A 72,089-nucleotide genomic window follows, 5' to 3' on the forward strand; every position below is an offset into this window, starting at 1 on the left:
TTTCCTAAATAATTCTCATGAAGAGAGCAACAGCAAGAAGGAGTTCTGTTTTGTTGTCCATGCCCCAGTCTCACTGATTTTGCATTATTTCCTATTTATGACTGGGGAACTAATGTCTCCCTTTGAAGGTGGTCTTTTGATTTGGGGAAATGTGATTTTCAATTTTATGAGGGTTGGAGAGGCTGTGAAGCTGGAAAAGGGGCACATCTTTTTATTGGAATTGCCTGTTATACATCTTTAGTTTATACCTTTCCCTTTCTCCTGAGGGGAATGTTTCTTCAGCTGAGAATCAATGCATCCATCATGAACCAGTACTACATCTAGGAATGTTTGAAGATAGCCATTTAATGCACTGAAGTGGAGAAAAAAATTGAGATATATGGGTTTTGCATTCTTAACTTTTGCATTCTTCATGGGCTAAGCGCTGGAATACAGTTGTTATTAAATAAACATTTGTTAAATAAACATGTGGAATGCCTTCAAGAAATGCCTTCTTCTTGGAAAGTCTCCAGAATCTCCTTGTATTCTTCAGTAAGTTCTTGCAGACAGGATCTTGGTTTCATAGTTTGCCAGTAGACATAAAAGCCAACGGAAGCTATTCAAGACAGCCTTGATGAGACTGTGATCCAAGCAGACTTCCTCTGGGGCTTGGGTGACAAAATGCAGCATAATGTTGATGAGGACATGCAGTCTGGCACCTGGCAGACTAGAGGCTTTGGGCGCCTCCAGCTGCAGCCCCTTGGCATGGGCCCTGATGTTCTCAAGATGGGCAGGGATAGGAAAAGCTTCTCTTGGGGACTTTGTGGACAATAGAGAGGAACATCACTGTGGACACTGAGGCCAGCAGGCTGGCGGGGGATGTGTGAGGCGTCCTAGCAGAGATTCTCAGGAATAAGAAGGTCATGCAGGTAGATATCAAAGTGGAAGATACTTGGCATATAAAATATGCCATGCCAGGGGATACTTAATGGCTTAGTTTTCAATCAAGAAATGTTTGCGCTAAGAGTCTTGTGCCTTGAACCATCCCAGCCCTTGTACTGTCAGAGTTCACAGAGTGCTGTTGACCTCACTCTGTATTCTGAAGTCTGAGTGCAACACTCAGCAACTGAGCTGCTCCTCTCATGTTCATTCCAGATTATTTCATTGAAAGACTCTCTTTAGTCTCCCTTCTTAGCTATTTCCTTTTGAAGAATCACCCAGCACTTTTCAGTGATGTCTTCTGTGCTTGCCTGCTTTACCTTTTCTTCCTTTTGCCTTAGTTTTCCTACTCAAGCTACATTTCCATCCCAGTGTCAGGCATATTTCAACCTGTAAAAACAAGGAAGGAGGGGAGGGAGGAGAAGCTGATGGGAGGCTTGGCCACCACTTCACCTTCTGACAAAAGGGCAAGTCACAACCTTTCTAGGCTTCCTTCCATGTGCTAATCTGTACCCCGGGGATCAGAGGGGTGAATTACTGCACTGAGGTTTAGGGAGGAAATGCCAATAAAAAGCCAGTAAAACCCTTTTAAGACCTGAAGGGCTGTGTCCAGGCCCAGCTATCCACTCGCCTGTATGTTGTGCAAACCACGAACACAGGATGGGCAGGGCCTGAGCACCAGGGGAGGTAGGAGGGGCTCCCCTGGGGGTTGGGGAAGGTAGCGGTTTGGAACTAAGTTACTGGGATGTCCTGACAGGCAAGACAAAGGCGAAAGTTCAAGCATTAGTTCCAGAAATAGCTAAATCAAGCACATGTGCAGAGTCAAGAAGGAGAAAGAGTGTGGGCTTTAAATTCAGCAAGAGCAAGGTTTAAGCTGTGGTTCAAACACTAGCTTTGGGCAAGTAACCATCTCTGAGTCTCAGTTTCCTTGTGGGTGAAGTGGGGATAAAACTGAGCCCATCTTAATGGGTTACTGTGAGGCTTAAAAGTGCCAAAACATCCAAAACAATGAACACACCCCCGAGAATCAATTACTTTTTACTCTATTGGCCTTGTTCATTGTTCTCCTTTTTGGGGTTCACTCAGAGAAACTGGGAGAAAGAATCAAAATAAAGGATCAAAAATCAAAGAAATTGAAGGACTTCCCTAGTGGTCCAGTGATTAAGGATTTGCCTTCTAAAGCAGGGGATGTAGGTTCGATTCCTGGTTGGGGAACTAAGGTCCCACAAGCTATAGGGAGACTAAGCCTGTGCACTGCAACTGATAATCCTATATGCCACGACTAGAGAGAAGCCCATTTGCTGCAATGAAAAATCTACGTGCTGCAACTAAGACCCAATGCAGCTAAAAATTAATAAGTAAATAAACACTAAAAAAATTAAATCTTGGCAGGTCAGGAAGATCCCCTGGAGGAGGGCATTCCAGTATTCCAGGCAAGAATACTGGAGGATCCCACTCCAGTATTCTTGCCTGGAGAATTTCATGGACAGAGAAGCCTGGCAGGCTACAGTCCATGGGGTTGCAAAGAATCGGACACAGCCGAGTGACTGGCACTGCACTTCCCTTTAATAGGCAAACTACTGTATTTGAGTGAGTGGAGAAGTGATGGGAAAAACCATCACCCCTGACCTTAAAAACTCTCTCAGTCTAGAGTTCTGGTACTAACAGAAGGCATGGAAGGATGCTGTGATACCTTACTGTCACTATCCACGTGGTGAAGTCTGGTCTCCTTTTAAAGCAAAGGAGACTAGGATTTAGAAACACAGGATGATGGAGTTGGAAGCAGCATGACAGTCTTCTATTTTTAATCTGTTTTATTGAAGTATAGTTGATTTACAGCACTACTAATTTCTGCTATATAGCAAAGTGACTCAATTATGCACATATATATATATATACTTTCTTTTTCATATTCTTTTCCATCATGGTTTATCATAGGATTTTTTTAAGTTTCAATCATTTATTAATTAGAATAAAAATAGAAAAAAGCAATTTAAGAATTTGAAAATCTTTTTGATGTAGCTAGAAAAAAATTGTAAATACAGATAAGAAAAATAATTAAAATGCACACACCAAATGCTGCATACAGAAATTGTAAACAGTTGGTAAATATCATTGCAGATTATTTTTCTTTTTTTATCATTGAAGGTTTTTTTAAATTTTTTAATTTATTCATTTTAATTGGAGGCTAATTACTTTACAATATTGTAGTGGTTTTTGCCATACATTGACATGAACCAGCCATGGGTGTACATGGATATTGAATATAGTTCTCTGTGCTATGCAGTAGGACCCTGTTGCTTATCCATCCTGTATGTATAATAGCCTGCATCTGCTAACCCAAACTCCCAGTCCATTCCTCCCCCACCTTCTTCCCCTTGGCAATTACAAATCTGTTCCCCATGGACACGACAGTCTTACAGATGGAAGATCACTGAGTCCTAGGCAGGAGGAGCGACCTATCCCGAGTCACCTCCCTGGAGCTGTGCTGTGGAGCCAGGACATGAACACAGGTCTCCTGGCCCTCAATTTACCCCGTGGTTCCTCTGTGACTTGGAGGTTGAACGTGTGATACACATTAAAGTGTGGGGTCATAAGCATTTCTGCTACCCTTGATCTCTTGTAGCTGTGACACAATTGAAATTTGGAAAAGTCATAACCAGGCTGGTTGAATAAGGACATGGGAGTCCCTAGAAGTTGTTGTTGCTAAGTCGTGTCCGACTCTTGCGACCCCATGAACTGTATCCCACCAGGCTCCCCTGACTATGGGATTTTCCAGGCAAGAATACTGGAGTGGGTTGCCATTTCCTTCTCCAGGGGATCTTCCCGACCCAGGGGTCTAATCTGCATCTCCTGCATTGCAGGCAAATTCTTTACAGCTGTACCATCAGGGAAGCTCCTCCTAGAATTTGACGTGAATCCAGTTCCCACATGAAGTGTACTGATCTTTCCTCCATGGCTGAGATGAGTAGGGCTGGCCCAACTCGCTGACCATGGCTCATGGGAGAGTGTATCCATGAGGAAGTTGGAGCAGGTCCATGTACCCCTCCAGATCTAATCTTGCACCTGCTCATTCGGCCTTCAGAGCTGACCTGTGTGTGCTCTTTGTCCTCTCTTCCGGTTTGGTTTGATCACTGGTGTGTTTTGGCAAGTGATCAGAGAGAAGGAGGAGGCTAGGATCAGGGTATGTGTTCCTCTGGCTTCCTCTCTGGTGGGTCAGTAGCAGCTGGCGTCACCCTCTGAGGGCTCCTGGCAGGCAGTTCTCACTGGACACCCACCTCCTCTTGGTTCTCACTACACAGCAGTCTCCTCTGGGAGCGGCTTCATCCCTGGGCCTCCAGGGCATGGGAGAGTAGAAGTTTCCCCTCTCAGGCAAGCCCAGGAATACTACACCACCCCTTGGGTGTGAAAGTCCCTCAGCCATGTTTGATTCTTCAAAATCCCGTGGACTGTAGACGCCAGGCCCCCCTGTCCATGGAATTCTCCGGGGAAGAATCCTGGAGTGGGTAGCCATTCCCTCCTTCGGGGGGATCTTCCTAACGAAGGAACTGAATCTGGGTCTCTTGACTTGCAGGCAGATTCTTTACCATCTGAGCCACCAGGGAAACCCTGAGTGTTTCCTAAAACTCTGTCCACAGTTTCATGAGTGCTCCTTTTATTAAAGTCTCCTCCAATTACCCACTATCTTTTAATTTTTTTCTCCAGGACTAACCACTTGGACAATATAAGGCCACTTCAGTTTCACAGAAAATAATCACACTACTTTAAAACTGAGCTCAAGAGAGACAGTTAAAGGGGAAAGAATATGTTTATCTCAGGAAAGAGAAAGCAATTAATCTGAAAAGTAAAATAAAAACTCTCTCTCTTTTTAACAGAAGAGAAAACATCTTCTTCCCTGAGAAATGATTTACTTCTACACCTAGCATCCATTAAATATTTTCACGGAATTTTATGGGCACTCACAGGTGAGTCAGACTGGCATTCAGTTCTCAGAGAACCTTCAGGCTGGTAGGGAAAAGGAAAGAGCCAAGGGAAAATGATGAAGTTGCAAGGCTGAAATAATTGGAGCTGAAGGGTTGCAAGGGCTGGATTCCCATATGGTGGGTGGGGTGTTGGGGGGTGGAGAGACAGGGGACAGGGAGAGGTGGGGGCCCTGCAAGCTGAGTGAGCTCTTTACATTGTCCACAGCACAGAGGACACTAGAGAGGGCATGTTTTAAAAGAATGACCCTTTGAACTGCAACCCTCCGTCACCTCACGGCAGAGTGACTCCTGGTAGTTTCTTGGACCACCCAAGGGCCCAGCATGCATTATTCTGAAGATGCTCCATCTGAACAGGTTCGCTTCCCTGGACACAGTTGATTGAAATCATGCTGAGCCATTTAGAACCTCATTTCTGGAAGACAAAACTTGATCCCAGGGATATTTTGACTTTTTTCGGCTTATGGGGACTTGGGAGTGCGGGCAGTGGTCTGTAGAAACATGGAGGAATGAAGTAGATGCATACAAAGAAGGAAGAGATAAGGAATGGAGACAGTTAGCTAACTCTGCGGCCTGGATCCAGAACCTTCTGTAAGTTTGACCAATTTCTGCTTTTGTGTGCTGAGAGCCATTTCCCTTTTTCACTGAAGCTAGTTTGAGTTTCTTTTGTTATTTTAAGACCAAAGAATCTTAATTAAAACATTCATGAGAGGGAGCAGTAAAATTTAAGGTTGGAAAGTATGTTTGGAGCAGATAGGAATGAATGTATAAATGAATTACACCTGGGAGGAAAGAAATAGTTGAATTTGTACCAAAGGGGATTTAGGTTTTATAAAAATGCCTGTTTATCATAAAGGCTTTTAGCCCTTGAAATGAGTTATCAACAAATGTAAAAGAAAGTCCTCCAAGCAGGATACTAGACTCAGGACAGAGCTCCCTCCATGACGGTGTAAAAATAGCCATGCCCGGAGCAAGGGTGAACATTAAGGAGGGAGGAAGCTTGGTTGAAAACTAAGATCTCTCAAGGTTACATTCTGGATTTATCATATGGTGTGGAAACAGAACAGAGATTCTGAAGTTAGATAGGCATGGGTTTGAATGCTAATTTTAGTTTTAGTTTCTCCAACTTCAAAATGGGGTTTAAAATACAGTTCTTACAGCTATTAAATAGCATGACATACCAAAAGCAATTATCACAAGATTGTGCAGGTAACTAGACTTTGAAAAAATGTTAGTACTTGTCTTTTTTTTTTTTTCTTTTTTTTTTCAGTAACATTCAAAAGCTGGAATAAAGCAATTGCTTCTTTAAGAAAACATCTCACTCTTGTGAATCCCTGTGCTTCTTTTTTTTCTTCTAGTTATTTGTTGACACCCATCTAACATTTGTTTTATCTAAAAGTTAAATACATCCCTGTAATGGAATTTATCAAGGTGGACCTTTGGAAAACATAGTATCATCCATGTCCTGAGGTTGTGAAATCTTACTTTGTTTCATGGTAACATTTCACGGGTAAGTGAGACATTATTTAAGCAGGTGGATTTTTAGCCCTTTGTTAGATGCCTGTGAAAAGTATCTTCCTGGGACTGAGCTTCCTTGTATTTTGTTATTCAGAATAAAGGGTGGTGGGACTTTTTCACTTATATGCAATTCCTGGGAATGGAATCCCTTCTCTTCTTATACCTTTGAAACAAAGAAACAGCTTCACTGTACTGACTGTCAATCTGAAGAGTCCCAGGAAGGATGAGGGTTCTCAGTGGGTTTGTAACTGGGCACACAATTTATGGGGTTGGCAGTCTGAGGGTTCTAGCAGACTGATAAGAAGAGGGTGGCTGTGGTATTGAATACACGGAAAAAGCCAAAGGGAGGAAGTATTTGAGGAATGAGTGTCCAGGAGAAGACAATGTCAGGCCCCATGGGAGTTGGCAATATAACTGAGATAAACTGTAGCATTTCCAAATTTTATCTCATGTCACTAGAATTTAGAACTAGGAAAAGGGGCCCCTGGGAGGTTGAGTGTTTTACCCAAAGTTGGGGCTTTCCAGGTGGCTCAGTGATAAAGAATCCTCCTACCAGTGCAGGAGACCCAGGAGAAAAGTGAAAGTGAAAGTGAAAGTCGCTCAGTCATGTCCGACTCTTTGCGACCCCGTGGAATATATAGTCCATGGAATTCTCCAGGCCAGAATACTGGAGTGGGTAGCCGTTCCCTTCCCCAGCGGGTCTTCCCAACCCAAGAATCGAACCAGGATCTCCTGCATTGCAGGGGGATTCTTTACCAGCTGAGCTACAAGGGAAGCCCAAGAGACACAGGAGATACAGGTTCAATTCCTGGGTTAGGAAGATCCCCTGGAGATGGAAGTGGCAACCCACTCCAAAATTCTTGCCTGGAAAATTTCATGGACATAGTGAACTACAGTCCAAGGGGTCACAAAAGTCGGACAAGACTAAGCAACTGAGTGAGCATGCATGCATGCACACACGCCTAGCTGTTTCATGTAAGGTCCCAAGCTGGAAACTGGGTTTTCTATATTCCTGTTCAGATTACCATCCTCTGTACCCAAGGATATTTGGGGATTTGAAGGTATTGTAAAAAATAAACACGTTGTATCCAGGCAGAGCCATGTTTTCTTTCTCCTTTGATTAGTCTAGGCTGTTTTCTGGGCTTGGCTTTCAGGATTATTCTGGTTTCAGTGTCTTACCTTGTATGTATTCTTAGGCATTACCATTGGTAGAATTTCTTAGCAAAGCATGGCATTAAATCACTTCCCCCAGTTCTGTTCCTGGTCAAAATGCCTGGAAGCTGCAGGGATTGCAAATTCCTGGTGCGGCCAAGAGACCCGGATGTGACCATCTTGAAAGTATTGCATTCACTGAGCACCAGCAGAACCATATGCCTCAGTGACTCTGCTCTCTGTAAAGATGCAGGGACATCTGGATGGCCAGCAGCTTACCCTGAGGCTCTAACAGATTCCAGGCACCCTCGGTTCTCTAAGCTGCCTTCTCCAAGGCCATATAATTAGCTCCTTTAGCTCTGCTGAAGTCTTCAGTTTTCCCACAGGAACAAAGAAGGGAGAAAACACTTGTATATGTTCTAGAAGGAAAGACGTGCTGTAGTATGACATCTGACTTCATAGGACTGAGCCTCTATCACGGGCTAGCATGTCGGGGTTAAACATTTGGATGGACACAAGTTCTACTCTAAGGAGATTACAGTGGCTCTCATAGCCAGAATGAGAAATGATATACAAGAAGGAAAAAATGCTGTGGGAGGTGTGGCGCGACACAGATGTAGAAATCTCATCAGCCTGGGGGAATTCCAAGTGATTTCATAAAGAACGAAAGCTGTGGTACATATACACAATGGAGTATTACTCAGCCATTAAAAAGAATACATTTGAATCAGTTCTAATGAGGTGGATGAAACTGGAGCCTATTATACAGAGTGAAGTAAGCCAGAAAGAAAAACACCAATACAGTATACTAACGCATATATATGGAATTTAGAAAGATGGTAACAATAACCCTGTATACAAGACAGCAAAAGAGACACTGATGTATAGAACAGTCTTTTGGACTCTGTGGGAGAGGGAGAGGGTGGGATGATTTGGGAGAACGGCATTGAAATATGTATAATATCATATATGAAATGAGTCGCCAGTCTAGGTTTGATGCACGATACTGGATGCTTGGGGCTGGTGCACTGGGATGACCCAGAGGGATGGTATGGGGAGGGAGGAGGGAGGAGGGTTCAGGATGGGGAACACGTGTATACCTGTGGCAGATTCATTTCGATATTTGGCAAAACCAATACAATATTGTAAAGTTAAATAAAATTAAATTAAAAAAAAAAAAGAAGAACAGCACACTGAGATGGCCACGGAAGGATGGATAGGATGTTACAGGCTCAACGACCAGAAATGTGGAAGAAGGATGCTGCAGATGAAAGATCGAGAGCAAGGATCAGAAGCAGCAAAACTTGGTTTGTAGTCAAGAAACACTGAAGAGTGTTGTTCAGTCACTAAGTCGAGTCTGACTCTTTGCGACCCCAGGGGCAGCAGCACACAAGGCTTTCTTGTCCTTCACTGTCTCAGTTTGCTCAAACTCAAGTCCATTAAGTCGGTGATGCCACCCAACCATTTCATCCTCTGCCACCCCTTCTTCTTTTGCCTTCAATCTTTCCCAGCATCAGGGTCTTTTCCAATGAGTTGGCCTTTCACACCAAGTGGCCAAAGTATTGGAGCTTCAGCTTCAGCATCATTCCTTCCAATGAATATTCAGGGTTGATTTCTTTTAAGATGGACTTGTTTGATCTTCTTGTAGTACAAGGGGCCCTCAAGAGTCTTCTTCAGCACTGTAATTCAAATGTATCAATTCTTCAGCACTCAGCCTTCCTTATGGTCCAACTCTCACATCCATATATAATTACTGGAAAAACTGTAGCCTTGACTATATGGACCTTTGTTGGCAAAGTGATGTCTCTCCTTTTTAATACGCTGTCTAGATTTGTCATACCTTTCCTTCCAAGGAGTAAGCATCTTTTAATTTCATGGCTGCAGCCACCATCTGTAGTGATTTTGGAGCCCAAGAAAATAAAATAAAATCTGTCACTGTTTCCACGTTTTCCCCAGTGTAGCTGGACCAAAATTTGAGTAACTCTGGGAAGGGAATGAGAGAAGTGAAGAGCTGGTGAGGATCACACTGGGCCAGCTGCACTTTGAAGGCCTTTGTTGAGAGCAGCTCTTGAGGGAGATGATCCAAACATCTGCAGTGAGCTTGAGAATAAGGATGACAATGCATTTGCTCCGGTGCCTGGAAGGGCAGCCGTAAGAGTGACCTGAGCTGACACAGGTAAGGAGGCCACTTGTTCACACGTGGAGTGCTGGAGCCTGGGTCCAGATACCAGCCCCTGGGGAAACACTGAAGGATCTGTGGCCATTTTGGAATGTTCTAGCTGGCCTAATTCTGGAAGAGAATATTTTTGCTTATTCTTTTCTCCTCCTTTTTCGTTTACTTAGAAGGCACAGTAAACATGGTACAAGATGTATTCTCAAGGGAACAAAACTCACCGCCGTTAAAATCAAATAGTACACCACTCCCGAAGCTGCATTCTGTACAGCTTGAACTTTGCAAGGCCTTTTCTCAATGAAAACCCCTAATTGAATTTTGAGTATCCTGTTTTGAATTTATCCGAAGAAGCAGAAGAATGCAAGAACAAAGTTACCTACAGGATAGAATGCACTTTGTTAAATTGTTTTTACCAATGTGCTTTAATTCTATGTATTTATGTTGATACTAAAAAGGTACCAAATTTTTTTGGAGGGGGCAGTAACCTGAGAGCTCTCTAATCCCTAAAATGAAGTAGGTAAACAATGTTGTCTTTGAAAAGGGCTTAATTTAGACTTTAGGAAAGTTGAGAATGTTGATGACCAAAGAAAAGCCAGGCAAAATAATCAAGTCAGTCCAGATGTAAAATATGCAAACCCAAGGGAAGGATTATTTACACTTTTGCAAAGAGATGACCCAGATGAGCTGGGTCAGAGCTGCGCCTGGTGCTCTGTCACTTCAGAGAATGTAAGTCCTCTGTGAGTTTCAACGTGTGTCACATGCCCCTCCTTCTTCTAGATTTTTCCGGCACACAGTAGGTACTCAAGAGATATTTTGTTGAAGGGGTGAGTTCATTCCTGATGCATCAGAATCTTCAGGTGGATTCATAGGGAAAATAAGTGGATATGGGAAAAGGGCTTCCCAGGTGGCTCAGTGGTAAAGAATCTGCCTGCCAGTGCAGGAGACTTGGGAAGTGCGGGTTCGATCCCTGGGTGGGGAAGATCTCCTGGAGAAGAAAATGGCACTCCACGCAAGTATTCTTGCCTGGAAAATTCCATGGACAGAGGAGCCTGGCCAGCTACAGTCCAGGGGGTTGCAAAGAGTTGGACACAACTGAGCACGCACACACTTGGGAATCAGAGAATTTGTACAAGTGAGTTTTAAGGGACAGGCTGAAATGTCAGCACTTGTAAGTGTAAGCAGCTGTTGGGAGTGCAGCCAGCTCGTGTTCCCAGGGGAGGGGGAAGGCCTCTCTCTCACCCTCAGCACTTAGCACTGGGTTCAGGAATCATTGTCTGCCTGCAGCCCTAGGGCTTCTCCTGACTCTGAAACCCCCACTGAACTCCAGGGCCAAGGTGTTTTGAGGAGACCCAGGACTGAAGCATCCAGTTCATTTCAGTCAATATTCCTCCATTACAAAGGGCAATTGTCTGCAGGTTTCTGTACTTTTGCTATATTTTTTCTGTGGACAGCAGCCCACTGACCCCTGGAAACCTCGATGCCTCGTGTCGAGTTTTAGAGTATGCATACCACAAACACTCACGGTATTTTACTTAATCCACATTACAATCCTCTTTTCTTCATTTTGCGGATGATGAATTGGAGAGGTTTGACTTGACCAAGGACACACAGCTAGGCATACTGATACGTCAACCCAAACCCATGCCCATCGAGTCTGTGATGCCATCCAACCATCTCATCCTCTGCCATCCCCTTCTCCTCCTGCCCTCAATCTTTCCCAGCATCAGGGTGTTTTCATATGAGTCAGCTCTTTGTATCCAAAGAGCTGACTCATATGAAAAGTGGCCAAAGTATTAGAGTTTTAGCTTCAACATCAGTCCTTCCAATGAACACCCAGGACTGATCTCCTTTAGGATAGACTGGTTGGATCTCCTTGCAGTCCAAGGCACTCTCAAGAGTCTTCTCCAACAACACAGTTCAAAAGCATCAATTCTTCAGTGCTCAGCCTTCTTTATAGTCCAACTCTCACATTCATACATGACCACTGGAAAAACCATAGCCTTGACTAGATGGACATTTGCTGGCAAAGTAATGTCTCTGCTTTTTAACATGCTGTCTAGGTTGGTCATAACTTTCCTCCCAAGGAGTAAGCATCTTTTAATTTCATGGCTGCAATCACCATCTGCAGTGACTTTGGAGCCCAGAAAAATAAAGTCAGCCACTGTTTCTACTGTTTCCTCATCTATTTCCCATGAAGTGATGGGACTGGATGCCATGATCTTAGTTTTCTGAATGTTGAGTTTTAAGCCAACTTTTTCACTCTCCACTTTCACTTTCATCAAGAGGCTTTTTAGTTCCTCTTCACTTTCTGCCGTAAGGGTGGTGTCATCTGCATATCTGAGGATATTGATATTTCTCCTGGCAATCTTGATTCCAACTTGTGCTTCTTCCAGCCCAGCATTTCTCATGATGTACTCTGCATATAAGTTAAATAAGCAGGGTGACAATATACAGCCTTGATGTACTCCTTTTCCTATTTGGAACCAGTCTGTTGTTCTATGTCCAGTTCTAACTGTTGCTTCCTGACCTGCATACAGGTTTCTCAAGAGGCAGGTCAGGTGGTCTGGTATTCCCACCTCTTTCAGAGTTTTCCACAGTTTTTTGTGATCCACACAGTCAAAGGTTTAGAGTAGTCAATGAAACAGAAGTAGATGTTTTTCTGGAACTCTCTTGCTCTTTTGATGACCCAACAGATGTTGGCAATTTGATCTCTGGTTCTTCTGTCTTTTGTAAATCCAGCTTGAACATCTGGAAGTTCACAGTTCAGGTACTGTTGAAGCCCCGCTTGGAGAATTTTGATCAATTCTTTGCTAGTGTGTGAGATGAGTGCAATTGTGTGGTAGTTTGAATATTCTTTGGCATTGCCTTTCGTTGGGATTGTAATTAAAACAAATATTTTCCAGTTCTGTGGCCACTGCTGAGTTTTCCAAATTTGCTGGCATACTGAGTGCAGCACTTTAATGGGATCATCTTTTAGGATTTGAAATAATTCAGCTGAAATTCTATCACCTCCACTCTCTTTGTTCATAATGATGCTTTCTAAGGCCCACTTGACTTCACACTCCAAGATGTCTGGCTCTAGGTGTGATCACAATGGTGATCACACCATTGTGGTTATCTGGTTCATTAAGACCTTTTTTGTACAGTTCTTCTGTGTATTCTTGTTGCCTCTTCTTAATATCTTCTGCTTCTGTTAGGTCCATACTGCTTCTGTCTTTTATTTTGCCCATTTTTGCATGAAATATTCCCTTGGTATCTTTAATGTTCTTGAAGAGATCTCTAGTCTTTCCCATTCTATAGTTTTCCTCTATTTTTTTGTATTGTTCACTTAGGAAGCCTTTCTTATCTCTCCTTGCTATTCTTTGGAACTCTGCATTCAAATGGGTTTATCTTTCCTTTTCTCTCTTGCCTTTTGTTTCTCTTCTTTACTCAGCTGTTTGTAAGGCCTCCTCAGACAACCATTTTGCCTTTATGCATTTGTTTTTCTTGGGGTTGGTTTTGATCACATCCTACTGCACAATGTTAGGAACCTCCATCCATAGTTCTTCAGACACTGTATCAGATCTAATCCCTTGAGTCTATTTGTCACTTGCTTGTATAATTTCAAGGGATTTAGCTGAATGGCCTAGTAGTTTTCCTTACTTTCTTCAATTTAAGTTTTAATTTTGTAATAAGGAGTTCATAATCTGAACCCCAGTCAGCTCCCGGTATTGTTTTTACTGACTGTAAAGAGCTTCTCCAACTTCAGCTACAATGAATATAATAAATCTGATCTCTGTATTCACTGTCTGTGAATGTCTATGTGTAGAGTCATCTCTTGCATTGTTGGAAGAGGGTGGTTGCTATGACCCTAACTCTGTTAGCCTTTGCCCTGCTTCATTTTGTACTCCAAGGCCAAACTTGCCTGTTACTCCAGGTATCTCTTGACTTCCTACTTTTGCATTCCGGTTCCCTATGATGAAAAGGACATCTTTTTTTGGTGTTAGTTCTAGAAGGTCTTGTAGATCTTCATAGAACCATTAAAGTTCAGCTTCTTCTACATTAGTAGTTGGGGCATAGACTTGGATTAGTGTGATATTGAGTGGTTTGCCTTGGAAACGTACAGAGATCATTCTGTCATTTTTGAGATCGCACCCAAGTGTTGCATTTCAAACTCTTTTGTTGACTATGAGGGCTACTCCATTTCTTCTAAGGGATTCTTGACTACAGCAGTAGGTATAATGGTCATCTGAATTAATTTCACCCATTCTAGTCCACTTTAGTTCACTGATTCCTGAAATGTCAATGGATTTGATAGGGAGAACCAATCATCTAGGGGATTCCCAGGTGGCACTAGTGGTAAAGACTCCCCCTGCCATTGCAGGTAAGAGACAAGAGCTTGATCCCTGGGTCTGGAAGATCCCCTGGAGGAGAAGGTCCCACTCCAGTCTTCTTGCTTGGAGAATCCCATGGACAGAGGAGCCTGGTGGGCTTTGGTCCATAGGTTCACAAAGAGTCCAACATGACTGAAGTGACTTAGCAGGCACACACACATCAAAGATCTAAATGAAAGCCTCCAGTCGGTTTCTTTCCAGCAGTAGGACTACATCTTCCTGAGCCCCATTCCTTTCTTTGTCTTGAAAAAGATGGTCCTAACCTTAGGGGAAACTTGGACTAAAACCACCCACCCTGGCCACGCACCACAGTAACCATTTGCATGAGCTATTTTATGACAGGAGGTTCTGGTAAGGAACACAGAACAAGCCATCGCCAAGCAGAATTTGGGAAAGGTCAAAAGGAGACGCCACATGTCCTACCAAGCTCCCAGAATCCTCCTCCTTGCTGGCATCCATCTTGACTAAGCAAGGCATGCACCACCAGGAAGGACCCTGGGGAACTAATCCCATCACTGTAATACCTGAGACTGTGAGCCACATGGCAGAGCAGTTCTCCTGGGTTCCCCTTATCCTCCTGCTCTCCTCTCAGGCACCCCTACCCTTAAAGTCTCTTGCTTTGTCAGCATGGGTGTCTCCTGGACCATTCGTTTCCGAGTGTTAGACAAGAGGCAACTCCTGGACCTAGGAAAGGGCCCCCACTTCCTGCAATACTAACACACCTCCTTGAGAGGTGTTTTGAGGGTTCTCTGCAATGGGGCATATGAAAGCTCTGTCTGTGAATTTTAATCACTGTTCCAATGTTCCTCCTCTTTGTTAGAACGAATCTCATTATTTCCAAGTCGAGTCTCTCAATTTACACTTTCCCACTTCAGCCTGAGGTCTCTTTTTTCTGCCCTCCCAGATCGGAAGAAAAGTTAGAGATATCAGCATACTTCCGGTCTGCTTCTCCCTACCTTCCTCTTGCCCTTATGTAGTGGGGTGCTATTTCACTGGGTGGCATTTAGCACCGTCCTTTTCAAGCTGGACAAATACACTTTCATCTGCTTTAGCTTGAGTAGGAAGGGTGATGGTGGGGAATGTCTGTTTTTAAAGGTTCATTTTGGGGAGGTGGAAAGAACGCTGGAGAGAGTTGGGGCAGGGCTGGGCAGGTTTGATTTCCTACTGCCCAACCATCCTTAGTTAAAACGTTGGTGTGCATCACAAGAAGTGCGTCGTAGGAGTGAATGCTTGTGGGACCTGGTGGCAGAGAGAACGGCTGGTGTGGACTAATGATGGAAAAGCCAGAAGTAGGGCCACAGAAGTTTGCTGTTCTCACTGCTGTTTCCAGGCAGTCTATTGTCAGACTGTTCTGGAAGCTGTAACCCTGAGGCTGGGCTCCTGGGCTGCCCCAGCAAAACTCACTGGTGTTTTTCATTCCTTTGTTTTACAGTCAAATGCATCAGTTATTTGAAAAAGCAACCCCAGAGAAATGACAAACCAAACAGATCTGGGAGGCTTGGCATACGCATTCTTTCCTCTAGAAGCTCCAAAGCACGAATACACTGTTTACATTGAAATCTGGCCGTATTCCATGAGGAGAGTCAAAGTAAATGGGTTATGCTGGACACTCCCTCTTCCACAATGACGTCCCCACCCCCAACCTCGAGGTAGGGCACTAGCAATTTCACAGGAGAAGCAATTCCAGAAGAAGACTGTGAACAATCTCTTTCAATGTTCTACCTCCTGGCGGGGGCCCACCACACTTTCCCCACATTCTCTCTCCTGAATCAGTCTCTATCTAACTCAAACTCATGTTCATAATCTACATATTTGATTTTACATATTTAGTATGTATATCCTGCCAATTTCCAAAAAGTTTCAAGGGGCTCTGAAACATTTCAAAATAAAGAAAATAATCGCCAATGAAAAAAAAAAGAGACTTCATAAAATGAGTAAGGGGGTAGATGTTCCAAAGCACCTGAGGTGACTTAATTCTTGCAGTTTCTCAGTAAACTAAGCCCCGCCTTTGCGGTTAGACTAGAAAGGAGCACACGTTGCTTACCTAGTTCTCATTGCCCAGTTGAAATTTAAAAAAATTGATGTGCAAAATTATTAGTGGAACTAAACTATTTTCTAAAGCTATAGCTTAAAAATACGCTGTGCCTGTGCATGCTTAGTCGTGTCGGACTCTTTGGTGACTCCATGGACTATAGCCCACCCAGGCTCCTCTGTCCATGGAATTCTCCAGGCAAGAATATTGGAGTGGGTTGCCATTCCCTTCTCTAGGATCTTCCCGACCCCAGGGATAGAACCTGTGTTTCCATTTCCTACGTCTCCTGTATTGGCAGGCTGATTCTTTACCACTGAGCCACCTGGGAAGTTAAAACACGATTCAAATACAATTATTCTTTTCAACAACCTCAAGAGAATTGTATGCAGGACAATTACTGCCAGCAATGTCTCAGCCCTGGAGCCATGCTGACCTTTCATTCAGCATATGTCTTAGCGTATGCTGTTCCCTTTGCCTGGAAGAGTCTTCCTAGAAGTCCACGCACCATTTTGTTAACCCCATTCATCCTTTCCGTTTCCATCAGGGAAGCCTTCCTCTCTCCACCCGGCCAAGCCAGGCCCCCTGGTTCTAGGGTTTCAGAGCACCCTGTACCTTAGATCAGCTGCTGTAGTTCATTTCCTCCCTGGCTAGTGTCATCAAGGAGTGTCTGTCTTCCTCACTAGACACAAGTACCTTGAGGGCAGGAACCGTATGTGCTTTCTGTATTCCTGTCTCCCTAGCATCTGGCATCATGCCTGACTTATGGTAATAATAATAACAACAACGATAATAACTAACATTATGGAAAGCCAGGAACTCTTACAAGTACTTATATCTAATAAATAGCCCTTTGGAGTGGGGGCTGCTATTAATATTATCCACCTTTAACAGAGACGGAACAGAGGTGGAACTCTGGAGTTAAATAAATTGCTCAAGGTCAGAGAGCTAGTATGTTAAGAAGCTAGAAGGTAAACTTAGACAGTCTGGTTCTTTTTCTTTTTTTTTATTAAGGTATAGTTGATTTACAGTGTTGTGCTAATTTCTGCTGTACAGCAAAGTGGTTCAGTTATGCACACACATATATATATTCTTTTTTAATATTCTTTTCCATTATGCTTTATCCCAGGAGATGGGATATAATTCCCTGTGCTATACAGCAGGACCTTGTTGCTCATCCATTCAAAACGCATTAGTTTGTATTTACCAACCCCAAACTCCCAATCCATCCCTCTCCCACCCCTCCCTCTCGCCTTGGTAACCTCAAGTGTGTTCTCTGTGGCTATGGGATGGACAGATGGAGGTCTGACTCTTGTTAGGCAACAACTATCTGCTAAATGAATGAATGGATAAATTCTAAATGTTAATATGACCCAAGAATCTTGCCTTCTGATCTTCTAACTTAAGATACAAATAGGACCTAAATATTCAGAATGAACCCCATGTGTGACTATTAAACAATTTCTCTGAGCTCTCAGAGTTGTGACTTATTGGAGGGTTAGGCCAGGGAAGAATCTCAGGCAATTAAAATGACTGAATTGTCTAAAAACCGATCATGGTGTCTGGGGGAAGGTGGGCTATTTGCTTGGCATAAAAGTCACATATCTAAAGTCTACACAGGTGTATTGGAGCTAAGCTGCCATTTTGCTTTGAAATTTTAAGAGTTGGGCTTATATTCTTTTCCAGAGAGATAGAAGGTGGAGGTGAACAAGTGTTTGCTGAATTGACAGCAAATAAACTTCAGCATCTGGAGCCAGCAGAGAGGATCACAGCTAGTGCCAATATTTGCCTCCCAAAAGGACTCTTATTACGCTCTCCCACATGCAATTGGGAAACGACCCTGCTGTTTTACACAATACAACTAAGAAACATGCCTTTTCATACTGTTCATGGGGTTCTCAAGGCAAGAATATGGAAGTGGTTTGCCATTCTCTTCTCCAGTGAAGCAAAACTGGAATCAAGATTTTCAGGAGAAATATCAATAACCTCAAATATGCAGATGACTCCCTTATGGCAGAAAGCAAAGAGGAACTAAAGAGCCTCTTGATGAAAGTGAAAGGAGAGTGGAAAAGCTGGTTTTAAGCTCAACATTAGAAAGACTAAGATCATGGCAGCCAGTCCCATCACTTCATGGCAAATAGATGGGAAAACAATGGAAAGAGTGACAGACTTCATTTTCTTGGGCTCCAAAATCACTGCAGATGGTGACTGCAGCCATGAAATTAAAAGACGCTTGCTCCTTGGAAGAAAAGCTATGACAGACCTAGACAGCATATTAAAAAGCAGAGACATTACTTTGCCAACTAAAGTCAGTCTAGTCAAAGCTATGGTTTTTCCAGTAGTCATGAATGGATGTGAGACTTGGACTATAAAGAAAGCTGAGCACCGAAGAAATGATGCTTTTGAACTGTGGTGTTGGAGAAGACTCTTGAGAGTCCCTTGGACTGCAAGGAGATCAAACCAGTGCATCCTAAAGGAGATCAGCCCCAAATATTCATTGGATGGACTGATGCTGAAGCTCCAATACTTTGGCCACCTGATGCAAAAAAACTGACTCATTGGAAAAGACCCTGATGCTGGGACAGATTGAAGGCGGGAGGAGAAGGGGATGACAGAGGATGAGATGGTTGGATGGCATCACCGACTCGATGGACATGGGTTTGAGCAAGCTCCAGGTGATAGTGATGGAGCCTGGTATGCACAGGAGCACACCTCCAGCCTGGTGTGCTGCGGTCCATGGAGTTGCAAAGAGTTGGACATGACTGAGTGATTGAACTAATCTGAACTGAAAAAACATGACTTTAGTATGAAAAATTGTTAAGCTGGGTACTACCTAATGTTATTTTCTCTCTATCTGAATCCAGTAAAGCCTATGAATACCTGATCTGAAATAGAGCCATATCCTAACAAGCCAGTCAGCATCTGATACCTGAAAAATGTCTGCATGAGATGCTGAATGGCTTGCCTTTAGGATAAGGTTTTTTGACTATGCAGTTTGGTGGGGGGGCTAGGAAAGATGATTTCTTTCCATGTATTTAATGCAGAGTTGCTCTTTCTGTAGTAGCAATCTGCTAACAGGTCCACTTGTTTCTAGCAAGCACACAATAATTATATAGGTTTTGTAGTCTGAAATCTGTTTATTCAGTTTGAGTCATCTCATTCAAATATTTATGGAGAGGTTAGAGGGTGGAAACTTGGAGCTAGCTCCAGAGATGAATTTGAAGTAATAGGTACCCTTCTGCTGTCAAGGCACTTATAATTAGTAGGCCTAACACTGATACACTTGCTGGACATTTACTGAGTACCAAATATGTGCCACAAAATACAGAGGCAAAGGAGAGGCAGTGTGGTCTAATGGAGAGAGTCTAGATGATAGAGTCTTACATCTTGACTATGGAGTCTTACATGGCTGCTAATCAGCCATATTGGAACACTCAGAGCATCAGTTTTCTCATCTGTAAAGGAGGATCTTGTGCTTGCTTTGTAGGGTTGTTTTACAGAATAGAAATAACCATTGCTTTCTAGCACATAGACAGTACCTGTTCCATTTTTTTGGTCTTAATGCATAATTCTTATCCTTGAAAAGCCACATCTTAATAGAGAATGGGCTTGTATAAACAAATCATTACAACATAACATGATATTGATTTTGAAATTGCATGAAAAATCACATTGAACAAAGGAGCAGAAGCATAGAGAAAAGCAAGGAAGTGACTCTCTGCCTAGGGAATCAGGGAAGACTCTCCAAAGGAGCCTTTGTTGGAGGCGAGTCTGGAAGGATGAGTAAGCTTCTGATTCATGGAGAAGGGAGAAGCTTTTCTTAAGCACTGAGATATGAAGGAAAGTAAGAAGGTCAGTGCATTGGGAGTGTAGGATGTCTGCAGTGGAGGTGGGAGGGCACGCAGTGGGAGAGGAAGCTGGAGAGCTAGGTCACCCCTCTGCAAGCTGGCTGCACACAGAGAATTCTTGAGCAAATTTCATTCTATTCCAGAATGTTCTATGTTTTTTTAAAAACTGAAATATAGTTGATTTACAATATGTTAATTTCAGGTGGACAGCAAAGTGATTCAGTTATACATACATATACAAAAATACATAAGTATAAATGTATATATTCTTTTCAGCTTATTTTCCATTGTAGATTATTATAGGATATTGAATATAGTTTCCTGTGCCATACAGTAAATACTTATTGTTTATCTATTTTACATATATAGTGTATATCTATTAATCTCAGTGGACATGATTTTGAGCAAACTCCGGGAGGTAGTGCAAGACAGGGATGGGGTCGCAAAGAGCTGGGCACAACTTAAAGAATGAACAACGACAGCAACCGTTCCATTCCAGAATGTTCTATTTTCAGATTCCATGATTTCCTCCAGTAAAAATATTTTCTTTTGCTTCTCTGAGCAGTACCACTTTAGCCGTTCTTTGAATACAAAGTTCTGCATGTTCTTAGAATGACAGTAGCTTAATGTTTTTGAGAATGCCCTGTTAGCTGCTTAGACAGTTTGATCTAACTCTCTGTCACGTCTGTGTGTTTTTCTTACCTTTCCAGGCCTGCTTTGTCTCGGTTCCTGTCACTTCTGTGGGGGTGCGGACACCTCTCAAGGGGCTCCTCTGTGCTGAGAGGGAAGACAGGTGTGGACAGATGGACATCTGCTTTACATGGTGGCAGGGAAAACGTGCGGGCTGTGCATTTTCTTTTCTGTTTGGGGCCCAGTCCTGGCCTTCTCCCAGGACTTCCTTGTTGAAGAACTTTTTTGAGTTGCTTCCCTTGGTACTTTTTATTACATTTTTCAATGATCAACTCTAAGGACATTTGAAAAAAAAATTAATTTGATTCAGATCCCGAGGGGAGAAACAATGACTAAGGTCTTGAATCTTTTTTTTTTTTTCTTTTTTCATTTCCATATTACATTACACATCAAACTATGGTAAAGGCTAGTAGTTCTGAGGCAGGGGTGTTTGTCAGAGTGACTGGGGGAGTTTTAAACAAAATACCTTTCTGGGCCTCATTCCCCTCCGCCTCCAGCCAGGCCATCCGTTCAGAGGGTCATGGGGAGAGCGGCCTGGGGACCAGTGTCAGCACAAATACTCCCTTTGCAGGCTACTGAGATGTGCAGCCTTAGGTGAGAGGGGCTCCCCGGTGGTGCTAGTGGTAAAGAATTCGCCTGCTGATGAGAGAGATGCAGGTTCGATCTCTTGGTTGGGAAGATCTCCTGGAGGAGGAAATGGCAACTCACTCAAATATTCTTGCCTGGAAAAGCCCATGGACAGAGGAGCCTGGTGGGCTACAGTCCATGGGGTCGCAAAGAGTCAGACATGACTGAAGCAGCTGAACAAATGGTACCTGGACTTGGTTGTTGGGTAGACACTTTTCTTTTGTTCATTTAAGTAGTGAGTGCCTACTGTGCACCAGGCACTAGGTGGTGATTGTGGATCTTATAGTGAACACATCAGGTGAGGTCTCTGCTCATGGAGTTTACCATCTAGCTGGGTAGACAACCTGATTGCAAACATGAATGCCCCCAAACTGAGTGAATGCGCTCATCTTTATTTGCAAACTTATCAGTTTCAATTGATCATACAGCTTTATGGTCGTCTTTGCTTCTGACTTCCTCCCCAGACCTACGTCCAAATCTGTCTCCTGCAGACTTTCTGCCTCCTTCCCCTGCTCATCAAGGCCACAGCCTCAGGTTCACTTCTTACCCAGAAAACTTCATTGACTTTCCAGTTGGCCCCCACCTCCAGTTCTACAATCCTCCAATCCATCATGCACCAATTTTTCTAAAATGCAGCTTGGTTTTGCCCCTGCCCTCTCTGCAGCTGCTGGTGGGCCACCTATCCAGCAATGCCCTACTTCTTGGAGGGACGCGATGTCTCCCTATCTGGGAAATTTCTCCCATGTGGTTGACTCTGCCCCACCCATTTCTTCTACACCCCTTGCTCCCCATCCCAGGGATTTGTTCCAGAATGGACAAGCCAGGGCCAGACAGAAATGTCATGTCTAGGGGTTGGGAGGGCAATGGGCTCACTCTTGCTCTGCAATCTGTGTTGTCTCTTTTCCTCTTCATGGAGAGAGTCTCTCCAAAGATGAAGGTAACCTGCTGAAGGCAGCAGAGCTGAAGATAAAGCCAAGACAGAGCCTCAGGACAAAGTTTGGGTTTCTAAATTTAGTAGCACATGAAGCAAGCTTTACCTAATGACTCTACCAATTATGAGAGTCAATAGATTTCCTATGTTAGAATGCCAGTGCTGCTGCTTACTGGCCATGTGACCTTGAACAAACTTTCTATCATCAGTTTCCTCATCTATAAAATGGGCATAATAACAATAATACTTACCTCACAGGATTTTAAAGAGGTTTGAATGAGTGAATGCATACAGAGAACTTAGCACACAGCCTGGGACAAAGTTAAGTGCTCAGTAACTGTAAAGTATTACTGTTGTTGTTATTGTTATTACTTAACTGAGTTTGGTCTTGAGTTTCTGTAACTTGCCATTGAAAGAGTTCTCTGGAATAACCAACTCCAAAATCTGTAACCTGTTGACATGGCCGGTTTTCCACCTCTCACTTGTCGCTTCACACTCCCATGTCCTTGTCATGTTAATCTTCCAGAGCTCTGAATATTCCTGCTGCTTCAAGCCTTGCTTCTATGTATACAAGGTTCTTTGTGTCCAGAATGCTCTTCTCCATTCCTCTGGCAAAGTCAGATAAGATGATTTTAAGGAGCAGAAAGAAGCAGCTGAGACATGGAGTATTCCTGCCGTATCAGTAAACAAGGATGTCACAGTCATCACAATTCCAGCCCCTCCAGGGCACTCAGGAAGGAGAAAAATACCTGCAATCACACAGCCATGAGGCTGCAGCCACTCCCTATGGTGAGGAATTCAGGTGAGCACTGAGGAACTCAGGACTCAGCACAGGAAAAGTGTAGGATACTAGGGGATATCAGAGAGTTGATATTAGATAGCTGGCTCATTCCAGATAGCTGAGATGCATACGAAAGGAATGATTTCAGTAAGCTCAGACTCTTGCATCTTCCCATGCAAAGAGAAGCGCTAAATCTATTTACTTGAGATAACCTGGTGAAAATTCACAAAAAATACTTCTGATGTTCAGACTACCTGCCCTTTGTTGCAAACTTCTCTATAACCCGATTCCTGCCCCTGACTCCTCAGAGCAGTTCTGTCAGGGTTACCAGGGTTTCATGAGATGCTGTCTCCCAGGCTTGAAATTCTAAAAATTCCCACCAAATAAAACAGAACTCTCAACCTCTAGGTTGTGACGATTTCTTAAGTCAACACAGCTAATTCAGGACACTCAGGGATTCTGGGTCTGACTATGCCATTCACTATTGGTGATCTCTTGGAATGTTTCAATAATTTGAATCCCTACATTTGAAAATGATGCACTCCTCCTTGATTTTCAAGTGTATTTTTCTGTGAAATGAGTTCTACAGATTCACTGACAATCAAGTACTCCTCACTTAGCTCAAATTTCAGATGAGGCAAAAACAAAGTGGCCAGTTAACTCTTTCCACCTCCTATTGCCAGAATGGAGGAGATATTTAAATTCCAGGATGGACATGTGACTGAGACACATGGCCTTCTGACCATGTCGGCATTGAGACTAAGAAATTAACCATTAAGCTTTCTTTATTGGATCTTAAGAGAGGAAAAGCAAGATTTCTTCTTGGTTATGACTGAGGAAGGCCCTGACTTCCTCACCTGCCTTTCTAAAAACTCAGAGTTCCAAACCCTAACAGCAGCCAAATTGACTTAACTTAATCTTTAAAAGCAAGAGTAGTTCTGCATTGTCTCTAAGCCCAGATAGGTTTCTAGAACACCTGGGAACAGTAATAAAATCAGGATGCTTCTTTTTTTATTCCAATGGGAAGATGCTGTCTCTGAGTCTGTACCCCTAGGACTTTATTTAACTGTTGAAGATGAACAAATGTAAATACTTTTTAAGCATCCCTGATAGTATTTTCCTCATTTAACCTTTATTCTACGTGCATTTACCTCAGGCAGGCCTGGGAAGGCTTGACTGTGGTCAGAATAGCAGTGTTCTTGCTGGAGTCCAGCCTGGTTCAGTTCCCCCAGACACTGCTAGCTCCTGGGTGGTAGATTTTGGCTGAAAGATGTGGATGCAAACATGGTCACTTTTTCATTTGTCTAAACTATTGTTCGAATGAAGACTATTAAGAGATCAAAGTGTGAAAATGTCATATACCAGCAACAGAGACAACCCCAAGAATGTGCATATGGCTGAAATTAGACCACCGAAGAAGGCAGTGTGCAAAGCCTAGACACTGGAAGAAATGAATTGGATAATGAGAGGCCGCAGCTCGTGGAGCCAGCCAGAGAGGGCTCGGGGTCCCTAGGAGGGCTTTCCAGAGGGAAAAATGGATGTGTGTCACGTATGAGTGAGAAGCACACCCCTAATTTTTCCCTTTCTCTCCCTTCTGGTCACTTTCCTCCCAGCTCCTCTACAGGAACAATAGTACTTGACTCACCGCCCAGGCCCAGTTAGCCTACGAGGTCATCTTCTCTTTGAAAACATTGTCCTCTTTATAAATGTGCTTAAATAAAGAAACTGCATGACCATTCTATCCAATAACACAATCTGAAAATACATAATGGCCATTAATGATTTCTGCCCTCACCATTTCCTCCATTTCTCACTCCCTTAGGATATACTTTCCGCACTTAAAAAAATACCTTACCTTGTTTAGAGCATTTCTAGGTTCACAGCAAAATTTAAGAGGCAGGTACTGAGATTTCCCATGTATTCCCTGCCCCAACATGTGTGTAACCAACCCTGCAATCAACATCCCCAACCAGAATGATGCATTTGTTACAATTAATGAACCTGCATGGACACATCATCATCACCCAACGTCTGTAGTTTACATTAAGGTTCATTCTTGGTATTGCACACCCTGTGGGTTTGAACAAATGTCTAATTATGTGTATCATCATTGTATTGAACAGTATCAGACACAGTATTTTCACTGTCTTAAAAATTCTCTGTATTCCACCTATTTCTCTCCCACCCAACCTCCCCCCAACCCTGGCGATCACTAATCCTTATACTGTCTCCATATTCTTTTGTTGATACAAACATGCATACCCGTATACTGAAGAGGGAGATGATTGATAACTGTTTCTATAAAAATGGACCCTGCTACCTTTATTGCTCTGTGGTTTGCTTTTCTTACTTAGAAAGGTAATGTGAGCTTCTCTTTAGATTAATAGATATTGATAATCTCACTTTAATAGCTGTATAACATTTCATATTAACATATCATGATTTAATGAACCATTTCCCTATCAATGAATGTTTAACAATAAACAACACATTGGCAATAAACATCTGTGACAGAAATATTTATGTGCTGGCAATTTTATTCCTATAGGATGGATTTTCAGAAGTGGATTATTGGGTTTGTGTATTTCTTAATTTAACAGATGTTTCTAGTTTATGTTCTCAAAAGGTTGTAGCAATTCAAATTTTCCCAGAATATATAACAGTGAGAATTTCCCCCAATTTTTACCAATTTTGGATTTTCTCCCCTTTTTCATTTCTGCCAATCTGATAGGCAGAAAATGATGTCTTTTTTAAAATTTATTTTATATTTTGATTACAGTTGAGGTTGATCATCTTTCCATGGACTTTTTGATTTCTTCTACTGTGAATTTTTTATCCTTTGTCTATTTTTCATATTGTTGATTTTCCTTTCTTTCCTTTTTTTTAAACAAATTAAAATAACTTTTTTGTACATTAGGGAGATTAATCCTATGTCTACCATATACATTGAGAAAATTTTCCCTCAGGGCATCACTGGTATTTTGACTTTTTAAAATTGAACTATGGTTGATCTGTAATATCATATTAGACTCAGTTGTACAGCATAGTGAGTTAATACTTTTATAGATTATACTCCATTAAATCTTATTATAAGATAGTGACTATACTTTCCTGTGCTGTACAATAAATCCTTGTTGCTTATCATTTTTATTCATAGTATTTTGTGTCTCTTAATCCTACATCTCTGCCTTGTCTCTCTATCTTTACTTCTTCCCACTGGTCACTTCTACTTTATTCTCTGTATCTGTGACTCTGTTACTGTTTTGCTGTATACATTCGTATGTATTATGTTTTAGATGTTACACACAAGTGATATTATGCAGTATTTGTCTTTCTCTGTCTGACATTTCAATAAGATGGACCTGTTCTCTGGGTTCATCAGTGTCACTGCAAATGGCAGCATTTCATTCTTTTTTTATGGATGAATGATATTCCATTGTATATATATGCTACATCTTCCTTATCCAGTCATGGATAAAGGTTCAGTCCCTGGGTTGGGACGATCCCCTGGAGAAGGGCATGACAACTCAGTCTAGTATTCTTGCCTAGAGAATCCCATGGACAGAGGAGCCTGGTGGGCTGGAGTCTGTAAGGTTGCAAAGAGTTGGACGTGGTTGAAGTGACTGAGCATGAGCATGCACTTTTCATTGATGTTGTGAATGGGTAGTTGGTCAAGTTGACTCTAATGCCTAAATTGTAGGTATTGGCTTGACGTCTCCCCTACGTGACACCAGGACCTACCCCTCTCTAAGGGTTCCCCGGTCACTCACACACACTCATATGTGTTCTCTATCTGGCCTGTTTGTCCTTGCAGTATCCAGAAAACATCTGCCTTTCTTCCCCAAAGCTCCGGCTCTCCTTTGCTGTTCTCCATGAGATGGGAAGACTTCCTGTTGCCAAGGCAAAGGCCCATGATAAGTACAATGGTGCCTTTGACAGACTAAGATCTCTAGTGACCCCCAAAGGGGTCCCTCTTCAGGGGGCCGAAGTGGTGCTGGGTCCCATGAAAGGTAGGGAGCATGGCTTCTCCCCTAACTCCAAGCCACAACTCATCACTTGGTCCCAGTTGGCTCCGCTCCATCTCAGAATCTCCGGAAGTCACAGCTGCACGGGAATCTCAGCTTCTGGTCTTCACTCCTCACCCAGCACCACTCCAGGCTTTCCCAGATGGACAGGACACAGAGCCAAAACAAACTCTCCTCTTAGCTCACATCCATTCTTTTTGAAATCAAAGGAACATCATTTCTCCCAGATGTCACTTTTTCTGTCCCTCATCTGTGTTTTAACCGGATCCTCAGCCTCTCTAAAGAGCTGTGTTTCAGCAGGAAGCCATTTTGCTTCTTTAGAAAAAAACTTAAAAAAATCTCTCTGGGTGGGTTTCCCAAATCAGAGAATAAATCTTCCCCAGAGAATTTTAATATCTACATATTATGGACATCAAAACCAGACAGGGTGTTTAAAAGTATGGTTTTCTTCTATTTCTATCATCCTCTTCAATGTTGTGAAATTCATAGATCCAAATTTTCCCAAGAGCTTATATCAGCATGTCCGTGGTACTGTGTATTTTCCCTTCCCCAGCAGTCTCTGCCAGGAGGAAGTTTCCCTAGAGCACGTAGCCTGTGATGACAGCTTGGCTGCAGACAATGACTTGCTTTTTTCCCATGTCTGTCCAGGGCCTCCAGTCTTTCTGTTACCCATGCTAACAGTACAGTGTATTAAGGATCTCACATACATGATTTGATTCAGTCCTCATAACAACCCTGGAAGGTGAGGGTTGTTACCCTTCTTCATTTTATTGACGAAGAGACTGAGGCTGAGAAGAGCTAAGTGCACTGTGCAGACATTAGGGGCAATGACAAAATTCAAGCCCAGGTCTTCCTCCATAGTCCAAGCCCTTAACTGTCATCATGTATCTTCTGGAAGGGCAAATCCTACTATAAATCTTAGCTAACTGAGTTTCTAGTCCACCCACGTCCCTGGCGTCCTGACCCCAAACCTGGGACATTTCCTTTGGTGAAGCGTGTTGCTTTCTGTTTCCCTTTTTTATCAGACCTCTGATGCTTTGTTATATGGTATCATCACTGACTCTTTTATTATGTGGTCTGATTATCCCTGTTTTACAGTCAAATATCTGAAAACTCAGAGAGCTTACAAAAGAAAGGGAGCAGGATACAGATGATAATATTTATATCAAGAATGGAAGTATAGACGGTATACAACATCAACAATCACGATAAATTATGGTCAATCATTTTGGTGGTTTTAGTTGGTAGTTTGACCTGTGTTCAATTTGTAAATTTGTTGGCATTCAATTTCTTTGGCTTGTTTTAATTTATACATTTATTTTAGTTTATAATTTTACAAGCTTAAGGAATTTATACCGAGTGTTATTTTTGTTCCTATTTAAGCGACACTATAATAAAAACAATTTACATCAACACTGAGGGAGCCGTGAAAACCTCTCCCTTTACAAGCACATTACTTAGAGAAATACTGATACATAGCTTCACATTGGGTCCTCCCCACAACCCCGTGAAGCTTGCATTCTTATCCTAGTTTATAGAATAAGAAATGCAGGCTTGAATAGATAAATATACAGCCCATGTGAACAGATCCAGGAAGTGACAGGACCAGATGCAAACCAGGGTTTGATTCAAAGTCTAGAGCTCTTTCCTGGAAACTTCTTCTTAGCAACGAGACTTTATTTCGCACATTCAGCAGAAATGTTATTTATCATATGTTATATGTCTCATCTTAGGACAATGATATTCAAACTTAAGGGTTTTAAAAATAATTTCCCGGAGAGTTTCTCAACCTATTTCAGCAAGCTTGGCAAGGCAGCCAGCATCTGAATTAGATTTAGTATAAAGGTTTGAAGAATTAAAAAAAAATTATTTGAATCATATTGTGCCCCATGTGCTTTTCGGTTAAAACTCAGGAGACCTCAGGACTGAGGGAAAGCAGAAAGGGTGGGGTAGGGGCTGAAGGGGGAGGGTTAGAGCCAAGGGAGAAAACCAGAGGTAGTTAAACTAGCTCAAGCTTGCAACCCTGGAGGTGTAAAAGCTACTTTTATTGTTTTAAAAAGTCTAACACGGAGAAAGAAACACGGGCGTATTTAAACATCAAACTTCTTTGCTTTGGCTGGAATAATATTAACTCAGTGAGTGTATCATGGGTTTGCTCATGCTGAATAGAAAATCAGATGAAAAGTTATAAATGATTGGGGTTAATAAAATTAGAAAAACAAATGGTCTATTTACTAAATTGCATTTGTTGAATAAATAAAATCTTCAAAAACATTTATTTGTTCAAACAGTAATTATTGTGAGTCGACTGTGTGGCATGCAGTGGGTACACAGAGATGAATTACACAGAGTCCGGGCTCTTGAGGGCGTGTGTGTGTGTGTGTGTGTGTGTGTGTGTGTGTGCAGGTAGAGGTTGGTGACAGACACAGGCCAGCATTTACAATTCAATGTGAAAGTGCAATGGTGGAATAATGTATAGAGGATTAGAGGACCCAGCAAGATCCAAGCAAAGAGAATCCTAACTTGGCCATGGGGTTGGGATGAGGTCGCTGGGTCAGAGAAGGCCTTCTGCAGCAGTTAGCAAATGAGCTGAATCACACAGGATGAGTCAGAGAGAAGGGGAATGAAGTTTGGCCACAGGGAATTGTGGTGGTAAATGCCTGGAGGTAACAAGCCACGTGAGTTGATAGAGAATTATGAGCAGTTAGGTGTTGCTTGTGTGTTAATGGTGAAGTGAGGAGATTTGGGAAATCAGTAGGGGACCAGATATGGGAAGTCATGTGTAGAAGGTGACCATACAATTTATCAACTGAACTAGAACACTTTTGAGAAAGAAAGGAGGTCACTTCTGATACTTATAGAACAGGTACAAATAGGTAAACTCAGAGGCCTTACTTGAAAGTCATGGCAAGCTTAGACTCCCTCATTGAGTGGTGGGAAATCATTGATGGTTTTCAGAAAAGAATTAACATGATGACATTTGAGATTAAAATAGATTTTATGTGTAGTGAAGTCAAGAAAGGAGAAGATAAAGGAAAGCTCTATACTCCAGATGTATTTATTCAAGAAATCCTGAGAGCTGCCATGTGTTGGCACTATTCAAAGGTTAGGCATCCAATAGGAACAAAACTATAATTGATTCCTGCCTTTGGGATGTTTACAATTTTGTGAAGAGGACTATTGACTAATCTAATACCACACAAATAATTGTGAAACTGCAAATGTGATGATGCTATGAAGGGGAGGTCACTGATGCCATAAGAACATGTCTTAGGGGATGGCGAGGTGAAAAAGGAGTTGTTGTTCAGTTGCTCAGTCATGTCTGACCCTTTGTGACCCTACGAACGGCAGTGTACCAGCCTTCCCTGTCCTTCACTATCTCCCAGAATTTTCTCAAACCCATGTTCATTGAGTTGGTGATGCCATCCAACCATGTCATCCTCTGTCGCCCCCTTCTCCTCCTACCTTCAGTCTTTCCCAGGATCAGGGTCTTTTCCAACAAGTCAGTCAGCTCTTCACATCAGGTGGTCAAAGTATTGGAGCTTCAGCTTCAGCACCAGTCCTTCCAATGAATATTCAGGGTTGATTTCCTTTAGGATCGACTGGTTTGATCTTTTTGGTGTTCAAGGGACTCTCAAGAGTCTTCTCCAACACCACAGTTCAAAAGCATCAATTCTTTGGCGCTCATCCTTCTTTATGGTCCGACTCTCACAACTGTACTTGACTACTGAAAAAATCATAGCTTTGACTATGCAGACCTTTGCTGACAAAAGGATGTCTCTGTTTTTTAATATGCTGTCTAGGTTTGTCATAGCTTTTCTTCCAAGGAGTAAGCGTCTTTTAATTTCATGGCTGCAGTTACTGTCCACAGTGATTTTGGAGCCCAAGAAAATAAAGTCTGTCACAGTTCCATTGTTTCCCCATCTATTTGCCATGAGGTGATGGGACCAGAATGCCATGATCTTAGTTTTTTGAATGTTTAGTTTTAAGCCAGCTTTATCAATTGACTGAAGAGACAAAGGAAGAATATTCTGGAAAGAAACAAGAAATTATGCAAAGACCTCATGGTGAAAGGTATGGAATGCCTGAAAGTATAGAAAAACATAGAATAGGAATGTATATAATTGCTCTCCAGCAAAAAAAAAAAAAAAAAAAAGACATTATATGGTAATAGGAAAGCATGTGTTAATGTGGTCTTCACCCAGCTGGATGGTAGGATATGCAAGAGCCTCAACTTTGAGTTTCTGTGATCTAGCATATTCTTCACTGTGAGTGGCTAAATCGACAACCTAACTTATGTGCCTCCTATGAGGAGTTAGAAGGTAGTGGGTAACAATGCCTCTTCTACCGCTATCTTGTATATATCCTTCCCATTGCCTATTGGCTGACCCAACTAAGAAAAGCCATCATCATCTTTTTTGGTCTTCAAACCCAAATCTACCTTGACTGACTGACCTGCCCCAGGAGGCAGCAACACCATTTGGAAGTAGAGGGTCAGCATGGCTCTTGCGGGGGAAGTCACAGGGTATGAAGGGAGGTTTAAATGAAGACCAGTCAAACGGGACAGGCAGGGGCCACACCAGATGGGCTGTGCGTGCTGTGCTGAGGGATTGTGTTCTTATTCTAAAAGCAACAACAGGAAACCAACAACAACCCCACAGATCTTTCAGGTGTTCAGTCAAAAACATTGTTCTAGAAAGAAGAACTAAGAGATAGGTAAGGGTGCAAGATGAGATACCAGTAAAGAGGTTATTGTGGGGTCCAAGCCAGAGATGGTGGTCATTCTGTCTGGGGTGATAGGATAGAATACTTGGTACTGACCAAATACTGGTTGCTTCTGTGTGTTTTTTAGTGTACTCTGTAGTTAAATTACCTCATGTAACTAGCTGTAGCTAGTGGCATCTGAGCAGATTGCTGTGTGTTGCTTCTGGGCAGAGGCAGGGGGTGAGTTGTCTTTGTCTCTCTGTTCTCTTGCTGTGGTGACCTTGCTGAGCCTGAGTGCCAGATGGCAGAGCTCCAAGGTGGAGGGTGGAAGCTTGATTTATGTTCAGTAGTAGTGAGATAAATTTTTGATGTGTGAAGACACTGACATTTTGGAGTTAATTTGTTACCAAAGCATAAATCATCTTCTTTTGATTCATATAAATAGCAGATAATGAAGACAGAGAGGAACGGATGGATTTGATTGAGTGGCATCTTTGAAGCCATATTAACAGGCTTTGAAGATGTTTTAGAGATGGAGCTGTGAGGAAGAGATAGGTATTAAGGGTGACTTCTCAGTTTCTGGGTGCATGTTGAAGCAGGTGGTGGCATCAGTCACTGAGAAAGACAATTTCTAAAGATAGATCAGATGTAGTCACATCGTCTCCAGGAAGAACACGGAACAGTGAGAAGGATCACAGACCTTAAGTCCAAAGATACTGGTAGATTTTCAAGACATTGAAGACCAGTGATAGATTGTGGTTAATTAGCTATGGCCTTAGGTAATTTGCTTCATTTGAATATCTTAGTCTTTTTAAATGAATACAAAGGGATATGAATTCGTGTCACTTTAGGGTTTATTAATTTGAAGATCAAATAAAATAATAGCTGGTTACAGGGTTGGGAACAGTTTTGGGAAGTAGGTATCTCCTGGAATATGACTAGTATGTCACAAACACCTGTCAAGAATTCTTAGAAGTAGTTACCAAAGGCAGCTTTGTTGAATGGTAATCCAATGTAATGATCTGTCTTTATTCTTAACCTAGATTTCTCTTGAGTATTATATTAGTTATCAATTGGTGCATAAAAAAATTATTTCCAAATTTGGCACCTTAAAACAGCAAACATTGATTGTCTTACAGTTTCTCGTGGGTCAGGGATCCAGTTGTGGCTCAGCTGGGTATTTCCTGCTCAAGGTCTCTCATGGGGTTGCAGTCAAACTGTTGTCTAGGGTTATAATCTCACCTAGGGCTCATAGAAGCTTGGCGACTGCTTCCAAGGTTGTTCTCCTGGTTGTTGGAAGGCCTCAGATCTGCTTCTGAGCTCACTCACATAGGCATCTCTGTAGACCCACCTCACAATAGGGCAGCTGGCTTCCCCAAAAGTGGGCAACCTAGGAGAAAGAGGGGCGAGTGGGAGGCACCCAGAAGAGAAGCCGCAGTATTCACTTAAACAAACCATCGACCTGACATCTCATTACTTCTATCTTATTCTGTTCATTAGAAGCAGGTCCATACATCCAAGGGGGAGGGATTATACAAGAACCTGAATATCAGAAGGTCAGGATCATGGGGGACCATTTTATTTTTTTCTGTTTTATCTCACTTATTTTTAAATTAATTTTTATTGGAGTACAGTTGCTTTGCAATGCTGTGCTAGTTTCTGCTGTATAGCAAAATGAGTCAGCTATACATATACATATATCCTCTTTTCTTTGGCTTTTCTTCCTATTTAGGTCACCGCAGGACATGGGATAGAGTTCCCTGTGCTCTACATCAGGTTCTCATTAGTTATCTACTTAATAGGGTATATATGTCAATCCCAATCTCCCAATTAATCTCTCCCACCCTGGGGACCATTTTAAAAGCTGACTCCCACACCAGTGACTTGAATTATAAAGGGGAAAGGACTTAAGGACTTATTTGGATGGGAAGAAGTGCTATTGTTCCTCTTTCATCAAAGGCAGTTCATCAAGGAACCATCAAAATCATCATAAGTTATACATATATATTAGTAAAATCTCAGGTGAATTATGTAAATTCATGGCTCATTGATGTTTTGTCCAGTTTATCTTAGGCTAAGCCCTCCAGAGACTGAAGAGCTTGAATTTCCCTACTTAAATTTATGGATCCATAGTCACAATTTGCTGTGTTCCTAGAATTTTTGTTTTATGATGTCAGATCTGTGGTACCCAGAGTCTTGTCCAGGGATCCCTGGCATTTACTTGTGGCTATTTCCAGTGGTCATGTATGGATGTGAAAGTTGGACTGTGAATAAAACTGAGCACCGAAGAGTTGATGCTTTTGAACTGTGGTGTTAGAGAAGACTCTTGAGAGTCCCTTGGGCTGCAAGGAGATCCAACCAGTCCATTCTAAAGGAGATCAGCCCTGGGTGTTCTTTGGAAGGAATGATGCTAAAGCTGAAACTCCAATACTTTGGCCACCTCATGCGAAGAGTTGACTCATTGGAAAAGACTCTGATGCTGGGAGGGATTGGGGGCAGGAGGAGAAGGGGACGACAGAGGATGAGATGGCTGAATGGCATCACTGACTCGATGGACATGAGTTTAAGTGAACTCCGGGAGATGGTGAGGACAGGGAGGCCTGGTGTGCTGCGATTCATGGGGTCCCAAAGAGTCGGACACGACTAAGCGACCGAACTGAACTGACTAAACTGAAGAGAATGAGGTGGGTCGAAATACTCCCTCCTAATTGGCAAATTCTTGTGGCAACAAGGGACTGAAAAAGGAACAAAAGAGGCTTTTTCTTCCTTTCTATTTTTTTAAATTTGCTGCAACCCATCTTTGGCTCTCTCTTATTTGTGTGGGATATAATATAGCAAGTGGTTACAAGTGTTTGTATTCTAAAGAGTAACAGCCTGGAGGAGAGCCCCAGTTCTGCCTCTTACTGGCCATGCAATCTTAGCTTAAGCTTTTTTGCAACACAGTTTCCTTATTTATAAAATGAGAAAACCACCAGTGTTTACCACATAGGGTCATTAAGAGGAGTAAGTTAATGCATGAAAAGCACTTAATGTACCTGGCACACAAAAGGCACTCAGAAACTGTCCAGTATGACTATTCTAACTCTTTTGGTCTCTGAGGCACTTGCTGTATGGGATGTCATACAGCGCAGCAAGCAAAGCTCTGAAGGAGCAGAACAGAAGCTGTGATTCTTCTTTCCTCCTTCCCTTCTCTTTGCCCCCATAATCCACACAATTTACCAATTTCTCCTCCTCCTCCTTTTTCTTTCTGTTTTTAAAGTGCAGTTCTCTCCGGGCATGTGGTATACATCAGACCTTGAATTGTTATTTGTGCTGGATGTATGAAAGGATATGAGAGTATTTGTGTGTGAGAGAGAGAAAGAGAGAGAGAGGATATACATGAAAAGATACCACCTTTCTTCTTCCATCTCTACCTGATAAGATCTCTCTTTTTTAAGCCCCATTTTAAATATCACCATTTCTAAAAATGTTTTCCTAAGTCTTCAACACGTGTGGTCACTAACTTCTCACTTTCTGTCACCGACCTAATTGCATTTCCCTTGAGGTATTTTACATACTGTATTCGTTTTTATAGCCTGCAGAAAGCAGTTATTGTTTTAAGAATAGCCATAGATCCCTTCACCCTGATTTTTCAAATCACACTCCAAATCCTACTTAGAAAAAGAAGCACTCGCTGTAAAATTTATTCTCCTAAAGAGTTGGTAATTCTTCCGCCACCTTTTAATGAGCCAGATGGAAATCCCCTAAATGTCAATATTTCCCTGAGAAATGTGATCCACTGGGGGTTGTGTAGTGGCTCCCCAGCACACATTTCCTGCTCAAAATCCAGCCTCCTGAAATTCCTGAACACATCTATTTCCAAAATTAGACAGAACACCTAGCAGGACAGCTTGGCAGTTTGAAAAAGAAAGGGATGAATGCTTTCCAAGGAGCAGTTTCTAGGCCACTAAGCAAAAGAAGAGGAGGAAATAGGACAAGTACAACGGCCCAATCAAACTGATAGCTCAGCTTCCTTTAGCCTGAAGTCATCTTATATAGACAAGTTTATTTATAAAAATGTAAAGTAAGCAGTAATAAAATCAATGACTTTAACATATTGAAGAGAGTCCAACCCTCCCCATAAAGACTTTACAAACATGATGAATAAGCATTTAATATGATTTTTAAAACATGAAATTTAATATTTCTTCTACTCCTGGTTTCTGTCGAATTTGACTGTAGTGGGTGCTGTAGTGTGCCACTAAGATTCCTCCTCCAGGATGGCACTCATTCCCCCTGCCAGAGGGTTGCCTCCTGATTGCTCCTAATCGAGTGAGGAATTACAGTTGGTGGAATGGAGATGCTTCATCCAAAACTTATGTGCTCTCCTGTGGGCAGCCTGAACGCAATGGCCAGTTGACATGGAGGCACAAAAGACAGCCAACTTAACTCAATCCACAGCAACTCTGAAAGGTTATTGCTGCTCTACAATGTTCTGAGGATAGAAGTGAGGCTTTTGTTGTAACTGAATTGCAATTTTGCTTCCCTTCTGCTTATTTTTGAAGTACTTCCTCCCTCCAGAGTGTTACTGAAGCTCCTGCTTGCAAATTGACATCTTGATCTATTTCCCAGGGAGCACAACTTAAGACCTTTGCATTCTGCTTGCATAATAGTTAATGAATAAAAAATTTGTAGTGCATTCTGTGCTGGTAACATTCATTCATTATTTCACTTATCTTCATAAAAAATCTATGAAATAGTAATTTTAGCTCCACTCTACAGTTGAGGAAGTTGAGGCATAGACAACTTTAATAAATTGCTTAAGGTGGCACAGATGTTAAGCAGAAGAATCAGACCTTACACCTAAGTGAGGATTGCATGAAATCACATCTTCATAGTCCTTACATGGTGCCTGGCACAGAGGAAGTGTTGAGTAACAATCATTTTTATTATCAGGCAATTCTTACCAGAGATTTTAGCAAGCCAGGCCATCTACCGAGATTTAGAACAGTTAAACACACACTAGACCAGCTCAGAGAATGTACAAATCTAACCCTCAGCAGTAAACCTAGAGCATTATGAGAAGTGAGTAGCCAACGGCCAAGTGATGTATTTGTATTATGAGTGATAATAGAGCCAGCTGTTTGTCTTGCCACAAAGACATGTGGGTCACTTAGGAAATAAACAGGTTGATGCTGGAAATGTAATATCTTGAACAGCAGCTAGACTTTGAAATATAACCTGATTCAATTGAATGACATTCTCTCTCTTGTCCCTAGCACAGCATTTTGCATTGAATGTGTGCTTCAGTCAATGTTGATTAACTGATTGCATCTGATTGCTGGAAAAATTCCCTTGCCCAGTTCAAAGGCAAATGAATATTTCTGCTCATTATAAAAATGTATATTTTGTAAGTATCAATATAGTGCTCATTGCTTCATTTATTTCATGCAAATGAGAGTTAGGCTCAATTCAGAAGCTCAATTTGAACCTCGTTTATTGAATTTTAATAAAATTAGGACTCTTTTTTTAAACTGATGCTGCTGGTGTGAGAAAAACTTATTTCATACCTGATCTAATGAAGTGACTAAGGAATCCACCATGGCTGGGAGTCCATCCTTTCATGGCCTTGGTGGATAAAGCCATAGACACTTGAAAAGATGACCAGACACCAGCTGATAGGTCCAGCTTTAGGCAGCTTGATAAGTTTCCCCACATGGCTAGGTTAAACTAGATTAATTTCTAATGCTTCTACTGATGTTGTGTGGTTAGAGTTAGTGAGTGCAAATCAAGTGCCTTATTGGATTTCTATCTTAGTGTCAACTACATTCTACTATTATGAAGGAGAGGACCAATAAAAAGTTATAATCTCAAATATTCCAACATCTCAGTAGGTAATTTTCTGGGAAACAAAATAATATGAACACTGAGTAATTATGCACACATTTTGTGACACAGATGATAAGAGCTTGTAGTAGTTTAGAGATGGGAGAAAATAATTTGAAATAGAGACATGGAGGGGGGAAGCTTTTTTGATGTCTCTATCACCTAAATGATTCATTTATCCATTCAATAAGGCTTTATTAAATACCTTCTATTTTCCAAAACAAGTAAAGAAGTGAAAGTGTTAGTCATTCAGTTGTGTAGACTTTTTGCAGCCCCATGGGCTGTAGCCCACCAGGCTTCTTTGTCTGTGGAATTCTCCAGGCAAGAATACTGGAGTGGGTAGCCATTCCTTTCTCCAGGAGATCTTCCTAACCTAGTGATCTAACCCAGGTCTCCTGCATTGCAGGTGGATACTTTACCATCTGAGCCACCAGGGAAACCCAGGACTTGTGATAGTAAATGGGGATTTTGAAAGTAATCAGTTTCTGCTTTCCAGTGGTTCCTATTTAGAACAGAAAGATTAAAAGGAAATTACAAATGCAGGAATATGGTTAAATGCTACAATAGAGGAATAAACAAAATGTTATTTATTTATTCATTTTGTCCAGAAAACACAGAAAAAGATGAAGCACTTCTCTCTGCTTTGAGGGGTAAGGGAAGCTTCTAGAAAAAGGTGAGAACTTCTCAGGTGGTCCAGTGGTTAAGAGTCTACCTGCCAATGCAGGGGACAGAGGTCTGATCCTTGGTCTGGGACGATCCCACATACTGTGGAGCAACTAAGCCCATCATCACAGCTACTGAGCCCCCTTGCCTAGAGCCTATGCTTTGCAACAAGAAAAGCCACCGCCATGAGAAGCCTGTGCACTTCAATGAAGAGTAGCTCCTGCTTGCTACAACTAGAGAAAGCCCATGTACAGCAGTGAAGAGCCAGTGCAGCCAAAAATGAATAAATAAATAAATAAGAAAAGGGTGCTATTTGAGCTGAAGCTCGAAATATGAATATTCATCAGAGAAATAAAATCTGAAGATCATTTCAAGTAGAGCAAATAGCGTGTGCCATGTAGTGTAAGTTTTCAAAACTGAGAGCATTTGGGGAACTACAAGTAATTCAGCATTGTTGGAGTGGATTGAACAAAGCTAGGTTTCTCATTTTGGGTCCAATCGACATATAATAGAGTAGTAGCCATTCCCTTCTCTAGGGAGAATCTTTCCAACCGAGGGATTGAATCCAGGTCTCCTGCGTTGCAGGCAGATTCTTTACCATCTGAGCCACCAGGGACTGGATAATTTGGGGCTGGATACTTTTTTGTTGGGCAGAGGGGTGTCCCGTGCATTATCAGATGTTTAGCAGTATCCCCAACCTTCACCTACTAAATATCAGTAGTGATATTACTGTGATATCACTCCTTTTCCCCTGCTCTGTGACAACAAAAAATAGTTCAAGACATTTTCTGGGGGGAATACCTGGCCCCAGTTGAGAACCACGGGAAAAGAGCAAAAGGAGATGGTGGAGAAAGCTCAGGGGATATGTGGACTATGCCAAACAGTTCCCATGTTTATTCCTTCATCCAGTCCTTAATTCACTCACCTATGAGTGCTAAATAAGTCCCTCTTCTAGGTGTCCTGGATGCTGCAGTGAACAGACAGAAATATCAGGCCTCAGGCAGCTTACATTTTAGTGAAGGGGATAAACAATAAACCCAATAAATTAGTGGATAGTGAGTTTGAAGGTGATGATTCTATAGGAAAAAAGAGAAGGAAAAGGGGGGCAAAGAGTTCAGCATGGGGGTAGGTAGCAATTTTAAATAAGGTAATCACATTAAGAGAGACAGTAGAGTATTGTTAATAGAGTAAAAGGAATTTGTAGCTTAAATGGCCTACAAGTAGGCATATTACAGATTCATTTAGTTTTAGAAAATTAAAACTTTTTGCCAATATAAATTGGGCTACTTATCTATCCTCTACTCAGAGATGAGTTGATATTCTTCCCATATCTTATAATTCATGACGAGAGAGAAAATTTCAAATGGCTCATTCATTCATTCATCTGCTCATTATTGCAGTAGTTATGGAGAAGCCAGGAGGCACTGTGCCAGACATTCAGTTCAGTTCAGTTCAGTCTCTCAGTTGTGTCCGACTCTTTGTGACCCCATGAATCACAGCACGCCAGGCCTCCCTGTCCATCACCAACTCCTGGAGTTCACCCAGACTCGTGTCCATCGAGTCAGTGATGCCATCCAGCCGTCTCATCCTCTGTCGTCCCCTTCTCCTCCTGCCCCCAATCCCTCCCAGCATCAGAGTCTTTTCCAATGAGTCAACTCTTCGCATGAGGTGGCCAAAGTATTGGAGTTTCAGCTTTAGCATCATTCCTTCCAAAGAAATCCCAGAGCTGATTTCCTTCAGAATGGACTGGTTGGATCTCCTTGCAGTCCAAGGCACTCTCAAGAGTCTTCTCCAACAACACAGTTCAAAAGCATCAATTCTTCGGTGTTCAGCCTTCTTCACAGTCCAACTCTCACATCTATACATGACCACAGGAAAAACCATAGCCTTGACTAGACGAACCTTTGTTGGCAAAGTAATGTCTCTGCTTTTCAATATGCTATCTAGGTTGGTCATAACTTTCCTTCCAAGGAGTAAGCATCTTTTAATTTCATGGCTCCAATCACCATCTGCACTGATTTTGGAGCCCCAAAAAATAGTCTGACACTGTTTCCACTGTTTCCCCATCTATTTCGCATGAAGTGATGGGACCGGATGCCATGATCTTCGTTTTTTGAATGTTGAGCTTTAAGCCAACTTTTTCACTCTCCACTTTCACTTTCATCAAGAGACTTTTTAGTTCCTCTTCACTTTCTGCCATAAGGGTGGTGTTGTCTGCATATCTGAGGTTATTGATATTTCTCCCGGCAATATTGATTCCAGCTTGTGTTTCTTCCATCCCAGCATTTCTCATGATGTACTCTGCATATAAGTTAAATAAGCAGGGTGACAATATACAGCCTTGACATACTCCTTTTCCTATTTGGAACCAGTCTGTTGTTCCATGTCCAGTTCTAACTGTTGCTTCCTGACCTTAGTAGGGATTAAAAAAGACATCACACAAGTTCTGCCGCTGAGGCTCTCAGCGAGGTGCTCTCAAGGAAATTATAATTGTAATAATGTATGATAAGGAAGGGCTTCCCATGTACCTCAGTGGTAAGGCAACCCACTCCAGTATTCTTGTTAGGATAATCCCATAAACAGAGGAGCCTGGCAGGCTACAGTCCATGGGGTTGCAAAGAGCTGGACATGACTGAGCACGCATGCATGTCATGTCATGATAAGCCACATGATAAGACATGTGTACAAATACTCAGGGAGCCCAGGAGATTAGTGACCAGCCCTGAGGAGAGGGAGAAGGCTGGACAAAGAGTAGGCATATGAGATAGGGCTGGAAGAGAGGAAGAGTTTTCCAAGAAGGGAAATATTGAGAAATGAATCCAGGCCAGGTTGTGGAGACATAAGAAATGATGCCATAGGTATAAAATCCCCCAAATCAGGTTAAAATGGGCATTTCTTTAGTCTTCTGATATCTGAGCCACTTTCTTTATCCTTTCTGGCTCCCAGACCCAGAATTTCTTGGGTCCAATGATACAAGGAGTCAGATAAGATGGTCTCTACAGCTCCTTACAGCTGGAATATTACATGACTCTATGATCCTGCGATTTTATTTCAATTCCCACTTCTCCAGAGAATTAATTCCTTCTGCTCCCAAGTCATCCTTTTCCTTCTTTTTTTCTTTCCCTTATCTTTGTTTCTCTGTTCACATGCCATTTCCACATTGAATCAGGGTCAATCTCTTTACTGCTTATTATTTTCTTCCTACCTTGCTATATCTAAGAGATTACTTGCCCAGTGCAAACTGACACTTTTAGAGCACTAATGTTGAGATGAATCTTTCAAAAATTAAAGAGGGGACAAAAGTCAATCCACCTCTGCCAGGGATTTTTGGCAGAGCTAAGTTATCAGTTAGGTATTTGTTCAGCCTTTCCCATGAACCAGCAGTGTGGCAGACACAGAAGGGAGGGGAAGGACCAACATATTCCCTTAAGGCCTTACAAGTAGGGAGAGAAGGTAAGTTTATAATGCGTGTTGTACAAAAAGGAACAATTATAACTAATTTAATGTAAAAATAGCTTGAATATGAGTAGGAAATACACAAAAATGTGCACAAAGTCAATTATTTGAAAAGTGTGGTAGAAGTATACTAACTTTTTTTTAAAAAATTGAATGATTGGCCTTCGTGGACACTTTGATGGGTGAAAGAGCTAGAGTTCTATCAAACTTTTCTACTCCATATCAAGAAAAAGAAATAGATATTACCAGAAGGGGGAAAGCCATTAGGAGTAGAAACCACTTTTACCTTTAGAGAAAGGTTCTGAAGGAGGATGAGCATCAAAATAAGAGGACAATGCCCCTGTTATGTACCCATCGTGTTGAGATTTAACAGTATACTGTGCCTGGAAAATCCCATGGATGGAGGAGCCTGGTAGGCTGCAGTCCATGGGGTCGCTGAGGGTCGGATACGACTGAGCAACTTCCCTTTCACTTTTCACTTTCATGCATTGGAGAAGGAAATGGCAACCCACTCCAGTGTTCTTGCCTGGAGAATCCCAGGGACGGGAGAGCCTGGTGGGCTGCCGTCTGTGGTGTCGCACAGAGTTGGACACGACTGAAATGACTTAGCAGTAACATAGGCTATCTCAATTTTTCTGTAACTTAGTCAATGTTACCACCACCTCCAGGCTGTAGCCTGCTGAACTGCATTGATTAATATCTCTTGAATATCCTACTTCCTCTTGAATATCTCTTGAATATCCTACTTTCCATTGTCCTGTCCAAGTTAAACGTTCTCCCTGCTGGATTTTTGCTGGCCTCTGCTCCATCACCCAGTCCACTCCAGAGAAAGCTTTCTAGAAAGAGTATCTGACACTGGATCCCCACTTCTCAGAAATACTTATGGCCTCCCAATGCCTTTCATGGGCTTCCTTGGTGGCTCAGATAGTAAAGAATCTGCCTGCAATGCAGGAGACCAAGGTTTGATCCCTGGGTCAGGAAGATCCCCTGGAGAAGGGAATGGCAACCCAGTACAGTATTCTTGCCTGGAGAATTCCATGGGCAGAGGAGACTGGCAGGCTACAGTCCATGGTGTCACAGAGAGCTGGACACAACTGAGCGACCTTTACTAATGCCTACACAAGAAAAATTTAAACTTAGGCTGGCAACTGAGTCTCTATAAAATTTGGCCTTTAGCTGCTCATGTTTCATGAAATTCCTTCAATTGCCTTGTGTTTAAAGCATATGATTTATGCAGTTTTCTGAGAACTATCTTTCCCCTTATACCTTCAGGCCTTGGTTGACTCAGTTACCTTTCTCGGACTATCCCTGTTCTCCAGGCCCACCTACCATAGCTCTGCTGTCCTAACTAGAAGGATTCAGGGCCAAGACAGAGGACCCAAGAGCAGGAGAGCTCCTTGGCCTCAGAAAACAACTGAAACCTGAAAGTGGAAAGCAAGGGGAGTCCATTCCCCCTGAAAGCAGTGATGACAAAAAACAAGTCTCAGATATTCGCATGTCAATAAACAATTCAGTTTTCTCTGAAAATCGCTGGTTCTAAGTGTATTGGGTAGCCTTTAAAAAGAGAAAAATATACAATCCTTCTTAAAACCTTCATTCACTTATTCAACCAGCATTAATAGACCACATGTATGCCAGGCATTTTTTGTAAGACACACTATCTATCCTCCAAGAACAGATTAATGGTGACTTCAAGGAATACCAACTCTAGTACAGAGTCATCCTATTTGGCCAGTGATGCTGACAATGCACTAGGAAAGAACCATAGATAGCTCTTTCCATTCCAATCTTCGTTTTCCATAATCTCTGTCCATTTTTTGTCCCTTAGGCCACAAGTGTATTACACGGGTTGCACATGTATTCCTCCTTTTCCCAAACAATCAGCCCTTTCTCCTCCAGCTGATCAAGGTCAATTAACCTTGGAAATATGAGGACTCCTTTACTGCTGGTCCTTGGACACAAGGAGTCTAGAAACACACTGTTGGAGCTTGTAGTTCAAAGAGACCCTTGTGTCAGCTGGCAAGTGTGTGCCCCCTTTGGGAACCAGGACCTCCAATCCGGTAGAGCCCAGAGCTGTAGGAAGTAAAGGACAAAATCCCCAAGTGGGTTATTGAGAGTAGGTCACTATTATTTCTACACCTTGGTTCCCAGACCTACACTTCTTCCTACTAGAGTTGTGGCATCATATAAAGTTTCTGACAACACATAGACTGTATCCTGAGGGATAGCACACCACTCTTTCTATCGCTTGGATTAGTCCAGAATTTCCTAGACGCAGACGTTGAGCTGAAATTAGATATTTAATGCATGAATGGATACAGAAGATGTGGTATGCATGTACAATGGAATATTATTGTCATAAAAAAAGAGTGGAAATAATGCCATTTGCAGCAATATGAATGGACCTAGAGATTGCCATAGTGATTGAGGTAAGTCAGACAGAGAAAATCAAATATCATATGATCATAGTCCACATGTCATAGTGCTTATATGTGGAATTTAAAAAAAAATGGTGCAAATGAACTGATTTACAAAACAGAAATAGGGTCACAGATGTAGAAAACAAACTTATAGTTACCAAGGGGAAAAGTGCAGGGGAGAGAAAAATTGGGAGATTGGGATTGACATATATACACCATTGTATACAAAATAGATAACTAATAAGAATCTACTGGAACTCTCCTCGATACTCTAAAAAGAGTAGATATATGTATATGTATAGCTGAATCACTTTGCTAATACAGCAGAAACTAACACAACATTGGAAATCAACTATACTCCGATAACATTAATTTTTTAAAAAGTTCTTCAAGAAATTTATTGTAGGAAATAGCAGAGAGAAAATGGGGGTGGGTCTAGAAGAGGTTGGGAGAGTCATTAGACTGTGATGCAAGTCTGATGCCTTGAAGGAGTCAGGAGGAGGAAGGTCTTAGGCTTCAGAGCAGTTCTAAGAAATATTTAGCAAGGTCAACAGGAAGTTCTGCCTCTCTCAGGAATGGGCTGCCTTATTTGCCCTGTTGGGCACACACTGTCATTGGCTGGGGACAGCCCACCGGAAGCACAGATACAAGGTGGTGGGCATGTCCAGGGGGGAGACATCTGCCAAATATACTTCTGCAGCAGCAAAGCTGAAGTGTGCGTGGTACATTTTCGTGGCCACCACAACCCTGTCCTAAGCAGTGGGGCTAGAGGAGTGAACAAGAGAGACACGATCCCTGCCTCGTGGAGCATACAGTCTGGTGGGGCCAGTTAAGGAATCATAGCTCGGTGTGACAAGTGCTACACAGGACAGAGGCGGCAGCTCCCAGCTGGGCGTGGGGTGGGGGTATGAGGTAAGCCAGCCTCAGGGTGGGCTTCCCGCTTTGGGGAGGTCTATAAAGAGTCCAGACTACATAGATGAGAGCTCAAAACTCTCTACTGTCTAGTTCTGTGTCCTTGCTGCTGCTGCTGCTAAGTCGCTTCAGTCGTGTCCGACTCTGTGTGATCCCATAGACGGCAGCCCACCAGGCTCCACAGTCCCTGGGATTCTCCAGGCAAGAACACTGGAGTGGGTTGCCATTTCCTTCTCCAATGCATGAAAGTGAAAAGTGAAAGTGAAGTCACTCAGTCGTGTCCGACTCTTAGCAACCCCATGGACTGCAGCCTACCAGGCTCCTCCATCCATGGGATTTTCCAGGCAAGAGTACTGGAGTGGGGTACCATTGCCTTCTCTTAGGCAGGCTTATAACCTATCTGGGGCTGTAGAGAGTCCAGACTGCACAGATTAGAGCTCAAACCTCTCTGCTTTCTAGTTTTGTGTCCTCAGGCAGGCTTATAACCTCTCTGGGTCTCCATTTTTTCATCTGTAAAGTGGGGAGAATGGGGTACCTACCTCACAGGGGTTTCACGGTGTTGAAATTCCATCCCGTACCTGGAGACCACTTAGAAGAGTGCCTAACACACTGTGCCCAAGCATGTTACTTGCAGATGTAGGCTGGCCAGTTCAGGGAGTCCTGGTGCGCCCAACTCATTTCTGTTCTCTTTCCAGGTGTCAGAGACCCACAAGGCCCACCCCCGGGGAACCTGACGTCCAGTGGCTCTGTGGTCCTGTGGGGCAGGTGCCTGCAATCTGCTCTCAGTGGGGGAGGTAGATGGAAAAGCTGCTCTCCGGTCCTCAGATTGATCCCCTGTCCTATATGGGCATTAGCAGTGCCCTCCCGTCTCTGCCGGCGACATTTCTCCCCATGTGCTCGGTGGGGGATGGTGAACCCCCGACCCCCTCACTTAATGTGGGGACTGGGAGGAAGTAGACTGCTGTCCTCTGCAGCCAGGCTGGTCCTGCCTCCTCCTGCACCCAGTCCCGTCCAGGTAAGGAACGCCCTGGCAATCATACTGCTCACTACTGGGTTAGAATCGATGACAGAGCTGCACCAGACATGCCCAGCCATCTCCCACTCACCTGGGTCAGCCCCGCCTCCCAGCAAGAAGGGTCAGGTGACCCTTGCCTGCACACGTCCCTCCCAGCCCCCACTCTCAGGCCTCAGGTTTAGCTTTTCTTTTTCTTTTTTTTTTTTTTGCTTTTGGAAATGTATCTTGTTGCCACCTGCCTGACTGCTCCTCCATCGCAGGCATCTCGGATTTCAAGTCTAGATTCCTTCATCTCCCCTCACGATCTGTGAAGCCTGAAAGACTTGCCACATTCTTTTTTTTTTTTTTTTTTTTTTTTTTACAAAAAAACTCTTTAGTAACTAGCTTTCTTTCTGTTAGCTTCTGATATTAGAGCCAAGGGATCCGTAGCCTGAAGTTTCATAAGTTAAGTCTCAGCTCCACTGGTGAAATACGTGTGACTGAGTTTTTCAGCCAAAGACCATATTTTAGACAAAGGGGTCAGTGAGCAAAGCATTATTTCACTTAAATTCCGGCCTGGAGTGTGAATGACTTCTGTCTTCTCTAGTTCTCTGGTTCACTCTGCAGACTTCGAGTTGCCGGGACCCTCGGAGGGGCTGAGGAAGTGACAGAGGAGGGTACAGTGCATATTCTCCTGGGGCCCAAGGAGGGGAAGAGGGCAAAGGGGTCCCCTAGTTACTGAGCAAGTATGATGGACCAACCACTCTGCCAGAGAGTTTATATTCATTCTCACACTTACTCCTTATAACGTCCCTTTGATGTGTGTGCTTTGACATCTGTTTGATGTAGGAGCAAATAGAGGTTCAGGAAGAATAAATAACCTGCCCACTCTCCTGCAGGTAGAGAGAGGTAGATTTGGTATTTGAGTTCTGAAGCCACTCTGTCTCCTAGCCCATCCAGGTGAACGGACCATTCTGTCCAGTCTCCTCCAATCCACCTTTGGTCATCTATCTCCCAAGTCTCTCCTCCTCTCATAATATCCTCATGTCCACTTGCAAAATCCTGGCACTTCTTTTTCACTGCATTATTTGTAACCCAACCTACCCTTTCTGGTGCCATGTTGGTTCCGGTTTTAGTCCTGAAATAACTGAATAAGTGCTTCTGCAGCCCTCCTTTTTCAGCCTCTCTTTTTAATCCACACTGTTGAAGAATCTGCCTAAAATTGTGTTCTGAATGTATTGCCCTCCCCAGCCCGCCTAAAACCCTCAGTGCTCTTTTCTGCCAGTGACTTACAACCCCAACTCCCTTGCTTGACATTTAAGATCCTCTCCCACCCCTTCCTTCCTGTCGTTCACGGTTATCTTCAATACAAAGCCTCCACGCCACGCAAAGCTGTCTACCCACCACCTGCAGAGCGCGTGGGAGCACCCCTGTTTCATGGCCTTGATTGGGCCATCCTCTCTTCTAGGACACTCTTCGTTTGTCCTCTCCTGACAGAAGACACCACCACCCCCAGCCACCAATAGAAAGTATTTTCACCCTGTCCAGAAGCCGCTCGACACTTGTATCTGCACTGAGCAAAGATTATGATAAGGTTGACTACTTTGTCACAGTTCAGGCTACTTCCTGTGGGTCATGCTAAGTGTGTGAAGGTGAGGACTTGAATTTCCTCCCAACTCCTTTCCTTTGATTGCACATGGTCAGTGCTCAATCAAACTGTATTAGGTACTTATAAGAATCAACAAGCAGTATTTTCCAAGACATTGTGGCCATACATCTAATCAGCTAAGGCTAGAGGCCAGGGTCAGTGAAAAATTACAGCCCTGATCTGTACCTTGAAGCAAAAAGTCTCCCTGAGTTGCTGTGATAATAGTTAAGCAGCCTTCCCTCCTTCCAGCCTCTGCCCACCAAGCTATCCCAAGACACTGGAGCATCTCCTGAGATGCAGACTTGACTCCTGCTCTCCCCATTGCCCTTGCTGGCTCATCTTCTCTTACTTTTTTTCTTGTGTTCATGCCTTCTGAAAGCTATTTTGGGAGAGGAGGACAAGAGCCAGCAAGCACAGGCCTTTGGGAAGTCACATTCCAGTTTAACAAGGACAGCTGTCCCGACATATCCTGAGCAGTTAGTGTGGTTCCCAGGGAGCCTGGGCCAAACCCCAACATTGCTGGGCTAGGAGTGTCTGCTTCAGAAGAGACACGGAGGAGTGATGGCAGGGGGCTGATGGATTTTTAGTTTGGGCCTGCCGTTCTCCTTTTTGACTCGATCAGTTTGCAAAGATCTGGCTTCCCACAAACATTTTCACAGTGAGACAATGCATGGGGATCTAGGGAGGGGAGAATGCAGTCCAAATGCTGTGAGCCGTGTTTCAATATTTATTAATTTTGTTTTTTGGTTCCCAGACCATTTACGTTTTGGCTTCAGCCTTGAGTTAATTTGCTCTTTGAGGTGACTCTTTAGCATGATAAGTCATGATAGTAATTCAGCAGGTCCTCTGCAAGGCCTGTGCAATTATTACAAACATGGGCAGAGCCCATAACTGCAACTTACATGTGTACAGAGTGCCCCAGATTATAAAGCAGTTACCTATAATTGTTCCATCCAATCTGTGCATCAGCTTTGTGCAGTAGGACTTACTGGATCTAGTTTACAGATTTGGAAACTGAGGCAAGGTGTGGGGAAAGAGCAATCAAAGCTATTTAAGTGTGTATTATGTGCCAGGCACTACAAGTTGCTTTTCTACATCTCATTAAATCCTCACAACCTTTCTAAGACATAAGGATGGGTATCCATATGAGTATATTTACCTATGGGGAGAGATCTACTAACTGTTGAATGTTTACTGTATCTCATATGAAACACCCCACTGAGTGTCTTATAAACATTCTCCTGTTACACCTCCTTGGCTGTCACACTATTCCTATGTTATTTATGAGAAAACAGCCACTGAGAATTTTGATAACTTATTTAAGGTTCAGTTCAGTTCAGTTCAGTTGTTCAGTTGTGTCCGACTCTTTATGACCCCATGAACCACAGCACGCCAGGCCTCTCTGTCCATCACCAACTCCTGGAGTCCACCCAAACCCATGTCCATTGAGTCGGTGATACCATCCAACCATCTCATCCTCTGTTGTCCCCTTCTCCTCCTGCCCTCAAAGCCAGCATCAGGGTCTTTTCAAATGCGTCAGCTCTTCGCATCAGGTGGCCAAAGTACTGGAGTTTCAACTTCAACATCAGTCCTTCCAATGAACACCCAGGACTGATCTCCTTTAGGATGGACTGGTTGGATCTCCTTGCAGTCCAAGGGACTCTCAAGAGTCTTCTCCAACACCACAGTTCAAAAGCATCAATTCTTTGGCACTCAGCCTTTTTTATAGTCCAACTCTCACATCCATACATGACCACTGGAAAAACCATAGCCTTGACTAGATGGACGTTTGTTGACAAAGTGATGTCTCTGTTTTTTAATATGCTGTCTAGATTCATCATAACTTTCCTTCCAAGGAGTAAGCATCTTTTAATTTCATGGCTCCAATCACCATCTGCAGTGATTTTGGAGCCCAAGAAAATAAAGTCTGACACTGTTTCCACTGTTTCCCCATCTATTTGCCATGAAGTGATGGGACCAGATGCCATGATCTTCGTTTTCTGAATATTGAGCATTAAGCCAACTTTTTCACTCTCCACTTTCACTTTCATCAAGAGGCTTTTTAGTTCCTCTTCACTTTCTGCCATAAGGGTGGTGTCATCAGCATATCTGAGGTTATTGATATTTCTCTTGGCAATCTTGATTCCAGCTTGTGCTTCTTCCAGCCCAGCATTTCTCATGATGCACTCTGCATATAAGTTAAATGAGCAGGGTGACAATATACAGCCTTGACGTACTCCTTTTCCTATTTAGAACCAGTCTGTTGTTCCATGTCCAGTTCTAACTGTTGCTTTCTAATCTGCATACAGATTTCTCAAGAGGCAGGTCAGGTGGTCTGGTATTCCCATCTCTTTCAGAATTTTCCACAGTTTATTGTGATCCACACAGTCAAAGGCTTTGACATAGTCAATAAAGCAGAAATAGATGTTTTTCTGGAACTCTCTTGCTTTTTCAATGATCCAGCAGATGTTGGAAATTTGATTTCTGGTTCCTATTTAAGGTTATGCAGATACTAAATAACAGAGTTGGAATTCCTAGATCTGTGGACATCAAAGCTCAAAGCTCAGCCCTTTCCACTACCCACCTGATGATTTATCTGAAGTCACCCACCCAGCTGGTAGGTGATTCAGGATTAGAACCCACAGCTGTGGATTCCAAACCTGTGCTCATTCTTCCCCACTGTTCTGCTGCTTCCAAGTCAAGTAGGATGATAGTGGCGTTGATCTCCAGATACCTTGCTGCTGACACGTGTGAGTAGGGAATGCAATTTTCACAGGTCCAGGGAGACTTGAGACAAGTAAAAACTATATGGCGAGCTCTTCAAGAAACTAAATGTATTCAACCTAAAAGATTTTCTTTATTCTGAGATTAGCCCTTTCAATTTTTCCAGGCATTAAATTGCACCTTCTTTTGTTAAATGCCTAATAATGTAAAGTAAGAGGACTTTTACAAGAAAAACTCTTTAAAAACTATACTTGTTCTTCAAAAATAAAATGTTGGGTTCAATTTTTCTCTTCTCTCCTCGAAATACAACTAAATACAGTGGAAATAGTTCAATATGCAATCATGAAAGTAGAAAAAAGGCAGACTGCCTGAGGACTTCAGGACTTGAAGAAAGGCACAGCAGTGAACTCACTGGATTTCCTTTTCTTTTTCTTATAACTTGGACAGAGCACCTGAGAGGCCGAACCTCAAATAATCAACAGGCATAAATAAAAATTGCAAAACAAAACAAGAAAAACCTGCTCTCTCAAGCCAGAGGACCAGAAAAGGGGAAGACCAGCAGGGGCTTATCACGGAGATCATATCCAGTGGTGGCAGACAGGGATACAGGGGCTGTTTCCTGCAAGGCATACCGGGCGTGCACCAGCAGGTCTGGACTCTTGGCCCTCACCAGGTGTAGAGCGCCATTCAGATTTGGTGGCTCCTGATGGCTCCTGGACCCCCAGTGCCAGAAGATTCAGGGAAGCTAATCCCTTTCCTGATGGCATAGCGCAGCATCTGAGAACAAGCCACATCTGAGAAAACTCTCCATCCCATTTGTCTGGTATCCTCGAACCCCCTCCTAATGCCATCAGGCAGTCTAGGGAAGCACTTTCTGGCCCCCAGGTGATATCTGCCCCCTCCAGGGGTCCAGTGGAAGCTCAGACTGGGCCAAAAGAACAAAGCAGTTCAGGATAGAATCAGAAAAGGCAATGGCACCCCACTCCAGTACTCTTGCCTGGAAAATCCCATGGATGGAGGAGCTTGGTAGGCTGCAGTCCATGGGGTTACTAAGAGTCAGACACAACTGAGAGACTTCACTTTCACTTTTCACTTTCATGCATTGGAGAAGGAAATGGCAACCCCCTCCAGTGTTCTTGCCTGGAGAATCCTAGGGATGGGGGAGCCTGGTGGGCTGCCCTCTATGGGGTTGCACAGAGTCAGACATGACTGAAGCGACTAAGCAGCAACAGCAGGATAGAATTGCAAGAACTCCAGAAAATGAAATTGTCCTTGGAACTATGGCCCGTAAAAGCAAAATGCAACCTATATGCTAAACCCAAACAGGGTGACTACCTACTAAAATGGAATATTTAAATAGGATTGTGAGTGTGTGCTAAGTTGCTTCAGTCATGTTCAACTCTGTGTGAGCCCATGGACTATAGCCTACAAGGCTCCTCTGTTCATGGGATTCCCCAGGCAAGAATATTGGAGGGGGTTGCCATGCCCTCCTCCTGGGGATCTTCCCAACCCAGGAATTGAACCCGCATCTCCTGCAGCTCCTGCACTGCAGATGGTTTCTTTACCACTGAGCCACCCGAGAAGCTCATTTAACAGGATCAAGAGTCCCCTAATATAATATCTAAAGTGTTCAGAATACAACTCAACATAATTTGCCAGACAAAAATCAGGAAAATCTCAACCTGAAAGAGAAGGCAATCAGTGTCAAAACTGAGATTGACCAAATGCTGAAACTCCCACAAAAGATTTTAAAGCAGCCACTATAAGAATGCTCCAACAAGTCTCCTGAAAAAAATAGAAAACCTCAAGTAGAAAATGTCAAACGTAAATTACAGAAGTGAAAAGTGCAGTAACAAAAATAAAAAACCTTTTGAGTGGGTCCAATAATAATATGGAGAAGACAGAATCTGTGAATTGAAGACAGATCAATAGAATTTAATCAATTTGAACAATAGAATATAGACTGAAAAAAAAAATTTACAGAGCCCTGGGATTCTTGATATCATCAGAATCCTAGACTAAGGGAGCAGGAATATGGGGCTGAAAAGATATTCAGAGAAATAATGGCTAAAAACTTCTCAAATTTGAACAAAGACTTTAAAGAAAGTGAAAAAACTCCAATTAAGATAAACCGAAAGAAATTCAAGTCAAGATACATCATAAAAGTCTTGAAATTTAAAGACAAACTCTTTTTAAAAAAATCAAAGAATGACACATTATCTATACAGGAATGTCAATCTGAATGATAATGAATTTCTCATTCAGAAAAGAAGAAGCACATTTTCAAGCCCTGAAAAGGAAGAACTGTCAATTGCAAACTCTATATCTGGTGAAACTATCCTTCAGGCATGAAGGGGAAATAAAGACTTTTTCAGACAAAGGAAAACTAAAAGAATCTGTCACTAGCAGCTTTACAGTTATAGAATGGCTGAAGGAAGTTCTTTTAACAGAAAGGAAATTATTACAGAAGGCCTGAAACTTCAGAAAGGAAAAAAGACCAATGAAATGGGGAAAATAGGAGTAAATATAATAGATGAGGCTTCTCTTCCTGAGTTTCTTAAATCACTTTGATGGTTAAAACAGAAGCTGTATATCTGCTGTGGCACTCAATATACATTGAGGAAATGGTTGATAAAGTGTGTTTAAAACAGGAAGAGGGCAAAGATTTGAATGGAAGTTAAGTTACAATATTTTACTGGCAGCAGTAAAACATGGATAGTAGTAAACAGTGAAAAATTTTATGTGTACATAGTAATATTTAACCATTAAGAAAAACTATTCAAAGGATTATACTCAAAATCAGTGTAAATAAAAACTAATGGAATTCCAGTGAAGGCTCACAGAACCCAAAGGAAAGTTAGAAAAGAGAAAGAGAAGGATACGGGTGGGTACCCAGAAAACAATTAATAAAATGGCTGATTCAAGCTATCACATACCAACGATTATCTTATAATAAATGTAAATCATTCAAATATACCAATTAAAAGACAGATATTGGCAGAGGAAATTTTAAAATCACCAGCTCTATGCTGTTTATAAGAAATTCACTTCAAATATCAATACAACAGCATAGTTGGAATGAAAGTAAAAAAATGGAAAAAGATGTATCTTGTTAATATTAATTGAAAAATGAGAAGTTGATTTCAACTTGAAATAAAGTTGATTTCAAAGCAAAGAAGATTGCTGAGAACAAAGAGGGACATGCATAATGATAAAGGGACCAATTTACCAAGAAAGACAGTAATCCTAAAAGTATATGTACCGGACAACAGAGCTTCAAAATACACGAGACAAAAAGTGATAGAGCTGAAAAGAGGAATAGATAAAGCCACAATTATAGCTGGAAACTTCAACCCTCTACTCTCAGCAATGGACAGAACTACTAATGAGAAAATTGTTAAAGATATAGAAGAAGTGAACAACCATTAACCAATAGGCTCTAGTTAACATCCATGGAGAAGGCAATGGCACCCGACTCCAGTACTCTTGCCTGGAAAATCCCATGGACGGAGGAGCCTGGTGGGCTGCAGTCCATGGGATCTCGAGGAGTCGGACACGACTGAGCAACGTCACTTTCACTTTTCACTTTCCTGCATTGAAGAAGGAAATGGCAACCCACTCCAGCGTTCTTGCCTGGAGAATCCCAGGGACAGGGGAGCCTGGTGGGCTGCCGTCTATGGGGTCGCACAGAGTCGGACACGACTGAAGCGACTTAGCAGCAGCAGCAGCAGCAACATGCATAGAAGGCTGCACCAAATCATAGCAGAATACACATTCCTTTCAAGTGACTATAGAACATTCTCCAAGATATACCATATTCTGAATCAGAAAATAAATCTAACAATTTCATATAATTGCAACCATATAGAATTTCTTCTGCCACCATAAAGGAATAAAACTAGAAATCAATAACAGAAAGATAAAAAGAAAATCTTCACATACACTATATACTTTTAAACAATCTGTGGGTCAAAGAGAAAATCTCAAAGAAAATTAAGGAGTACATAAACTGAATGAAAATGAAAATGCAACACACCAAAAATTTGTCTGATGTAGCTAAAGTAGTGTGGAAATGGACATCTACAGCACCCAAATGATTACATGACAAAAGGTGAAAAGTCTCAAATCAATAATCTAAGCTCCTGTTTTAAGAAACTGGAAAATAAAGAACAAAATAAATCCAAAGCAACCTGAAGGGAAGAAAAAACTTCTTGTTGATTGTGAAAACTGATCAATATCTTTTTACTATTATGATTATGTAACTCAATACCATTGTATCATGATTAGTCAACAGAAAAATAATAGAATTTTATATCACCAAAACTACCGTTGAATAGAAAAACCTGTAATCACTTTTTAAATACAGATGTATATCAGAGCTATCTTGGAATTTTTGAAAAATACAAATGCCCAGATACTGCCTTTTTTTTTTTTTTGCCAGAGCTCCAGATATGTTTCTAATCAGCAGCCTTGTTTAAGAACACATGTATACCTGTGGCAGATTCATTTTGATATTTGGCAAAACTAATCCAATTTTGTAAAGTTTAAAAATAAAAAAATAAAAAAAAAAAAAAGAACAATTGGACTATATGAGGATCTTTTACTTTTATCTAGCTTGTTTCACTTTTTCTATTTCATATTCAGTGCTCCCATTTCATGTAGTCTGTTTTCCAATATCTCCATCAATTCTATTTTTTTTTATGTTCTTTCTCAAGCCTTTATCGAGCATAGTAGAAAATCTTTTGATACATATATACAGATAATATGTATAGTACATATATTTTAGAAAACATGAATTTTTGCGTAACTAAAAATTTATGACATTTGATTCCACTTGTTTGACTTAGTATGAATAGAATGCTAGATTTTCAATTTAAAAAAAATAGATGTGCAACAAACAACAAAGGTTTACTGTATAGTACAAGGAACTATGCTTCCCCAGTAGATCAACTGATAAAGAATCTGCCTGCAATGAAGAAGATGCAGGTTTGATTCTTGGGTTAGGCATATCCCCTGAAGGGGGATAGGCTACCCACTCCAGTATTCTTGGGCTTCCCTGGTGGCTCTGTCGGTAAAGAATCCACCTGTAATGCGGGGGACTTGGGTTTGATCCCTGGGTTGGGAAGATCCCCTGGAGGAGGGTGTGACAACCCATTCTAATATTCTTGCCTGCAGAAACCCCGTGGACAGAAAGGAGCCTCGGGGGCTGCAGTCCATGGCGTCACAAAGAGTCCAACACAACTGAGTGACACAGCACAGGCAACTATAACCAATATCTTGTAATAACTAATAAGAGAAAATAACTTTAAAAATAATATATGTGTATATGTATAACTGAATCACACACACACAAAAGGAATTCTACTTTTTGAAATTTAGTAATGCTTATCTTTTTTCCAGTTTTTCTAAAGGTCCTATGGACATCTAACAACAACACATGAGATACAAAATTTTAAATATATTTGTGTAGGATATAAGATTAATATAAATTAACTAAATATAAATCTATTATATTAAATTACTAATGACATCATTCAAGATGCTCTTGTTCCTATTTTTTCTGCACTTGATAAAATATTCTCAGAGAAATGTTAATATGTCTCACTATGATTATATACATTTTTCTTTTCTCTTATATTTCTTCTGATTTTTGCTCTGTGTATCTTTGTTTTTCTGTAGATAGGTGTCTAATGGTTTATGATGTCTATTTTCTTTGTGAACTGTACCTTTTATCATTAAAAATATTCATCTTTGTTTCATTTAAATAATAAAATAAAGCAAAAAATTAACCAAATGCTAAATAAGAATAGAAAAAGTTAATGAAACCAAAACTTTGTTATTCAAAAATATGAATAAAATTAACAAATATCAACATATAATCTTCCAAAAAGAGAAGATACAAATCATTATTATCAAAAATGAAAAAGGGGCTATCACTGTAAATATTGTAGCCACTGAAAGAATAATAAGGGAATATAATGAACAACATTGGACTCACAGTAAGTTCTACAATTTAGAAGAAATGGTCTAATTCCTCATTGATCACAAACTGCTAAAGCTCAACCAAGATGGAATAGTCTGATTAGTCTTTTAACCATTAAAGAAATTAAGTTTTTATTTTTAAGAAAATTTTATTGGAATATAGTTGATTTATACTGTGTTAGTTTCAGGTGTATGGCAAAATGAATCATCTATATTGTGTGTGTATGGATATATATCCACTCTTTTACTCTTTTTTTTTAAAGATGGTTTTCTCATATAGGCCATTACAGAATACTGAGTAGAGTTCTGTGTACTTTATAGATCCTTATTGCTGTTGTTTTAGTTACTGAGTCATGTCTGACTCTTTTGCATCCCCATGGACTGTAGCCTGCCAGGCTCCTCTGTCCATGGAATTTTCCAGGCAAGAATATTGCAGTGAGTTGCCATTTCCTTCTCCAAGGGATCTTAACCCAGGGATTGAACTTGTGTCTCCTGCACTGGCAGGTAAATTCTTTACCACTCAGCTACCTGGGAAGCCCAGATCCTTATTAGTTATCTATTTTATATACAGTAGTATGTGTGTGTCAGGGTTTCCCTGGTAGCTCAGCTGGTAAAGAATCCACCTGCAATGTAGGAGACCTGGGTTTGATCTCTGGGTTGGGAAGATCCCCTGGAGGAGTGCATGGCAACCCACTCCAGTATTCTTGCCTGGAGAATCCCCATGGATGGAGGATCCTGGGGGGCTGCATTGGACACGACTGAGTGACTAAGCACAGCACAGCACAGCATGTATGTCAATCCCAATCTTTCAACTTATTCCTGCCCCTTTTAATCCCAGTGACCATAAGTTTATTTTTATATCTTTAATTCTATTTGTTTTTTACATAAGTTCATTTTTAACCTTTTTTTTGATTCCATATATAAGCAATGTGTGCCTGGGTGCTCAGTTGCTTCAGTTGTGTCCAACTCTTTGTGACCCCACGGACTGTAGCTCGCCAAGCTCCTCTGACCATGAGATTCTCCAGGCAAGGATACTGGAGTGGGTTGCCATGCCCTCCTCCAGGGACTCTTCCTGACCTAGGGATCAAACCTGGGTGTCCTGTCCTTCCCCTGCTCAATCACCAGGAAAGTCATATATAAGCAATATCATATGATATTTGTCTGTAACTGTCTAGCTTACTTCATTCAGTATGAGAATCTCTAGGTGCATCCATTTTGCTGTAGATGACATTGGTTTTTTTACGGCTGAGTAATATTCCATTGTATATATGTACCACATCCTTATCCATTCCTCTGCTGATGGACATTTAGTTTGCTTTGATGTTTTGGCTACTGTAAATAGTGCTGCAGTGAACATTAGGGTATATACAAAGCCTGGTTCAGTGGTTAAGAATCCATCTGCCAACGCAGTATACTTGTGTTTGATCTCTGGGTCAGGAAGATCCCCTGGAGAAGGAAACGGCAACCCACTCCAGCAGTCTTGCCTGGGAAATCCCAAGGATAGAGGAGCCTGGAGGGCTATAGTCCATGGGGTTGCCAAAGAGTCAGACATGACTTAGCAACTAAAACACCATTTTTAAAATTTTTATTTATTTATTCGTTTTTGACTGTACTGGGTCTTTGTTGCTGCATGCAGGCTTTCTCTAGCTGTGGCAAGTGGAGGCTACTGTTTAATTGGCATTCTCATTGCAGCAGCTTCTCCTGTTGTGGAGCACAGACTCTGGGGTGCGTGGGCTCAGTAGTTACCACACAGGGGCTCTGGAGCACCTGAGCTTCGGTAGTTGTGTGCACAGGCTTAGTTGTCCCTCAGCATGTGGGATCTTTCCAGACCAGAGAGCAAACCTGGGTCCCCTGCACTGCCAGGTGGACTCTTTATCACTGCACCACCAGGGAAGTCCCAAAACTGAATTTTTGATTAAAGATCTCCTGAAAAGAAATTCTCAGGCCTAGATGGCATCACTGGAGGATTTTACCAATATTTAAAGAAGAATTAACATCAATTTTAACAATATCTTCCAGAAAATAAGAAAAAGCAATACTTTACCTCATTGTGTGGATCACAATAAACTGCAGAAAATTCTGAAAGAGATGGGAAAACCAGACCACCTGATCTGCCTCTTGAGAAATCTGTATGCAGATCAGGAAGCAACAATTAGAACTGGACATGGAACAACAGACTGGTTCCAAATAGGAAAAGGAGTACATCAAGGCTGTATATTGTCACCCTGCTTATTTAACTTATATGCAGAGTGCATCATGAGAAATGCTGGGCTGGAAGAAGCACAAGCTGGAATCAATATTGCCGGGAGAAATATCAATAACCTCAGATATGCAGACAACACCACCCTTATGGCAGAAAGTGAAGAGGAACTAAAAAGCCTCTTGATGAAAGTGAAAGTGGAGAGTGAAAAAGTTGGCTTAAAACTCAACATTCAGAAAACGAAGATCATGGCATCTGGTCCCATCACTTCATGGGAAATAGATGGGGAAACAGTGGAAACAGTGTCAGACTTTATTTATTTGGGCTCCAAAGTCACTGCAGATGGTGATTGCAGCCATGAAATTAAAAGACGCTTACTTATTGGAAGGAAAGTTATGACCAACCTAGATAGCATATTCAAAAGCAGAGATATTACTTTGCCAACAAAGGTTCATCTAGTCAAGGCTATGGTTTTTCCAGTGGTCATGTATGGATGTGAGAGTTGGACTGTGAGGAAGGCTGAGCACTGAAGAATCAATGCTTTTGAACTGTGGTGTTGGAGAAGAAACCCTTGGACTGCAAGGAGATCCAACCAGTCCATCCTAAAGGAGATCAGTCCTGGGTGTTCATTGGAAGGACTGATGTTGAAGCTGAAACTCCAATACTTTGGGCACCTCATGTGAAGAGTTGACTCATTGGAAAAGACCCAGATGCTAGGAGGGATTGGGGGCAGGAGGAGAAGGGGACAACAGAGGATGATATGGCTGGATGGCATCACCGAGTTGATGGACATGAGTTTGAGTGAACTCCAGGAGCTGGTGATGGACAGGGAGGCCTGGTGTGCTGTGATTCACAGGGTCACAAAGAGTTGGACACAACTGAGCGACTGAACTGAACTGAACTGAACTCACCTCGTTATATGAGAGCAGCTTATCTTGATACTGCTGCTGCTGCTGCTGTCGCTTCAGTCGTGTCCAATTCTGTGGGACCCCATAGACAGAAGCCCACCAGGCTCCCCTGTCCCTGGGATTCTCCAGGCAAGAACATTGGAGTGGGTCAGACAAAAACAGCCCCAAAAAAGTAAACTGCACACCAATATCACTACCAAGTAGACTCAAAATTCCTCAAGAAAATATTAGCAAATTAAATCCAACAATGCATAAAAAGAATTATACACATTGACTAAGTGGACTTTATTTTAGGTATACAGGACTGTTTTATGCAATCTACCATGTCAATAGGATAAAGAAAAAGAAGAATCATTAGGTCATATCAGTTGGTATGGAGAAAGCAAAACAAATCCAATATCTCTTCATGACAAAAACTCTCAACAAGCTAGGAATGGAGAGAACCTCAACTTGATAAAAAGCATCTACAAAAAAAAAATAAAATAAAATAAAAAGAACCAAACCCTAGAGCTAGTATTACATACAATGGTGAAAGACTGAATTCTTTCTAAGATCAGGAACAAAGCAAGGATACTTCTCATTTCTCTTATTCAACACAGTACTGGCAGTTCTAGCTAGAACAATAAAGCAAAGAAAAGAAATAAACAGACTCAGATTGAAAAAGAAGAAATAGAAGTGTCCTTATTTACAAATGACATGAGAAAATGACTATGTAAAAAAAAAAAAAAAAAAAGCCAAGGACCTCTGAAACTGATAAGTGAGTTTCGTAAGGTTATAGGATACAAGATCAGCAAGCAAAAATTCTTTACATTTCTATATGCTAACAATGAACATGGGGGGGATTGATATTAAAATCACAGTACCATTTATAATTATTCCAAAGAAAACTAAAACTTAACAAAATTGAAAATTACAAAATGTTTATTAAAGAAATCAAAGAACCTTTAAATAAATAGAAAAACATAGAGTATTTATGGATTGGAAGACTCATCATTGTGGAGATACTAATTCTCCCTAAATTGATCTATAGGTTTAACATAATTTCTATGAAATTCACAGCAAAATTTTTGTAAAACAGACACATTTATTCTAAAATTTATATGGAATGGCACATACCCAATAATAGCTAAAATAATCTTTAAAAAGGATTTAGTGGGAGGATTCACTCTACTTGATAATAAGGCTTAACACATATCTACAATAATCAAAACAGTATAGTATTGATGGAGGGCTGGACACATAAATCGATGGAATGGTAAGGCAACCTAGAATAATATCACACAAATATGAGCTGGTTTTTGACAATAAGTGCAAAAGCAATTCAGTGGAAGAATAGAGCTTTTACACATGGTGCTAGAACAATTGGACATCCACTGTGAGGGATGGGAAATGAACCTTGATCTAAAGCTTACACTCTATAAAAAATTAACTCAAGATGGATCATGGAGTTAACATAAAAAATACTATAGTTTTCAAGATACTATTACTGGAGGAAACTGGGTAAAGGATACATGGCATCTCTCTGTATTATTTCTTACATCTGCATGTGAATCCACAATTATCTCAAAATAAAAAGTTCAGTTAAAAACTTAAATGTTGCAATATTTTTAATTTTCCAAATTATCTTTACCTCGTTGTTGATCCACCAAGTCTTAGAATCCAGAAGATTCTAAGCAATCTAAGAAATCCTGACCTAAGCACATGAAGCAGAGAAGTGACCTTGGTCAAAGAGACCTGTTTTAAAACAGAGTGGACATTTTTATCAGCTACTCGGCTCCTTAGGTCCCATCAGCTTACCAACGATCTGGTAAAAGAGGACCTAGCAAAAGAGTATAGATAGTCTGCACAATCCTTACTGCTTTAAGGACATACAGATTGAAGATCTTTATGATCTTACTATGTATCACACATATCACATGTATCAGCTCACTTCATTGGAAAAGACCCTGATGCTGGGGAAAATTGAAGGCAGGAGGAGAAGGGGACAAAAGAGGATGAGATGGTTGGGTGGCATCACTGACTCAATAGACATGAATTTGAGTAAGCTCTGGGAGTTGGTGATGGACAGTGAAGCCTGGCATGCTGCAGTCCATGGGGTTGCAAAGAGTCGGATATGACTGAGCGACTGAACCGATCTCACTTCAGCCTCACAATAACCCTATTAAGTAGGGAGTGACAAAGCTGGGATTTCAGCCAGATCTATCTGATTTCAGAGCCTACCTTCTTCACTGCTACATGCTACCACTCTGGGCTATCTGTGTTCATGCTGGTTTTATGCCAGACCCTTCTATACATTTGAAATGGAAATCCACCCAAAGAAGACAATATCTAACTGCTGTCTCACCTTGTAGCTGGAGCAGCCTTATCTATTAAAACCTGTAGCAATCCTGGAACAGCTCACTTCAGCCCTAAGAGCATAGAGGTCTTACTGCATTTTAGCATTTAGACAGTTCCATCTGCTTGCATGGGAAAAACAAGAATCTCCTGCAACAACTGACTTCGTTCCTGATTTCACATTTGTTGGTTTCGGTTTTTAAGTCTTTACCATGGTATAATTTACATACCATAAACTCCAGCCCTGGTACATCTATAATTCAATGACTTGTAAATTTGTAGAGTTGTGCATTCATCACTGGCTTGAGAACATATCCATCATCCCCCAAAGTTCCTGCTGTGCCTGTTTATAGTTACTCTCTGTTCTCACCTGCTATCTTAGGCAACCACTGATTTGCATTCTGTCTCTACATATTTACTTCTAGAATTTCACATAAATGGGATCACACAATATGTAGTCTTCTGCTTCAAGTTTCTTTAACTTAATGTTATGTGTTTGCGGATCATCCACATTGTATCATGTATTAGCAGTTTGTTCTTTTAACTCTGGCCTGGTATTCGATTGCTTGGATATGATGTATTTTGTTTATCTAGTGGCACCCCACTCCAGTACTCTTGCCTGGAAAATCCCATGGACCGAGGAGCCTGGTAGGCTGCAGTCCATGGGGTCGTGAAGAGTCGGACATGACTGAGCGACTTCACTTTCACTTTTCACTTTCATGCATTCAGTTCAGTTCAGTCGCTAAGTTGTCCGATTCTTTGCGACCCCATGAATCGCAGCACAGCCAGGCCTCCCTGTCCATCACCAACTCCCAGAGTTCACTCAGACTCACGTCCATTGAGTCAGTGTTGCCATCCAGCCATCTCATCCTCTGTCGTCCCCTTCTCCTCCCGCCCTCAATCCCTCCCAGCATCAGAGACTTTTCCAATGAATCAACTCTTTCGCATGAGGTGGCCAAAGTACTGGAGTTTCAGCTTTAGCATCATTCCTTCCAAAGAAATCCCAGGGCTGATCTCCTTCAGAATGGACTGGTTGAATCTCCTTGCAGTCCAAGGGACTCTCAAGAGTCTTCTCCAACAACACAGTTCAAAAGCATCAATTCTTCGGCACTCAGCTTTCTTCACAGTCCAAATCTCACATCCATACATGACCGCTGGAAAAACCATAGCCTTGACTAGATGGACCTTTGTTGGCAAAGTAATGTCTCTGCTTTTGAATATGCTATCTAGGTTGGTCATAACTTTCCTTCCAAGGAGTAAGCGTCTTTTAATTTCATGGCTGCAGTCACCATCTGCAGTGATTTTGGAGTCCCCAAAAATAAAGTCTGACACTGTTTCCACTGTTTCCCCATCTATTTGCCGTGAAGTGATGGGACCGGATGCCATGATCTTCGTTTTCTGAATGTTGAGCTTTAAGCCAACTTTTTCACTCTCCACTTTCACTTTCATCAAGAGGCTTTTTAGTTCCTCTTCACTTTCTGCCATAAGGGTGGTGTCATCTGCATATCTGAGGTTATTGATATTTCTCCTGGCAATCTTAATTCCAGCTTGTGCTTCTTCCAGCCCAGCGTTTCTCATGATGTACTCTGCATAGAAGTTAAATAAGCAGGGTGACAATATACAGCCTTGATGTACTCCTTTTCCTATTTGGAACCAGTCTGTTGTTCCATGGCTAGTTCTAACTGTTGCTTCCTGACCTGCATACAGATTTCTCAAGAGGCAGGTCAGATGGTCTGGTATTCCCATCTCTTTCAGAATTTTCCACAGTCTATTGTGATCCACACAGTCAAAGGCTTTGGCATAGTCAATAAAGCAGAAATAGATGTTTTTCTGGAACTCTCTTGCTTTTTCGATGATCCAGCGGATGTTGGCAATTTGATCTCTGGTTCCTCTGCCTTTTCTAAAACCAGCTTGAACATCTGGAAGTTCACGGTTCATGTATTGCTGAAGCCTGGCTTGGAGAATTTTGAGCATTACTTTACTAGTGTATGAGATGAGTGCAATTGTGCAGTAGTTTGAGCATTCTTTGGCATTGCCTTTCTTTGGGATTGGAATGAAAACTGACCTTTTCCAGTCCTGTGGCCACTGCTGAGTTTTCCAAATTTCATGCATCGGAGAAGGAAATGGCAACCCACTCCAGTGTTCTTGCCTGGAGAATCCCAGGGATGGGAGAGCCTGATGGGCTGATATCTATGGGGTCGCACAGAGCCAGACCTGACTGAAGCAACTTAGCAGCAGCAGCAGCACTCACCAACTGGTGAATATTTTTCACTGTAATAAATAAAGCTGCTATGAACATTCACGTTCATACTTTTGTTTGGCCATACATTTTAATGTCTGTTGGGTACATTCACAGGAATGAAATTGATGGATTTTATTGAAAATATATATAGTTCACCCTTGAACAACCTGGATTTGAACTGCCCAGGTCCACTTATGTGGCTATTTTTCGATAAGTGTGTACTACAGTACTACACTACAAGATCTACAGTGGATTGAATCTGTGGATAAGGAATGGGGGCTAAAGAAGGACCCATTACAAAGTTATAAATGGATTTTGTACTGTGCAGGAGTTGGTGCCCCTGATTCCTGCATTGTTCAAGGGTCGACAGCCATTTTTTTTTTTTTAAGAAACTGCCAAACTGTTTTCCAAAGAGCCTGCTCCTCTAATTTTTTTCCAAAAATAAATATTTAAATATAGAAAAATAAGAAAACAAAAATGCTTTCAATTCTACTCCTCATGAAACCCCAGATGACATTTACTTCAAATAAAACATGTACTTATTGGAAGATAATTTAAATGATTAAAAATGATAATAAAAATTTTTCCTTTTATCCCTAGATCATCTCCTTAAGATAACCACTGTTAACAATGTTCTTAGTCACTCAGTCATGTCTGACTCTCTGTGACCCTTTGAGCTGTAGCCCACCAGTCTCCCCTGTCCATAGCATTTCCCAGGTAAGAATACTGGAGTGGGTTGTCATTTCCTGTTAACAATGGTTATTTTTACCTTTCCAGAAATATTTTAGGCATATATCACTGTATATTTTAGATATGGATCTAGTGACCATTGTATTTTTTCAATTAATCATGTATTTTGGAGGTCTTTCCATATGCACAATATGATCCCACCTCTTATTTTATTTGTAACAGCTTTATTGATATACACTGGACATTGAATAAACTATACATATTTAAAGTATACAATTTGATAAGTTTAAAAAATGTATACACCCATGAAACCATCGCTGTGATCAAGTTAATGAACATAGTCAGCCCTCCTCAAAAGTTTTCCCTTCCTCTTTGCAGTCTTTCCCTCTCCTCCTTCTTTGTCTCTTTTCCTTGTTTACACACAACCATTTGATAGACATTTTTGGTCAAGATTTTCATATAAATGGGATCACACATTAATTACTATTTTTTCTTTGGATTCTTGCTGCTGGAATCAACCCTTTGAACTTCATCAAGTTCCCTCTTTCTATTGCTGATGGTATACCATTATATGGTTATGCCACAGTTTATCCATTCACTTGGGGAAGGCTGTTTGAGCTGTTTTTAGGTTTTGACTATTACAGATAAAGTTGCTTTGAACATTTATGCACAAACATCTATATGGGCATATGTCTTGGGTAAGTACCTAGGAATAGAATAGTTAGAATACATGGTAAATATATGTTTAACTTTTTAAGAAATTGTCAAACTGCTTTCAAAAATGGGTTTCATTCTACATCTCCACCAGCAGTGCATGAAAGGGACAGCTGCTCAATGTCTTGTTTATGCTTCTAGAAATTTGACTTATTTTTAAAATATTTTCAATATCTTTAACATTTTGAACACATGGAAAGCAATTATAATAACCATTTTAAAGCTCTTGTCTGCTAATTCTCACATCTGTTTCAGTTCTGGGTCTGTTGCAATTGATCGGTCTTTCTCTTTATTATGGATTGTATTTTCCTTCATGTTTTCATGCCTGGTAATCTTTGATTAATTGCCAGACACTGTAAATTTTACCTCGATGGGTGCTGCATATTTTGTATTTCTATAAATAGTTTTGAGCTTTGTTCCGGGACATTCTTGAAATACTTGGAGACTTTTGATCCATTTGGACTTTGCTTTTAAGATCTTTGGGTGGGACCAGAGCTGTGTTTAGTCTAGAGCTAAATAATCCCCACTACTGCAAGCCCCTTCTTGAACATTCTGTCTAATTTCCTGTGAGTTATAAGATTTTTCCAGTCCAGTTGGTGGGAATGAACACTATTCCTAGCCCTGTGTGAGCACTGTATACTGTTTTCTCTAATCCTTTTGTATGTTTCTACCCCAGGCCTTGGGTAGTTTTTTCACAACATGTTCTGATCATCCTATGATGAATATTTGAGGGGAAACTGCTGCTGGTTTCCAAAGTTCTCTCTCTGCACAACTCTCTCCTCTGTTGCACTCTGTGCTATGGTATCTAGCTGCATAGATCTCCCCAGATTTTTAGCTTCATCTCTCTGACCCAGCTATCCAGCATGATAGTGCACTACATTTAACCAGTTTCCTATTGTTGGGTGCTTGGGTTGATTCTATTGGTATTATCTTATAAACTACAACAAATTCTGTCCTCATGCGTATATGTTGACAGATTCTTGTAAATACAACCATACCATGGAGTCTTTCCTAGCAGGAAAGTTACTAGCTGAATGCATGTCTGTTTAATTATGATAAAACTAAATTATCTTCCAGAAGATTGCATCAATTACCCTTCATGGAAAGTGTATGAAAATTACTTTTGGCCCACATCCTTGCCATCGAAGGGTATTATCAAACGTAAGAATTTTGCCAATCAGATAAGTGAAAAAAATGACATCTCATTGTTGCCCTAATGTGCATGTCTTTAGTCACAAATGAAGCTTAGCATCTCTTTACATGTTTGTTGGCTGGTTTCCCCATTGTCATCCAGATAGTGTTGTGGACAGACAACTCAGAAACACAGACCGTTTTTGTAACAACTTGCAGTTTCCGGTCTAACTGATGGCTCATCTCCATCAGCCACACACTTACGGTAGATTTCCTAATTTCTAGGGATCTCTAGATCTTGAGTTCTCTGGGAACCACTGACATTATCCTTCTAAACTAATCTGTGGATTACTGAGCATGCGTGCTCAGTTGCTTCAGTCGTATCCAACTCTTTGTAATCCCATGAACTGTAGCCAGCCAGGCTCCAGGATTTTCCCGGCAAGAATATAAGAGTAGGTTGCCATGCCTTCCTCCCGGGCATCTTCCCAAACCAGGGATCGAAATCGCAACTCCTGTGTGTCTGGCAATGCAGGTGAATTCTTTACAGCTGAGCCACCAGAGAAGTCCTGTGGATTACTGTAGCAGTACAAATTATTTCAGTTACCAACTTCAGGTGGCTACAAGGAAGCAAAGTTTCTTGTTTTCTCAAGAGATAGACCTTTTCAATATGTAGATACCAGCACTACAGCTGGTCTCCAGCCTTCTGAGTCATTAAGGCTCACAATAGTGATGATCACAACTTCCGCCATCATTACTGAAATTCATTTTAGGGCTAAGACCTGTTATAGCAAATCATTTAGAACTTTTGTAGTTTTCTAGACCAGTGGCCAAAGAGGTTGTCAGGACCCTGAACTTTGTCAATCCTGGATTCATGACAGTATGACAATTGCCTGTATAAAACTTTTAGAGGTAGCATCCGCTTAGCTTCAAATTCTATAGCTACATTCATTAGGATGGAAAGAAGTACTATGGTCCATGCAACAAAGAAAGGAGGTCAGATCAGATGACCTTTTTTTTTTTGGCTATACCATGCAGCTTGAGATTCTTAGTTCCCTGGCCAGGATTGAACCCTCAGAAGTGAAAGCGTGTAGTCTTAACCACTGGACTGTTAGGGAATTCCCTTAGATGACTCTTCACATACCTTCTAACTTACCATGAGATAAACCAGGTATGTCTTTAATTCTCATAGCCATCATGGTTTCCCTGTCATCTTCCAATCTGCAAGAAACTCTTGAAGTTCAAGAAATTCTACCAATTTGTATGCACAAGTTCAAAGATACCCCTCCTCCTTGGGATGTATCTCAACTATGCCCTGTTTCTTCTGGGCAAGCCTTCAGACCAGATCCCTTTTCTAGCCCTGTCTAAGATATACCTTTCCAGATTCTTCTGACTCATCACATTATGCCCTTCCTACTCCCCTGGTGGCTCAGACAACAAATAATCTGTGTGTAATGCAGGAGACCCAGGTTTGATCCCTGGGTCAAGACTCCAGTATTCTGGCCTGGAGAATTCCATGGACAGAGGCTACAGTCCATGGGGCTGCAAAGAGTTGGACATGACTGAATGACTAACACCTTCACTTCACTTTCACCATTGGTGACATACCCAGAAGCCTGCTTTTTTACATGGAAGAAATAGAGATTCATTTCAGGGAAGCCAGTTACAAAACTCACATCCTGCTCAGCTTTTCCCCTACAGGTCCTCACATCATCACTTTCAGTTCAGTTCAGGTCAGTCACTCAGTCGTCTGACTCTTTGTGATCCTGTGGACTGCCTCCCTGTCTGTCACCAACTCCCAGAGTTTACTCAAACTCAGGTCCTTTGAGTTGGTGATGCCATCCAACCATCTCATCCTCTGTCGTCCCCTTCTCCTCCCACCTTCACACCTTCCCAGCATCAGGGCATTTTCAAATGAGTCAGCTCTTCGCATCAGGTGGCCAAAGTATTGGAGTTTCAGCTTCAGCATCAGTCCTTCCAATGAATATTCAGGACTGATTTCTTTTAAGATTGATGGGTTGGATCTCCTTAAGTCCAAGGGACTCTCAAGAGTCTTCTCCAACACAACAGTTCAAAAGCATAAATTCTTCAGTGCTCACATCCATATATGACCACTGGAAAAACCATAGACTTGACTAGACGGACCTTTGTTGGCAAAGAAATGTCTCTGCTTTTTAATATGCAGTCTAGGTTGGTCATAGTTTTCTTCCAAAGAGCAAGCATCTTTTAATTTCATGGCTGTCAGTCACCATCTGCAGTGATTTTGGATTACTTACTTATCACTATGAATATATTGATTCCAGGATGACACTAACAGGGTCTACTTGCCAGGCACTGAGTCAGTCACTTTATGTACATTAGCATTTATTTCCACATGACCCCAATAAAGTAGATATTAGATGAGGCAGGTAAGGATAGTTTAAGTCAAAGTCATGCAGCTAGAATATAGCAGGGCCAGGTTTACCGGATTCACAGGCTGTTCTCTATCCACTATACCTAGTATTTACCCATGCACAGCACTGTGGGGTACAGAGAAACACGATCTGCCCCTGATTCCACATAGGTTTAATTTTGCTGGGGAGATGAGGTTGACACTGATGGAAGATTAAACAACACTGCAAGATTACATTAAGTGTATGATGACTGGCAACCACTAGATTTACAGGAGAGAGCGCAGAATGCTAAAGAAGGTTTCCTGGGAGACACGAGGCCTAAGGTGCTCTGCAAGGATGTATTTTGGAGGATTTGCTAAATATTTGAAGAATTTGCTCGAATTTATTAGCTATCTGAAGAGAATTGCCAGGTGAAGTAAAGGTGATTGAGGAGAGCATTTATGAGAGGAAATACAAGTTCTGTCTTACACATAAGCACACACATGGGCTTCCCAGGAGGGCTTAGTGGTAAAGAACCCGCCTGCCAAGGCAGGAGACATAAGAGATGCAGGTTCGGTTCTTGGGTCAGAGGAGGGCATGACATCCCACTCCAGTATTCTTGTCTGAAGAATCCTATGGACAGAGGAGGCTGTCAGGCTACAGTCCACAGGGTCGCAAAGAATCAGACATGACCGAGAGACTTAGCACACACGCAGCATGTGTGCACACGTTAACATACTCAGCCAAGTCACTTCATACAGCAATGCTTCTCACTGCTCACAAAGAGCACTGGCAAGTGCTCACGTCCCTGGGATAAATTCATTGCAATGTGTTCATTCTTTTTAAGATACTCATAGGCCAGATGCTAAATCATTAGGCATCTTCAGTGAGAAACTAACTGTGCTCAGTGTATAATCTGTGTGATGGGTCTGCAGGGCGAAAATGGAAATATGTGTTCCAATATTGGAGATAAGCCTGTTCCTCTGGCCTGTTCCCCAACTACTTCTTGCAATGGTAGTTTCTTCACTGGGACAGGGCTGGGAGTGCAGGTTCTTCCAAGCACCACCCTCAGACAACGCCTCCTCAAAGATCTGTGAGAACCTAGATGTACATCACTGGCCATAGAATATTAATGCTGGAAGAGGCATAAGATGTCATTAAAGGAGTTTTCAAACTCCTCTTTGGAAACCTTCAAGACCTCTTGTGCAAAGGCATTTGGAGGCTTTTATGAGGATAGCAAACTCAGGGTTATATCAGCCCTCCACACTACTTCTGTAAAAACCATTCCATTTTTATTTGCTTCATTTGTGCTTCTGCACAAAATACAACACTCAACCTTAAAGACAAAGTTTGCAAAGAGAGCTGGTTTGGTCCTTCTCTTTCACACAGTAGGCAAAAACCAAGGCCCAAAGAGAGGAAGTGACCACCCAAGTTGGCTTACTTAGCGGTTAAGCAGGATCTAGGTCTCCGGGTTGCTGAACTCCCTGAAGCTTGATCACATGACCACTACCTCTGGGGTTCTATTTTCGGCACTGAAAAATCTCACCAAGAGATCACTGTCACACTAAATGGGAGGGAAATTCACAAAACAAGAGATGGGTATAAACTGTGCAGTGGATTGACTTTGCTGTGCAGTAGAAACTGACCAAATATTATAAAGTCACTATACTCCAATAAAAATTAATTGTTTTAAAGAAAGAGATAATGGTCACAGAATTCAGATTCAAAGAGGAATTCTGCTTTATTTCCTTCTCCCTTTCCTCTCCTTTTCCTCCTCCTCCCTTGTCTCCTTCTTCTGTTCTTCCTTTTACTTGGCTGATTATACATTCATCTTAAAATCACTTTCCCCCTTCCTCGCTCCACTGTGCCTACTTCTTGCCACCCAGCTATCCAATCAATATGTAGACTGACATCAAGAGGGCATTGGGGAATTAGAGCTTTATTGTGTTGGTTAATGATAAGATGGTAAGTTAAACTCCTCCCAAGGGGTTGGACCTTCTCAACATTCCAACAGCAAGTTGCCTTCCTCTCCCACTTGCTGCTTTTGCAGGCATCCTCCTCTTCCACTCGAATCTGTAATTAAGCCCCTGCAGCCAGAAAGTTGAAGTGCCTGAAAATTCTGGAGTCTACAGTGCTACACAGATGGCAAGTTCAAAGCCTTCCTACCTGTTGAGACCTGAGCCCAAGTTCTCAATAGCTGGTGAAGTCATCAATGTTTAATGTCAAATAATGAGTGAAACAATAGCCTCCAGGTTAGAAAACAGTCCTTGGCAGGCATGTGACAGAGAAGGTTTGTTATATGCCCAAGGATCTGTTGAAATCTCCATTAATTGCATAACTTGCTAAAGATCAGTACCTTCCTCATTAGTGATGGAGTGGGCTAAGCAGAACTTTGTATTCTTCTTTCCTGAGTTTAACACTGGTGTTCCAGATTGTGACCTCTGGATAGCCTTTATTATGGGATTGTATCATTAAACATTGGGGGTTCCAATTGCATTCAGAGCCCTTCAATTAAATAAAATTTTCTGAATACCTACTGTGTATACAATACATTTTTTGAAATACCAGACTATATAATGAGGCATTTGGTGTTCTAGAGTTTTCTCATTGGTTGGAGAAACAAGGCTAGCACACCTAAAATAACTAGAACCCAATTTATATTGCTTTGGAAGGTGCTATCTTTATGATTGTGGTTTTTTTACCTATTCACAAAATTGCTCTGATTTTCAATTTAATTTAATAAGGATCTGTGGCTTAACTATTTTGTGCTAAGTGCTGTTGTTGTTTAGTTGCTAAATTGTGCCCAACTTGTTTGCAACCCCTATGGACTGTAGCCTACCAGCCTCCTCTATCCATGGGGTTTTCTAGGTAAGAATACTGGAGTGGGTTGCCACTTCCTTCTCTAGGAAGGAAGGATCTTCCCAACCTAAGGATTGAACTCGAGTCTCCTAACATTGGCAGGAAGGAGATTTTTTACCACTGAGCCACCTGGGAAGTCCCACTCTCTTTGTTTTAAACTAGGAGATTACTATACTTTTTATGACTCTTAGTGAAAGTGAGAGGAATCAACTCAAATTAGCTTAAGTCA

The sequence above is a fragment of the Bos mutus genome, chromosome 15 (genome assembly GCF_027580195.1).
Source record: "Bos mutus isolate GX-2022 chromosome 15, NWIPB_WYAK_1.1, whole genome shotgun sequence".
Lineage (NCBI taxonomy): Eukaryota > Metazoa > Chordata > Mammalia > Artiodactyla > Bovidae > Bos > Bos mutus.